General features: G+C 42.9%; 1 protein-coding gene across 3 annotated transcripts; it reads right to left on the minus strand.

The window, feature by feature from the left end:
- Nucleotides 1-41,036: 41,036 nt before the first annotated feature.
- On the minus strand, nucleotides 41,037-55,621 carry WNT5A (Wnt family member 5A). Of its 3 annotated transcripts, none has more exons than XM_086755688.1 (5): nucleotides 55,348-55,621; nucleotides 52,020-52,153; nucleotides 50,566-50,831; nucleotides 45,452-45,744; nucleotides 41,037-43,860 (listed from the first exon to the last, which is right to left on the minus strand). In XM_086755688.1, the coding sequence occupies exons 1-5, from the start codon at nucleotides 55,351-55,353 to the stop codon at nucleotides 43,402-43,404; spliced, it is 1,158 nt and encodes a 385-aa protein (XP_086611814.1). In that variant the 5' UTR covers nucleotides 55,354-55,621; the 3' UTR covers nucleotides 41,037-43,401. The 3 variants fall into 3 exon arrangements, with proteins under 3 accessions (XP_086611814.1, XP_086611816.1, XP_086611815.1); XM_086755690.1 differs by lacking the exon at nucleotides 55,348-55,621 and adding an exon at nucleotides 52,554-52,684; XM_086755689.1 differs by lacking the exons at nucleotides 52,020-52,153; nucleotides 55,348-55,621 and adding an exon at nucleotides 51,846-51,896.
- Between the last annotated feature and the right edge of the window lie 16,468 nt (nucleotides 55,622-72,089).

The following is a 72,089-nucleotide window of genomic DNA, read 5'->3' on the forward strand; positions in this document are numbered from 1 at the left end:
GCTATCTCCAGCTCCGAACAATATATTACTCAAAACCTGAAAATTTTAACTGTGCCAAGCATTCTTTATCAAGGAGGTACCTGGATAGGAACCTTTATTTCTGAGTGTTTCTGCAAAGAATAAACTACTGCTTAATGGTAGAAACATTACAAGATAGATATATTCTGGCTCTATAAAGTTGAATTCTGTGCTATTTAACCCCATATACACAAGAACATAAGAACAGCTGTACTGAGGTGCATTTAACCCGCATCCGATCTGCAGCAGTCTCTGGGCGGGCTGGCATACAGGGAAATCTAAAAAAAAAAAAAAAGGCAAAGGTACTGAATACTCCTAATACTGGGAGCATTCTCCCAGTCTCCATCTATTTGCAGCTCCACTGGTTCCCAAGCCCAGTCTGGTTTGCTCAGTAACCCTCAGAGGGTCTTTCTCATGAATTCTTCTCCGGACTTGGCTGGAGCCTATGTGAACATCCAAAATGTCCTTGTCCCAGAGGTTCTTCTGCTCATCTCTTGGAGAACTTTGAGGTTTGGACCTGGCCCCTGCAACTCTCACCTGTAAGCCTTCACTCTTCTGTTAGACACAGGCAAAAATGAATCCCAGTCTACCTGCTCAGTTTTCTAAACTTAAAAGAAAAGTAAATAGTAAGGCACTGTGCTTTTAAGAGGTGGGGGGCAAATGAAGAAAATGGCAATGAGGAGGTAATAGCTCTACTGGGAGAGCTGTTGAAACACTTTCATTTCCACATTAAACCAGCAAAACTCTGAAGTTTCCAAGTTCAGTGGGATGTGTGTCCAAATTGACCTTTTATTGCATATGGTCAAGTGCTGTGAAAAATCCTACCACTTAGCATCTCTCTGTTATCTCAGCCACAGGCAGGGAAATTCTCCCCTTCAAAGAGAACCATAAAAAGAGATGACAGAGACAGGGACTTCTGTGCCTGCCAGCATTTCAAACTCCACATCCCCTCAGGAAAAGAGGGGAGAGGGATTGTAAGGGAAAAGAGGGTTATTTGTAAGAGTAAACTGATCAATGGCAGTAGTTTCTCACCCACCAATCTTATGTAACACAGGAGAAGAAATGCCTCCGGGCTCTCCACCTGGAAACTGTAGTAGCGAATCCATGCAGATACAATTCTTGGAATACTAACCTGGCACCAGTGGCATTGGTAAATCATCTTACCAAACACACAAGCTTACAATTTTCCCCGTATGGTTGTAGTGCAAAAACAGCTTTCTACTCAACTTACACAACCTCCTTTCAGCCCCTTTTTTACCGAGGAGCAGGATTTTTCTTACTCTAAGAGATCTATAGTCAAAATTTCTGCTGTATACTGAATGCCAAAGTAGATGCTGCTGTATGTGGGTGGGAGGGGGAAGAAGCCTGCCAGTATAGCACATTTCATTCAGGGAACTGGTATAAACTACATACAGACAAAACACTAGCTTGCCAGTATAAGCTGTGGCTACACTAGGAAAGTTTGCCAGAATAGCAAACTGCCAAATCTTTTCTAGCATAGAGAATCCATGCTATGCCGCAGATAAATGTTGCTTCAGACATTAACTCTCACTGGTCTCACCATACTGCATGTAGGAGCTGACACCACTGATAGATGCTGCTTCTTTTCTCCATAATCTGTCTGAGGTCAGCAATTTCAGGAGGCCCAAACTCTTTTGGGGAAGGTGGGAAGGGAAGAAGCCTTTGGAGGCTGGGTTATACCGCTATACGTTTGCTGCAATGGGGCAGATGCACTGAGGCATGGCCACTGCCACAGAGACAGAAGACCTGGCTTTGCTGCATTAAAAAAGGAAGGGGACTACCATTTCATTTCACTTAGCTGGAGTAGTCACTAGCATCCTCAATGGAATTAATCAAGCTATCTTCTATCATCAAACATGAAGGAAATGGATTTTACTTGCAAATGATAGGACTGGACAACAGTTTGACAGTGAGTTGGAGTAAGAGCATGTTATTACATTAGGGAAAAAAAACCACGTAACAGTAATCATTTCACAGGGTTTCCCACATGTTTGTGCAGGACCTTTTCAGGTACCATCTGTAGCCATCTTTCCTATACTTTTACCCAGAGTCAAAGCAATGATGGCTACAGTACTTCAAAGACTTATGCACTTTACAAACTAAGAGTAGACACAGAAAGGCCAGAACATCTGACACATAAATACCATAGCTGCAGAAGTGGCATTATCAATCTAGCACAGGAAACAAAATAAGTGCATTCCATTTCTTTTAGATGGCACTTGAAGTTAATGTCAAGTAATGCTGGGAGAACATGTGTAATATAATACAATCACATTCAAAAATGCAACAAAAATTATTAAAAAGACTATGCTATATTCAAAGTATTTATCACAGCCTGAGAAAATTCTTGTTATTGCTCAAAGTAATGGTTGACCTCAGCATCTGAAAGTAGATAGATGAAAGTAAAGAAGCAAATCAATCATTTAGCGAAGTAGAGTGTTCCATATATGGCTTTTTCTGTGGAGGTTGGTTTTTCTAATGAAATTTTCCTCACATTCACAAAATCTTGATAATTAACATGCTAAGAACATTTAAACACTGTTTGTCTAGAACACAGTAAATGATACCATTGAAACCACCAGAAATAACTTCACTTTACAAAGTTTTGGAGGTGATACCCTGAGCCTATCCAACAGTGGCTTATGCTTTTTGACACATTGGAATAATTAATTTCTGATATAAGTTTAAATTCTAGTCCTCCTCTCTATTTTTTTTTTTTGAGAATTTTTTTTTCCTATTTGCAGGTAGGTGCTTTACTTACTTATTTCATATTTGTATTTCTTTTCATTTGCTCCCATATCATCCTGTCTTTTATTAATCTAATTTCTGAGAAAAATGAAGTCTTCAGATTTTCCCTGCATCCCCAGGCTGGCTGTCAATTGGTCCTACACCGTTAAAGGAGAGATGACAGTTTATTAAGCATTAAGCTACAGACTAATGAATTCTTGCCAAAGCCTGTCAGAATTAATTCATTTTCCAGTGAAATGAAATGAGTGGCTGAACGGATCAATACAATTGCCTGCAATCAGTGCTCCTCCACAATAAATGCAGGAAAGCACTGCCACTAATATTCTGCTGTATTTGCTATTAGTGACTGAAGTCTCAAGTTACCCAGTTCTCTTCCGGCTGCTTTCGAAAAAGAGGTTTGCCAGGGAGGGTGAGGAAATTCAGGGAAAGTAAATAACAGTGTTATTAGCTAATTTCTTACTCTTGTCCAACATTCTTCCCCTTATTGCCCACATTTGCGAGCACTCAGGTTTCATGTCTCCTTTGACTTTCAGGAAGAAATATTTCAGTTTCTCGTAAGGGCCAGACTTCAGCTATCTTACCACTGCATGGGATCTGGCTTCAGAGATAGTCCCACAAATTTCTGGGAATGGACCAAAAAAAAAGCAACAGTGGAGAAGGGCTTCAGATCAGTGGAAATACACATTGCTGGGTTAGGCAGTCCTCAGTGTGAGCCAGGGTGTTAGTGTGCTGCCACCAGGTTGTCTAGACTAATTAATTTGAAACACCACTGTTTATTGTTAAAATTTATTACACAGCTTTGTCTGTTATTTCTGAGCTTCTGAGTTAGTCCTTGTGACTTATTCCTCTGAATGCACCTACTCCATCCCCTCACAATCAAAAAAAAAAAAAAAAAAACAAAAAAAAAAAAAATCCCCCTTCCCTCTGTCCCGGCCTCCTTTCCAGGGGATAGTGTGTCCTAACTCACATCAGTTCTGGAAATGCAGAAAGCTCTGAGACCCCTTTAACATAGCCACTGACTGATTTAAGAGGCGATTCTTATTTATTATACATTATGGTAATTCATTTTTCATTGTTTGGGAGATTCAAGGGGCTTTGTGTTACCTTTAAAGAAAGTGCTGACAAGCTACCACAAGTGTAAGGAGAGAGGCCACACAAGAGGAGGAAAAGAAAACCGGTGTTAATGGCTGTTTGCTCAAATATGGCTGATATTCTTCATTCAGTCTGTACTTATTTAGGAACTCAAGGAATAGTACAATTGTGGCAACTAGTCAGGGGCCACTCCGTTTGATAAATTGGTTCACTTATTCATGTCAAGTTCTCAAAGCCAATAAATGTCCTGGTTTGCGATGTATGACACCACAGCACAGAGTCACCGAAGGAAAGCAACGAGCGCTCTCCCTCACTCCAGCACTCAGCACTTAGCAATCATTGGCTGCTACATAAATACTGCTCTGTATTACGATACGTGCTAGGCACAGCCTCGTCCTCTAGCCCAGCCTCAGCACTGCTGTGTTGGGCAGTACACAGAAACAAGTTAGTTCCTCTCTTTGGACTTGGATATAGAAAGCAGAGACCAGTTTTCCTTTCCTGTGTTTACTAATTTCTTATTTCTTGTGTCTTCTTACTTTCAGACAGACAAAATTTATTGGCTATCTAGGATCAAGAATTTAAAATGTTGATAATGATCCTGTCTCGGAGTATCTTCATAAACAAACTCCCTGAGAGAGAACAGTTGGTCTGTTAACAGCGGAGCCAGTAAAGCTTGCTGTCCTAAGAATTTGTGCCTGATATGGATGCACCATATACGAGATTAATATTCATTACAACCTGTCCTTTGGTAGGGACACAAGTTAGGTCCCTTTTCTCTGCTGGGTTATTTTTATAAAACAAATAAAAATGGAAGCTATTTTAGAACTCTCGCCTTCTGCAAAGTTTGATTTACATGTTATTAGAGGAGAAAGGAGGAAAAATGACAGTCAAAAAACAAAATCCCCTTCAAGAAAGAGCATTAAGGTAGAGCAAAGGTTGGGAACTCTAGTCAATTCTACTGCAGGTAAGAAACATCTGGAATAATTTTTTCAAGGGCCACATGATTAGTATTTAGCCACTTAATAAACTATTTAAGGCATTTATGCGATTCAGACAAGAAAGAGGAACATGCAATTAAAAAAAAAAATCTCACATTAATTGCAGAATTACATCTCATACACTTTAAGTGGATATAAATAAATTAGAAGAATAGCGATATTCTCTCCTTTCCATTATAGTATTTCTACATATCATCAGTATTTTATACTTCTAGCTAATTTTAAGATACATTTTTATTTCCTTTCAATTCTACATTCTGTGGCGACAACATTATAGAATAAATCTTCAAATCCCAGGTCCCACGTTTTCCTACGCTCAAAGTTAATGTACACATACATGTGCATTGTGCGCAAAAAAAAAAAAAGAATGGGACAAACAGTACAAGTTTAAAAGAATAAATAATCACTTTAAACACAATATCTCAATATTTTGAGGGAGATGGAGGGAGGAGAGAACAAGGAAGATGGAAAGGACAGAGTCACTGTTTTAGTTTTTACAGGTAGTATTATATGGAGCAGCCTGAAATAAATAGGCTGAGACCAAGATGCTCTTTCAGCAAGAAAGATATCCACATTCAGAGAGCTCTTATGATGTCTGTGCTTAGACCTTACTTTTTTTTAATCTTATATTTTTTCCCATTTCAAATCTGCAACTTGTCTGTCACATATAAACTATCGGACTAAGTAACAGAGCTCCCTCTAATGGTGCTTGTACAGTTATACTGACTTTCAGTATGTTGTTATGTCCTGTTCTTCCTACTTGTTGCTATAAAGTTACATCAAGCTCAGGACTGCCTTTGTTGTATATATTGGTGTTTATTCATTCCCATCTGGTGCTGCAGCTTTTCTCTCTGATAAAGGAGCAGTTCATTGCAATGAAGTCTGAATATCAAAGGCAGCATGAGCAGAAGAGGATCATTATTATGTATTAAGCAACCCAAAAAGGGAGCGAAAGCATTAGCATCTAGATAGTATTCTATAAGGCTTTTTTCTTGTTTGCAAACACTGGTTACTTGCTTCCAAAAAGCACGCGTCAAGAAAGATAGTAATACTTTCTTTGCATGTTTGGATTTTCTTGACTGTTTTCTCATCCTGGCATCGCATCATGGGAGAGGCTGCTGCTATCTTCGGGATACTGCCAGGCATGTAGTTGTTGAGGTGAGTTGAAGACAATACAGGATTCAAAGAGAAAATTTGAGGAGAGAACTGTGAGCACTTGACAAACCTGAAGTAAGATAATATGAAAACTTGCTGATGCAGAGCATTAGTTCATTCACTTGCTTTTAATCTAGAAATTGGCCAAAGACAGGCTTATTTCATGTAATTGTCCCCGCTCCATCCCTTTTGTTGCAAGTTCAAATGAAACAAGATGCAAAAGGCAAATTACTCCTAATTTTTTTCCAGAAAAAAAAAAACAACCAAAAACTACAACAAAATTCTGTTTGTTTGTTTCTTTGTTTTACCCCTAAAGCACTCCAATTTTGCCCTGAAGAGCTCTGAATATTCCAGTTTGACCACAGTTAGAAATACTCTGCAGTGGCTCATCTTTCCCTTCATTTCTGCACATCACCAAGCTCAATAAATTTGCAAAATTGCGGCTGCTCAGTAAAGGAATAAGCGTTACATGGAAGGGATATTGCCAATATGAAATAAGAGGTCTTGACATGGCTGTGTAAAGTCGTCAGCACCATTAATTCCCTCTTTAGTACGACAAGTATGAAACTCAGGCACACATCTTAACAGATAAATTGGACAGAAGCTTTACTACGTAGTGTGGAAAGAAGAATAAAGTGAGGATAATCTATCCAACAAAAATTTAAAAATAAAAAATAAGAGCAGGAGAGAAGGAAACAGAAACTGCTGGCAAGAAATCTGGCTTCACAAAACTGTAACTACACATAGGTATGTTTATACATATTTTGTTCTTTATAAAAAATTATGAGTATACACCATACTGGTTTAAGAAAAAAAAAAAAAAAAAGCAGCAGCAGTACTAAGAGAAATAAAACACACCCTTGGCTAAGTATCTTGGTTCGTGTCGCTGGGGAGAGAAGGCATTTTTAGTGGTCAGGCAAAAAGGAAAGCAGGGATTCATTATTAATACTTTTATAAAACTATATTCTACCTGCAAAATGCAAAAATATGCAGAAGGCACTTATTTTGACTTTCCCATGTACTTAATCAGTAGCACAACTCATTCTTTTTCTGCATACTACCTGCCTATAAAAGGGCTGGCTAGTGATCAGATCCTTTTTTAAGTTTTGGATTTTTTTTAACTTGGTAGTGCTGAAAATCCATCTCCTCAGAAAGTCATCTCACAAGTTCAAAAATCTGGAAATCAAGAGTTAACAGAGGCATCGTTCAGCAGCTGGGCCACCGCAGGTGTACAGGTTGCAAGTCCCTTTTAGGTCACAGTAGTGGGTGGTAGTGGGTGGCACTACCAGTGGCTTATTTGATCCTAAACTACCATCTTATTTGAGTTTGAAAAAACACCTATTTGGGGTTTTCAAATTATGGAATGAACTTAATTAAACTGTAAAACATTAAACAGCCGCAGGAAAGATTATATCCTTGTGGGGAAAAAAAAGAATAAATTAAGCGCCTTAGTGACTTGGAGAAAATAAATATAAACTGGCTCTAAAAATAAATCAACAGTTTCCAGTCCCACCCACCACCTTTTTAGTGGAGATAGCAAGGTGAGTTTGACTTTTTAGAGAAAAGTTTCTTGAAGAAAAAGCTGATATACAGATGCAGGTCCTTGAGAAAGATATATCACCTCCTTTCTTTTTTTTCCCTCTTCTCCTCCTCCCTGCCTTGGTGTCACTCTGTCATGCTAAGAGCTGCACACCCCAAAGAGTTTAAATGTTTTTCTAAAGCTGAAGAAACATGGTAAAATGTGGAGCATTACTACATTACCACTCTAATTTATCAAAACTTTGGAATGTTTCTCAATATGTGTGAGTGGGAAGGCAGAAAGAGGCATTTTTGACATGTAAAATCATGATTGGAGAGCTTTATAGAAAGTGCAGGTACAAAAAGAGAGCAAAGAAAAAAGAATAGAAACCAACAAACAAAAGGAGAAAAAATTACAGGGGTGAAACAAATTCACAAGTGTATCTGACATCAATTGTTTAAAAAATAAAAAACTGTCATGAATTGTAGAGATTTCCTGTGTGGTAACTGAAAGCAAAAAAAAATTAAAAATCAGATAGTCTTTTACATGAGAAAAAAAAATGTGTTTCTACCAGCTGTCATGAGAAAATTGCACAATGACTGGCACAGAAAACTAACCCTCAGTGGTTTGGGGGTTTTTCTTGTGGTTTTTGGTTGGTTTGGGTTTTTTTTTTTTTTGTTAATATATAATCAATGCATCAGAAAAGCTAAACTGGAAAAAAAAACAAGTTACCACTTTGTATTTAACTTTCAAACAAGAAAAAGCCTGATTTTTCTCTCATTCTGTGCATTACAAAACTGCTGAAGACAATGTCATACTGAGAGATTAATTCAACAAGGTATTTAACAGTGTGCCCAGCTGCAAACCAAAGTGACTGCTCAGTTGGGTCGATGAAATTCTCTAAGTCAGCGCTGCAGCAAAAAGCAGGGACAATCTAAATATCTTCTGTGTAAGAAACTGTCAGTAAGAAACTAAAGTCCTTAGTCTTTAGAGGACTCTTGGAACTGAGTAAATTACAGAGATTGACCAGGAATGTGAGGACAAAGACTGTCAAAGAGATAGGCTGGGACTATGTAACACCTTACAAACAAGGAGAGCAATTTCAAAACCAGTATGGTATTTGACTGGCAGCCAATACATTTTCAAAATAAATCAAATGTGCTCCTGTTGTCTCCTTTTCATAAGAAACCTGGCAGCCACATTCTGTGCTAGTTGGAGTTTATGTAAAGTCCCCGGTTCCCTTAACATAGTGAAAACTCAGCCTACGCTACAAGAATTTTCACTATTCCTCTAAACCATACTTGCATCCTCAAACATCACTCTGCTTTCCCATGATTTTTCATCATATTGCATTCATGAAGAGTCTTTAAAAGGTTAGATTGCACTAATGAAAAAAATTTAAAAACCAATTTACTTGCAGTGCATGATCTCAAGAGCATCTTAAATAGAAGATTCATTCTGTATGTGTATTTGAATGCTAAACCGGATCAGATCATTTTCAGAAAACAAAGATCCTTGCCATGATGACACGCAATAATAGCGGCAACCAAATGTGTAAGTAGGGAAAATAATTACGTTGCTTTATACAAGCTAGGAAAACCAAATTATGTTAGTACAATTCAATTTTTTAAAATACTGTTGTATACAAGAGTCCAGATTCTTAATATCAGACTCTTGAATTTCATTTGAGGAAGATTCCTTTGGAATCTACCAATACTGATACAGGAGCAGAATTTTAGAAGAGAGAAAAAATGACACGGATTTAGTGTGTTGTCATAAATGTCTTTGTAAGGGCAAGGAGGGAAACAGCAAGTGACTGCGGGATAAATGCTAGAGCCAACTTTATCTAACATCTTGATTAATAATCTGTAAGAGAGAGCACACAGCACATTATCTAAATATGCACAGCAGATTAATTAGGAAGCGCTACAAACATCAGAAAAGACCTAGAGATGTTTAAAACCCCAGAGAGGAAAAATCAAATGAAGTACCACCCTGATAAATATATGCTAATATCCTGGGGAAAGAGGCAGTTAAATTCTGCACAGAACTTGGAGGTCTAGTGGCTCTCATCATGTGTGCTGAAAGGAAATTAACTGTAATGCTACACAGGGCAAAACCATCTAGAATATTTTGTTTGCATCCTTTTAGACAGGGAAAGGTATTCAATCTTCATTGTGGCTGTGCTGGCTCTTCACAATAATGCTTCAAGGGAAGAATGCCACATTTGGCTAGGATTTTTCTAGATAACCAGATGAGTTATTATGCTTTTTCCCGTCTAATTCCTATAGCTTGCATCTTCCCCCCTTTTTAAATCTGAAAAATCCTCCCCTCTATCCCAAATATTAATTCTAATTAAGAAAGAGTGCAATGCAGCCTGATTACTATGTTTTACAAGTTATTTGTCTAAATTATGTGGCCTCTGTATGAATAATTACTTTTTATCATTCAGTTGGTTCTCTGTAAAGATAGTGAAAGCTAATTAGAAATTGTTCAGTGGTTAGCCAATGCTGTCTTTGATCACTCCTTGCTTTTAAAGTTTCTGCCTGTGCCCATACTGCATTCCCAAGATGTTTTCATTTACCATTTGGAAAACAGATAGAATTAGATCATGTCACAGGAGAGGAATACTGAGAGGATGAGTAAAATCAATGCAAAAAAAAAAAAAAAAAAAAAAGGCAGTTACAGTTTATCTCACAAGTTAAAAAAAAAAAAACCAAAACACAACAAATTGTGTATTTTAGATTTTTTTTTGTGTAGAAGGGAAATTGGTACAGTCCTTCCAACATGCTCCTGATCAAAACCACAATGTGGCAGCCAAACATCCAGTGCTCATTGCTTCAATAGCTTCTTGTTAATTCACTTAACTCAAATATTGAAGTTATGTTTGGGAAGCCCCACTCAAAATTTACATGGCCAACTGACTCAGAAACGTCCCCCTGCTTCCATTAACTCTTTTTATATCTTCCTTTCAAAGCCTCATCACTCATGGAAAATGAGCCACTAGTGGCAGGCTCTGATTTTGACGGGAACACCATGGGAAAGGCGATTCACACACAGACGGGGTGGGCAGAGGACTGTTTATGTAGCACTCCCAAAAGCTCTTATGGATACTCCTGTATTCAATATCACAGTAAACAAGGAAGTTATCAGGACAGACTCCACACCATTGGCCATTTGATACCTGATTATGCAGCAGGCTTGCCAGCAAGCTTGCTGAATAGGCTTTAAAATACCTTATATGGCTCAGTGGTCTCATAATCCCCATTATACGAGACCTGGAACATCTCTTTTGGAATTCACCTCTGCTTCTCTCAGTGTAAGTTTAACTGTCTTCAGCCTAAGCAGAACATATTGATCCCATTTGATTCTACAATACATCTGCTTCAAAGAGGTTTTGCCGTTACAGCTTTTATTGGGAGGAAGCTTCACTATAAAGGGCAGCCCACTGCCTGCCCAACTTTTATCAATACCTATCTTCAGGCAAAATGAGCTCATTAGCAGTGTGCTGTGTGGAAGGTCTGGAAACAGGGAAACCGCGTAACAAATGACAACCCATAAAACAGAAAGTGAAACATGCTATAGCATTGATGAACAAATTCGACATCACACCAATGTTCCTTCCCACGCCTGGTGAGTAAAGGAGGTCTGCACCGCAATTGAAGTTTATTCTAGAGAGTAAACTGTAAGTGCTTCTCTTGCATTTGTCTTGTAGAATTAGCAGTGTGGCTAGAAATTGCTCTTCTGGGAAAAGCTTTACATTTTATGTTCCACACCTTCTTGGGAATTGTTGGCACCTCTGTCTAAATCTTATCAGTAGGTTTTACCAGCTATCTCCTTCGTCACTCCAATTAGCATAGAGAGAAAAGAGCATTTATCTTTGTCTTCTTCAGGGGCTGAACAAGGTGATAGGAGTGGCAGATAATACTGGATGCATTACAGGAATTTTTAGAACCATAGTTGCATGCACTATGCCCTGCAGCACAGGTTTTGAGTTCCTGGTACTCTCCAGCCTCTCAGGTCTTCTACAACACATAACCAGGAGGATGGTAAACTGGGATGTGTATTTTAAATAGTGCAAGTGGCATCTCTAATTTTTTTTACAGAAACTTAAGAAGACAAGAGAGGACCCAAGCTTTTCATATAAGACTGTCAGTACTGCATTGGATCAAAGATTCACCCAGCTCTACATTCTGCCTCTGACAGCAGCCCCTAGCAGATAAGGAGAGGGCAGTAAGGATCATCTGAAGATACCCTTATAGATGAGCGTGCAGTGATATTCCATCCAGCATCTGCCCTCCTAACTTCCAGCCATAAGGTGGCATAGGGACATCCAGAGCTGGAAGCCGCACCTGGACCATAGATTCTAACAGCCCTGAAGGACTCATCCTCCACGAATGTATCATCTAGTTCATTTTTTTTCATCTACTATATTTTCAAAAACACAGTTCCAAGGTTCACTTCTTCCTCCTGATCAGCTCTCAGGGGAGGGAGAGACTTCCAGAACACGCAGAGGCTGCTCTCTGGCTGATTGGCTGTGCCTCCTTCGGAAATTTCTTATGATTGCTGAGGTGACCCTCGAGAAAGGGGTAAGCAGGACTTCTGTTTTCATCGTGTTTAAAAACAAACTTCCAACACCACCCAAGCAGTCTGGCAGCCTACAGTACAGGGAATTGTATCCACGCCTGTGAGGGCTGTGTGGGAGATCCATACATTAGATGTGAAACAAGCAGTGCTGCAGAGCAGGATTTGATACATGAAAGACTAGACTCCTCACAGACTGTCTCTGCTATTGAAAATAAAGCGGAGTCTTTTTCTAAGAGATTAGAAGGTGCTGAAAACAAGTTTGCTGGCCTGCAAATTAGCTGTGCTGGATATGTTGGCATGTTTAATATGTTGCTCAAGGAAAATAAAGTGCTACAATACAAGATAGACAAAGTAGATAATGAGGCCAGGAATGGGAATTCTAAGAATAGTTCTGCACATCTGAGAAAACCGAAACAGGGAAAGAGGATGTTTTCTCTGCACAGTGGCCTGAGGATCTGTAGTACCGGAGGAGGACTGGGTGCTGATTGCTTTGATCTCTGCCAGAGAGCATCACAGAAAAAGCAATATATTCTGCAGGAGTCTGTTACCCAGTGCAGGGGGCTCTTCCGCACCAATGGGAAGCTCCCAGAGACTGTGATATCTCAAAGGTGGCTCAAGGCTTGGAAATTAACTAACTCCCTCATCTGCTCACCACTTCTGCTCCCAGGGCAAAATACAGCTTTTTGACCTTGTCTTCTCTAACAATTGCACATAAATTGCCACAAAGCTGCCATGGTGCAGCCTCTTACCTTTGGGACGGGATGAGACTCTCCAGGGGCTGCCGTGATTCATGTATGGGTGGAAAGCACTCATAAAGTGACAAGTGATCCCCATAGCCTCATTTACTTGCTCTAGTGTCTTATTAAACTGACTCTCCTTCCTGCTAAACACAGCACCTGGTTGTTCTTTTCACACATGAATGTCTTGTTTCAGTCACATCAAATATTCACCTCAAACTATCTCAGAGATCCTTTTCTCAGAATGTTTCTCTCAAACAAACATAGTATCAACAAGATGATAATAACCAAAGTAAGCAGAAATTCTCAGAATCTGTTTTATTTTACACTCAACTCAATAGCATGTTCCTCTGACATCAGCCTGCCCATTTTTCCCAACTGCAATGTCTAATGAGTACAGTAATTTCAAATTTGAGGTAATTCTTCTGACATGAGGGGAATTCTCTTGATTTGCATGAGAGCCTAAGGATGCACAAATTTCTATCCTGAAATCCTTTTTTTTTTTTTCTCCTTTCTTCCAGTTTCCTGCTTCTTCCCCTATTTTCCCCCTGACAGTATCATTGGGACCTAGATCAGAAAGCATCTTCAGCAGCTCCTGCTCAAAACCATCAGTGAAGCAGCCATTTAAAATGTCCACATGGTTTCTGAGTAGAGGCCAGATAAAATGCATGTTTAAGTCTTTCTAAATAAGAGTGTTGCACTTAACACAGGTGACTGTGCAAAGCCTTAGTTAGTCAGCTTGTTGGAATAGAGACCATTCATCTTTTTTTCCAGTGCTGAAAACATTGGGTTTCTAATCCTGATTTATTCTAACAGAGACCTTTCGGTGCCTGGTGAACAAGAACAGTTTTGGTGCATACAGCAACTGCTCTACATTTACAGCACCAATTCAGCTTGTATAGATACGCACAACTTGCATGCGAATAGGTTTGTTCCCATTACCCTGCCACATTCGTGTCCCTTCCGTCACTGAATGCTGTTGCAGAGGATGACAAACAACTGCCCACATAAAAGGAAAGCTAAAGGTCATGCTGCCTCTTATTCCTAAAGTACAGTTCCTCCATTTCCTTTGCTACGAGAGAAAACACAGTTATCTTCATAAGAACTCTTCACTACATCTATATTATTTAGGGTAAGAAGTGGGGACCTCATCTTGCAAACACCCATACACACGGGTACCTTGTCCCTTGGAGCCCGACCACCCTGTTGCCACGCACAGTGCCTCACACGCACCAGTGCCAGGCTTGGGGATCGCCGAGATGTTTTGTAAATTTTAGAAATTCCTTCAGGAGAAGGGCACGGAGGGGGTATTCAAAATTCAGAAACATCTATTTTGATGTTGCACGCTTTTCCCCTGTCATTCAAACACATGTTTTTTTGTTTAAGGATGATTAATATATTTTTAATGTTTTTCCTAACTGAAGGGAAGCCTGTGCTATATATTAAAAGAGGCTAGAAAAACACCCCGAAAGCTGAGCTGGCATAAGTGGGTAGCCTGTATGTGATGTTTATTATGATTTTTCCTTAAGATCCTTGTCTCCTCATTTTTCACTGTTTCTTTTTGCATTTGTCACTGCCCTGTTTGAGGCATCTTGTCTTCACTCTCATATTAGTCCAAGTCCCAAGAAGAATTCAACCCAAAACACCCTTTGAGAAAGCTTTAACAAGTACAAAACTGAGCTAAGCTCCATGCAGAGCCTTGCAATACTTACAGAGAACTAACTTTACTGCCACTGCTGTTCAACTTGCAAAAAAATCTGGGTTTGATAGTGCAGGTTTCAGGGTGGTTGTCAGGTGCCTGGCTTAGGGTACAACCTGGGCCACTCAAGTCTGGAGACGCAGAGCTGCTGCTCTGGCGGGAAAAAAAGGCAGATTAGCCCTTGGCACACTAGATGCCAGCAGTCACAGGCCAGGGCTCTGTGCTTGCCTCACATTGCAGCGACGAGGCCCCAGCGAGGTGAGGCTCCAGCCACTCTATGGGAGCCACCTGCCCCAGCCCCGCGGAAAGTGCCTGCCTCTCCTCGCCTGCCGCACACGGAAAAACCATTTCAGTGTCCAACCCTGAGCCCAGGAAGAGACGGCAAGTCCTGCCGAAGGCAGAGGGCTATTCTCTCTCTCATGATGACATTTTTCAGCATTAGTGGGGGTAACTGCAGGTGATGGCTGCGCTTGATGCAAGGGAAAGAAAGGCAGAAGGAAAGTTTGTCAGCAAACACTTATATGTGAACAGTTCCTGGAACTGGATTCACAGCACTTGTTAAACACTGGAACTGGGGGAGGTACCAGGTTTAACAGCAGCAGCTAATTCTGATCTCAGACTTATGGGTCAGATGAAACAGCTGCTTAAATGTCCAGCAAAAATGACTGCTCTGCTGGCATGTGGCACAAGCTTGTAACATTTCTCAAATAAATAAAAAGTAGTCCACGAGGTCCTCAAATTCATTCATTTCTATTCCTATCATTTTCACCTTGCAGATAAGATGAAAAACTTCATTATATTTTACTTCCCTAAGTTTTATGGCTCTGACATTACTCAGAAAGATTGCCTTTGCTGCTGTTAACTACCTGCCGGCACTCTCATTAAGGTTCATTTAAGAATAATCTATTACCAAAAAGGAAAGGTCCAAGTTTCAAGGATGGATTATTTAAATCACAGCATGCCATTCTGCAGCAACAGGAAAATGGCCAATTCCCCTCACCAGCACCTTTCAGAAATGCTCAGTGGGGGAAGAGGCAACCCATGGGAAGGTATATTGCATTTCCAGATGGGGAAGTAATGGCACCACAACTCTGCACAAGTGCAAAAGAGCAATATTTCACTCTAGTATGAAAAGATATGTATAAAGAATATATATTCTGCATTGTCCATTTAAAGACTATCCAGAGCGATGATAAGAATATCAAAACCAGAACACATGTGCCATGTAATAATATTTGCATATATAGTATTCTTCTTACGCACATTTATAAAATAGAGATATAGCAATGACGAATATATTCTTGGAAAAGATACAAACATAGGCTGAATACAAAGCACAGGGGTGTTCTAAACTACAGTTAATAAAGCATACACCCATTTTTCTTCTATTTGATTTAAAAACCTCTCTAGAAACTTATATGTATACTTGAATCAAAATTTAACAAATATAATAGTTTATATTACTATCCAAGTACCTTTGATTTTTCACTTTAAAATATTTCTGATCCAGTTTACTTTTAAAAATGCATTGAATTATAAATATTTTAGGAAAAAGCAAAAAAAAAATGCTAATGGAATAAGAGGGGAAAAATCAAGTAATGTTGACTGACACATAAAAAGCAGGCTTTGTTAATGTTATATTCATTACCTTAGAAAAGGTTTTACAGGAAGTGTAGTAAATCCATCACAGATGTGATAAAGATTATAACCTCTTTTAAAGCAAATCTGTCCATTTAAAATAACCCAAAAGGCATGTGCAACATTTCTCAGCCATTCTCCAAATAAATAGCTGATGAAACAAACTCATTATTAAACTGAAGCATTTCATAAACTCTATGCAAGTACAGTCCTGTTAATCAAGACGAAAATCACAAAATCCCCATTTTTCCCTTCATCTCCAAGAGATATTAAAAAGCACTTGGAAGCTAATTTGAAATAGCAGTCCATCTGCTCTAGCACTGTGCTACCTACCACAATGACACACAAAAACACTTGCAGTGCAACAAGCACTACATTTCTCTTAGAGTACTACTTAGATTTTAAAAAAACCCACAAAAGCCAGTTTGAAATACAAGTATCTAAATTAAGAGTACATTATCTGATACTTTTAAGGGAGGAAATGTTACTATTTTATCCACCGTTCTTCATTTTGTTTTTTAATAGACCATCTTTAGATGAACCAGGATTAAATATTTGCATTAAGCAACCCTATAAATGCCATCGAACAGCTGGGTCCTATCGACCCAAACATCACAAATGGCTTGCAAGATTCTGATTACTGCATGCATATTAAATCAACATTAATTTTTTTTCCTAAAGAATACATGACAACACAGTAGAGTTAAATGAGAGTTTAAAAATGAAGAATTAAAGCAGCCACTTCATCATGATAACATGTTGTATTTCATTCTCCTCCAATGAGTGTCCCCGTCCTGCAATTTTCATTTAGGATTTCTACCATTATTCCATATATTTATCAATGTTTTAAAGCAAATGAATTAAAAGGAATATTTAGATCGACAATAGACACCCAGAAGAAAAATAATCGCTTCTTCTACATATGAAGATATTTTTCTATTGCTTTGTAAGACATAGCATAACCTGATCATTACATACTTACTCCCACACATAAGGGCTATAAGAGAATACAAAAGTTGAAATGGTGCAGCTGAAGAGGAAAAACAGCCTTGGGATCCAAACCTGCAAACATTTTTTCCCATGATTAACTACTCTGCCATGAGGAATTTCATTTGAATCATTAAGAGTACTCAAAATACCAAAGTTAAATACATACATAAGTATTTACAGGCTTGGACTTTGATATGACCTGAGGAAGCAGCAGAGAAACTCTGTCTCTATTTTTCTTTGTCCTCAGCTGAGCTCATTCCCACCACTAACAAGAAGGATTTCTTCAGGAAAAAGACCAGTCCTTGGATGACAGCTTCACCTGGTTACACAGAATTTTAATTCAGATGTTTAATTTGAAGAAAAAGTTATCTCTCTCCCAACAAAAGCAGTATAAAGAGACTATGTGTGCAGATTGCAGCCCATAAAACAACTATATATAATGTTAAATATTTGCATATCTTCTTATGTTAGCTTGGCAAGAATTAAATTTGCTACTCATGAGTATTGCTGACATTCCAAATTCATGCCAAGAAATGTATTTACTACCACACACTGCCATCTTTTATATAACGTAACATATGTGTGTGTTTATATGCATACACATATATGCATACATAGTCAAAAAGAGCTGTGCCATAAATAATAATAAATCAAGTGAAAATAATATTTAACCCCCACACACCAAACTCACTAATAAACACAAGCAATGTATAGACAAAACCTATGCTTGACTTTCATCATGATGTAATTGCTATTTCAGATCAAACTGAGAAAATTAACATGCTAGCCAAACTAACATGGAGGCTAATTTGGCCAAAACACTGAATTTCTCACTTTCTTTCTGCAATAAAAATATTACTGAAAAATTCCAATTATGTGAATAAAGTAGGAATAAATAAAGTGCAAAAAATATAATTTGGCTCAAATGGAAGAGGTATATACAAGGGTATGAACCCTGCTTCTTAATCAGGCTGATTCTCTGCTGAAAAAAGAGTGTGCAGATCGGAGTATGCCAAAAAGAGCACAAGCGATCCAAATACAGCACCGTGTGTTGCAAGGAAAATGTAACATTTTTTTTCTTGAAAGAAAGAAATGCAGCAAGTACATAGACTTCAATGCTTAAGAAATTTTCCCCATGGATGCCATACATAATTTGATATATTATATGTGCTTCCTTGTACATTTCCTCCAAATTCCTACACTCAAATTAAGTCAGTTGTAATATGCTGTTTCTCAACAGGAGCTTTAACAGACATCAGATCTTTCACTCATCTGTGACCATGCTATTTTCTCACAGAAATATCCAAGAACCAAACTTGCTTCCAATGAATTCTCTGATGTCCCACATCTACAAAAGAACAAGGCACCCGCCCAAGTGGAGCCCAGGGCACGATAGCCATGGCACAGCCTTGGACAAAGCACAGTCCCTGTGCCCATGGGGTTGTTGCCATATATTTGCATTCTCTGCTGTTTAGAAAGCAGGATGTGTTCAGTGCTGAGCAAAAGAGCCACGATTCACCTTTCACGTCTGCATCAGGGCTTAAGAGGACTGTGTGTCCAGATGCTGGGCAGTGTGCTGTGTGGATACCAGATGTCCTGGTACAACGCTGCTGAGCCCCTGCACTTGCTCTGTTCCAAGAAAAAGGGCATCTCCTTGTTCCTACCTGCTGAAACAGTTCCTGGAGTCCCTAGGGCTACTTGGCACAGTTTAGAGCAGCTAAAACAACCAATCCAGACCCCCAATATCTACACCATTTGTGCACCCATATTGACTTGGTTCCTCCAAGTGAAGCACAGCTCGCCTGTAACTGAGCCTGTACCCCTGCAAGAGCTGCAGTGACTCATATGGGTCACATCATGGCAACTGGCAGGAAAATGAGTATGCTCCTCTCTGCACAAATTTCTCTGACCAATATCAAAAGTTTATGGAGTCCAACACCACATCAACTATAAAAATTACTGTAAAGTTCACCATAAAAAAGAAAAGAAAATCAAAATATTTGAGTGAACACATGAAATTCTGCAGAGAGCACCCTCAGGATCTCTACTGGTGAGACAGAGCAAAATGCCCATAAAATATACAGAGGTGGTAATAACATCACAGCAAGGAAGCCTCTACATATTGCTTAGAAGCTCAAGTACATATCAGTTTGAAAATGCTTAAGCAAACTACATAAAGTGAGTACAAATCATATTTCAGTAATTTACCTTCTCAACAAGAAAAACAACTTAAAGGGAGACTAAAACATACAGTTTTAGAATTTGTTTGCATAAGACAAACAAATCCTAATTTTTCTAATGTATAGTGTTAATAGCATATATTTAAATGAGCCTCTATAATCTGTCATCCTGCTACTTTAAGTGTTTCTTCAATCAGCAGAAATGAGGGCCTGGATGTCAGCCACCCTCAGAAAGCGCAGCTCCCTTTACCACCTTCCGCGAGAGCTGAGTGGAGCTCAGCAGACTCCCGAAGGAGACGTCCACGGGGCAAGGCTGCCCCTCGCCCTCGCCCTGCTGAGAGGTGGTGGCTCTTGCTCTGCCGTAGCTGCCACCGCCACACACCCCTTTCTCTTCCTCATGTGAAGGCCTCGGAATTTGACCTAATTTTGATTTAAGTTGGAAAATCACAACTGCTATTTTAATAATACACTAAAACCTGCACTAGGCCAGGGAACTATTGCCAGATACAAGCCAGCTACAATTTCAGGAACAAAATGGACACTACCTACAAAAGTCTTGTGACATTGCTAAACATGAGAGCAATAGGTGGAGCAACCAGGAACTCCTATAGGAAGAATTCAAAAAATCATCATTCCAACAAAGAGCTCATAAAAACCATCCATCCATTTAAAAAGAAAAATCCACTGTGGATTTTTTTTAACTTTAAAGTAATTTATCAGCTCCTGAGAGGTATAAGGATTGTACTTTGTGATGCTCCTCTGGCATAAAGTTGCCTAGGAGGTAGTTAAAGCAGTCAGTGGAGAAGCTTTATCAAATGCTTCAGGGTCCTTGGGGTCACTCAAGCCCCACTGATCTTTGCAGCAGGATAAATAGCAAATGGAAAGGGATGTGTTCCTTCCCTGATGTCCAAGCATCCTCTGAGCACAGCCAGGGCTGGCTGCCAACACCGGCAGAGGAGCTGAGGAGAAGTGACTCTGCAGAAGGACACAGCGGAGGCAGCAGGAGGGGCTGCGCCGGTCACCTCCTCCCCTGCTCCAGGCTCACATCCTCCCTTGAGCTCTCCACCTTTCAGGAGCCACAGGAATTTAAACCAAGACGTGTATTACAGCAGTTTTCAGAACACAGGAATCCCTGCCCATCCAGAGGTTATTTCTTCCCTGCACTGAGTCTGCCAGTAACGGGTACCAGTACGGCAGGAGATGCACAAGAGCTGTATCAAGCAGCCATGGAGCAATCTTCTTGTAAGAAGAAATTCTTCCAAACTCTTAGTCTAGGATCTGAACATCTGCACTTACATCTTTTCTTTAAGTGCATTTGACTATATTTTAGTATATATAATCATTTAATTGCAATAGCTGTCTATGAGATATGCTTTTTGCATAAATGATTTTCAGACAAGGTCCAGTCATTTGGGGGATTTAATTAACAACTACCTGGAAATTCTCACGTGAAAACAAACAAAGTTAATGAGTGTGCAGGTGACTGTCACCAGCAGGGTTGCTAGAGAGTCACCAAAATCATTTATGAAACTTGGAAAAAAAAAGGAGAATAAACTGCCTCCCCTCAGTTTACTTGATGAATGACACATGTGAGTGTGCCCTAAAACAAATAGAAAAAAAACCAAAAAACAACAACAACAAAAAAAAAAGGTTTCCTGATTAAATAATGAGCTATTGCCTGGATCAGCAAAAACACATAAACAAATACAGTGACTGAGAGAGCTAAAATGAGGAGAGAAAAACAGTTTCAGCAAAGACCAAGAGCCTCTCCAGAGCACGTGCTGTGAGCAGTAAGCTGAGCCTGTGTCACTGGTATGATCGGCACCAGTTACTACTGAGGCCATTAGTCCTGAATATTTCTTAACATTGACTCCAGCTCCTTCCGTCTCCTGAAGTGCATTTTTCTTTCTTTTTTTTTTTTTTTTTTGTGGGTTTGTTTTGGTTTTTTTAAATAGCAACGCAAAGTAAAGGGGTGGAACAGGTTGATACGGTGATGGCGTTAGGTTTTGATCTCTTTCTTCGAACAAAAGATGCACACCCAGCTATCAAAATAAAGTGAACATTGTTTAACGCTACTTGCCTGACTTTCCCTCACCTCTTACCTTGTGTAGTCATACAGGTCTGAGCCAGCAGGATATAAAATGTTACCCAACCAGAACGATCCACAATGCAGATATCTGATACCCATGTTGCCTCTTCTTGTTTCTGAAGTCCTTTTAAAAATGTCCTTTTCACCTTAGTCTTCTTTGTCATTTTTAAGTCATTTTCAAAAGAACAACAAACTCCCATCTAACGCACAGTGCCAGAAAGGGAAATTCATTTTTCCAGGACAGCTTCCCTTCCTCTCTGCCAAGGAGCAGCAGGCTACGGCGGGTCCCAAAGCAGGTGACTGATTTGCAGAAATGTTATGTACAACTAGGAAAACCTTCTCTGTTAAGCAAGAATAACTGCAGCTGCTATTAAGGTATCAGCAGCAGCATTATATGCAGTATTCTTTTAAACGGCATAGTTACAATATTGATATGCAATTAGGAGTTTCCACACAGTCTATTATTTTAATATTGTCTGACCAGAAATATGGCAATGTATATATTATTCATAAGGATTCCAAACATTTAGATATCTCTAGCTGGGAAAACAAACAACACTCCCCCTGCTCCCTCCGAGTCTCCCATTTCCTATTCCTGCAATGCAATAAAAATGCTTGCAAAAGTTTTTGGACAGTCTCCTATCTTTTCTCTCGTTTGAGAAGAAAAATAAATGTTCCTCAGATTCCTTATAAGAGAGAGAGGTTTAAAATAGTTTCTAAAAGATTTTATAGCATCTTAAAATATTCTCTTTTATCTTTTATATTTTTCTTACAGTGTCTGTAGATTATGGGCTGAGTTTAAAAAACCCTTGGGTGCTACTTCTGGAGTTGAGAGTATGCATATGGTGCACACATTTCCAAATAAGTGATGACTTCCATGAGACGTAGTACTATATGTGGGTGGGATGCTGGCAAGTAACAGATTTTAATGTACAATTCAAATAAGGGCATGCAAATCCAAGTTTTGCAATAAAAGAAACATGTCGAAATTAAATGGGAGAAATTTAAAGTTATTTATTCTCTGCTTTCAAAAGAGCTGGGATTTTTGATTGTGTCCTGAGGCTGTACGAAATGGCCACATGGAAAATCTGTCTCCAACCAAATCTGCCCGGGACTGCAGGCATTAGGCTGGTTTTGTGATGTCATCAGAGTATTGTTTCACAGAAAATATGGAATTGATTGCATTTTGCTAAGTGAAGTGGAAACAAAAAGATTTCTCATGCTCAGTTGTAATCACTTCAAAATTAGGGCTAATACATCTCTCTGCCCTCAGCAGAAATCTCTCTACCTACAAGCAGCTTCAGCAGCCTGGGATGAGGTGTGCTGATACCATGATGCCTCGTAAGAAGCGGGCTCTTGATGCTAGGCAGGCAATAGCCGTGGCTGCATTAGGATGCGGATAGTGTGACCTTTCAAGCTGGAGTAGCGACACTATAAAAATTCTTTGCCCAAGGCATCAGCATAATTAGGGATGGCTCTGATCATTAGCACTAGAGAAGCAGTTGCATTGTTTTGCAATTTGTCTAGTACCAGCAAAATTCTCAGCTCTGTACAGTACATAGTTCACATTTATTCCCTTCCCCAAGGAAAGTATCGATTGACCACACCACAAAATGTACTGTGACTGGGACACTGTGTCCCAAATATGTTATAACGTGCTCTGCTCTTTGTTGTGCAGGCACTGTTACTGAATTGTGTTATAGCCCTACATTAATAAAATATTTTTAGTTCTTTAAATGTGCTGACAGCGTAGTACATAACAGATAGCCACCAGATTCTTGAAAGTCTAGCATCAAATTTGTGCAGATCCAAGTGATTTACCAACAAAAGTCTCAAAGAAAGGATTTGTTATAAAGACAGTTCCTGAAGGAAGAAAAAGTAGGTGTCTGTTTACTACAAAAATGGGAAGATGTTCTCACAAATGGAGGGAGTGGGTGGTGACAGCACAAGTCATAGGAACGTAAGTGGGAGAAGGATGAAAAGTTTGGGGGATGCGGTATCAGGAAAGAGCAAGAGGTTATGTAAAACTAATGAGACATGCAGAGCCCTAAAACCACATGCTATTATCCAGGGATCAAATCCCACAAACATCCCATGCAATTTAAGAAAATCATTTTTTCTCATCAGATCTAAGACATATAATATAGTAGGAAAATAGCGTCTCCTTTTTTTTTAAGCTTGGCACATCATCAAAGTCTCCTGTGAAGTCAAAGAAAAGCACCTCCACCCTAAACTGAGGCTTCGACATGAGGAAGGAAAACATGTTCCCTTCGCTGGCTATTTCTACCAATGAAAGCAGAAAGTGGGTGGGAGACACAGAGAGCCATAGCACTTCCCATTCCACCTTAATGAAGCCAAGGTTCAGCAAGGACACTGCTTTTATAAAAACGTCATCGAAACCTGTGGCAATCCAGTCCACCTCTTCACAAAGACGGCACCTTTGGAAGTCTACCACTACCTTTAGTGCTAATTTACCCCTGACTCAGAAAGGCTCTACCTCCCAGTAACCCACCCGGTAACTCGCCCGCTCCCCGGTGCGCCCAGGCTTTGGTGGCTTTCCAGACAACTGCAGAGGCCTCGCCCTCGCCTGCGAGCTGACGGCTCCCAGACCAATGGGGAATGGCTGCAGACTTGAAAGACACACTGCTTAAAAGGCTCTCTCATGTTTCAACTGACCATGTGTTTTCTCTTAGTACCCTGCGAGTTCAAATACCTCTGTATAACAGAAGTCAGACTGAAAAGGCGTTGTGCATAAAATAATTCTTATCCACACTGGTATGAGCCTTTGTGCATTTTAAAAGCATATCCGAATAGGCAGGGTACTATTTATGCTACTTGGTGCGTAGATTGCATCTTGTTCAAATTCAGTGATTAAAAAAAAAAAGGTTTTTAAAGGTTTTTCTTTTAAACCTGATCTGTAGCAGCACAGAAATACTTAACAACATCCACATCATTCATAGGTAACTATCTTTTGAGAAAGACCAGATTTCTCTCTCTTCACATGTAAGCCTGCTAACTCGAGCACATGTGCCAACCACAGGATCAAGCTCATGGTAATGACATAGTTTGCAACAGCATTCTACTTAATCCTAAAGCCAAATCTAAATCACACAGCTGTTTTCCAAAATACATTTTTTAAAATTATTAAAAAAAAAAAATAAATCGTAGTAGTAGTTCTGAAGTATTGAAGCAGTATTGAAGGATGCAAGTCCACCAGTGACAAGAAATCAGAAACGCACCAAAGTGTTTGGTGAACGCACTCCAGTTCAGAAAAAGTGTTTGTTATCTCTGATTTTTATAACTTATTTAAAGGTACTGGGTTTACAGTTTATTCAATGTACTCAGAATGCCACTAAATGTATAATCACTGAAGTAAAACTTTCACACAGAATGAGTAACCACTGTCGCAAAATAAGGTGGTATTGATTCAGCTCAGAAACTGGGACTTCTTGAGGACAACAGCTTAAGAAAGAATTTTGATTAAATTGAGAAGCACATATTTTACTATACTTTGCTTTCTACCAAGTTATTTATTGTCCATGAGCAAGCACTTCAACAGCACTCCTCAAAGTTTTTGCATTTATACTGCAAACTCTGGCACTTGCTTATAGACGTAATTTAAGACGATGTAATGGACTCCCCATCTACTTACCAAGCTAAGCCCATTGCTCACTAGTTGGCATGGGGTCTAGGAAGAAGCTGAGAGGTGTCCTGATTAATGATTTCAGGTACTAACACTTGCAAAAAAATAATCTCTTAGTGGTGACTTTCCAGCCTTGCAGATACGTAGTCTAAAGTGAAATGCAGACAGACAAACACACACTCTCTCCTCCTTTTCCCCTGGCACCTTCACCCCAGGCAGCACTGCAGGTTTCCTTTCAAGACCCAGAGGAGCCTTTCAGTGCAGGGCCCCGCTGTACTGCACTGTCCTCACTCCATATCCATCACATCCTCCCCGCTGCAGCCCCGGCATGCCTCTACCAGTCCCATTTACTCTCTTTTCTCTAATAAAAGCATTACATAACAAGGATTGCCCACACTGCCCACAGACTACTCCAAACTCCTGCAGACCTGCACTTCGATTAACGTCAGGTGTTGGGCATTCAGCCCATCATCTGCACAGGTCAGAAATAACTCCTCTCCTGCCTCCCTGTCCCTGCTTAATAGCCAAAGTCCAAAAACCAGAGAGGTCTGGGATGTGTTTTGAGGCAATACTAATAATCCTCTCTTAGGCTGCCAGGAATCCTTTCCCCAAACCAGGTCAGTGGGGCTGGGGAGCTTCATCTGCTTCTGCACCACGGGGCACTTTGCTGCTAGATCCGCTTGAGCACACTGTACTGCAGCAGCTCAGAGCTACCCACAAACTCTTGTGGAGGGCAGCGCTGGGGGTTTCCTATTTTCCACCAGCAGTTTAATTCCCCAGTTTCCTCCTAATCAGCTTGTGTGGAGCACCTCACCACTACAACCATATTGTTCTCAGTACTTAACTCATTCCCTGGTTTGCGCTGTGCAGACCACTCTTAACAGTCTGGGAAACGCAGACTGCGTGACCTGATGCTCTCCTATGGGTTTTAGGAAACTCCAAATGCTTGTAAAACCCACATTAACATACTGCATCCCATTGTCATTACAATTTTTATCATTTAAGAAAAGTTCTGCTGTCATGAGAGTATTTTCAGTAATCATTGTTATAGAATCATAGAATCATAGAATGGTTAGGGTTGGAAGGGACCTTCAAAGGTCATCTAGTCCAAGCCCCCTGCAAGGAGCAGGCACATCCCCAACTAGATCACGTTGCTCAGAGCCTCATCCAGCCTGGCCTTGAACGTTTCCAGAGATGGGGCCTCCACCACCTTTCTGGGCAACCTGTGCCAGTGTTCTATAACTCACATCGTAAAAAATTTTTTCCTAATTTTCAATCTAAATCTACCCCCCTCTATTTTAAAACCATTACCTCTCGTCCTATCACAACAGGCCCTACTAAACAGCCTTTCCCCATCTTTCTTGTAGGGCCCCTTGAGGTACTGGAAGACCGCTATCAGGTCTCCCCGGAGCCTCCTTTTCTCCAGGCTGAACAGCCCCAACTCTCTCAGCCTGTCCTCATAAGAGAGGTGCTCCAGCCCTTTTATCATCTTCGTGGCCCTCCTCTGGACCTTCTCCAACTGGTCCATGTCCTTCTTGTGCTGGGGGCTCCAGAACTGGACACAGTACTCCAGGTGGGGTCTCACCAGGGCAGAGTAGAGGGGGAGAATCACCTCCCTCGACCTGCTGGCCACGCTTCTCTTGATGCAGCCCAGGATGCGGTTGGCCTTCTGGGCCGCAAGGGCGCATTGCCTGCTCATGTTAAGCTTCTCATCCACCAGCACTCCCAAGTCCTTCTCCTCAGGGCTGCTCTCGATCCATTCCCCGCCCAGCCTGTATTTGTGCCTGGGATTGCCATGACCCAGGTGCAGGACCTTGCACTTGGCCTGGTTGAACTTCATGAGGTTGGCACGGGCCCACCTCTCCAGCCTGTCAAGGTCCCTCTGGATGGCATCCCTCCCTTCCAGCGTGTCAATGGCACCACACAACTTGGTGTCGTCGGCGAACTTGCTGAGGGTGCACTCTATCCCACTGTCCATGTCGCCGACAAAGATGTTGAACAGGGCCGGGCCCAGCACGGACCCCTGAGGGACGCCACTCGTGACTGGTCTCCACATGGACATTGAGCCGTTGACCACCACTCTCTGAGTGCGGCCATCCAGCCAACTCCTTATCCACCGAGTGGTCCATCCATCAAACCCATGTCTCTCTAGTTTAGAGAGAAGGATGTGGCGAGGGACAGTGTCAAAAGCTTTGCACAAGTCCAGGTAGATGATGTCAGTTGCTCGTCCCTTGTCCACCGATGCCGTCACCCCGTCATAGAAGGCCACCAAATTGGTCAGGCACGATCTGCCCTTGGTGAAGCCATGTTGGCTGTCACCAACCACCTCCTTGCTCTCCATGTACCTTAGCATGGTTTCCAGAAGAATCTGCTCCATGACCTTGCCAGGCACAGAGGTGAGGCTGACCGGCCTGTAGTTACCTGGGTCTTCCTTATTCCCCTTTTTAAAAATTGGGGTTATGTTCCCTCTCTTCCAATCATCGGGGACCTCACCAGACCGCCACGACTTCTCAAATATGATAGCCAGTGGCTTGGCAACTTCATCCGCCAGTTCCCTCAGGACCCACGGATGGATCTCATCAGGACCCACGGACTTGTGCTCCTTCAGGTTCCTCAGATGATCCCGAACCTGCTCTTCGAGTACAATGGGCAGTTCTTCATTCTGCTTGCACCTTCTACAGCTTGGGCAGTGGGACAAGAACTCTTGTCGGTGAAGACTGAGGCAAAAAAGTCATTGAGAACCTCAGCCTTCTCCATGTCCTGGGTAACCAGGACACCAGTTCCCTTCTGGAGGGGGCCTACATTTACCCTGGACTTTCTTTTGTCCCCTACGTACCTATAAAAGCTCTTCCTGTTACATTTTATATCCCTGGCCAGATTCAGTTCTGCCAGGGCTTTGGCCTTCCTTACCTTATCCCTGTCCACTCACGCAGCCTCTTTGTAGTCCTCCCAGGCTACCTGTCCCCACTTCCACCCTCTATAGGCTTCCTTTTTCACTTTCAGTTGGTCCAGGAGCTCCTTGCTCATCCATGCCGGCCTCCTGGCCTTTATGCCCGACTTGTTTTTCATCGGGATGCACCTCTGCTGAGCCTGGAGGAGGTGCTCCTTGAATATGGACCAACTTTCCTGGGCCCCTCTTCCCTCCAGGGCCGCCTCCCATGGCACTTGGCCCATCAGGTCCCTGAAGAGGCCGAAGTCCGCCTTCCTGAAGTCTAGGGCAGAGAGCTTGCCGTGTATTTTCCTTGCTGCCCCGTGGATCTTGAACTCCATCATGTCATGGTCGCTGCAGCCAAGGCTGTCCTTTAGTTTCACATCCCTGACCAGTCCCTCCCTGTTGGTGAGCACAAGGTCGAGCATGGCACCCCTCCTTGTCGGCTCCTCTATCACCTGCAGGAGGAAGTTGTCATCCACGCATTCCAGGAACCTCCTGGACTGCCTGTGCCCTGCCGTGTTGTCTCTCCAACAGATGTCAGGGTGGTTGAAGTCCCCCATGAGGACCAGGGCCTGTGACTGTGAGGCTGCTCCTATGTCAGAATAGTGTTTTACAAAGCTTTTGTAAAGTTACTTTTTTTACTACTTTGTTAAGTAAAATGTTCCCAAGTAAAGACAAGTCTAACTCAAGAAGAGCAAACAGAGCTAAAGCTTGTATTGCTTGTATTTGAGCCAGAAACAATTAGTTACAAGATGCTTATTAATGTGTGTCTTTACTATTATGTTAACTCGGCCTTCTGTACATTTCTTTTCTTTATACCCCTCTCTACACCATCCGTCCTCTCTGTTCACACAGAAACCTGAGACCAGCAGCCTTTAAGAAGTGTGTTAGCTGGAAGAGCTAGAGGTATATTCCAGATTTCACGTATTAAATTCCCTCAGCCTGCTGACCCCTTCTATTCTCAGGGAAAACATAGGCTGCATCACCGGACAGGACTTCAGAATGATTAAGGACAGGGATTAGACACTGCTGGACTTGTCAGGGTGAAGATTTTCTTTCCTTAAGAAAATCTACAAGATGACTGCTTCAGTTCTTGGTTTTTCTGGAGCACGATGTGTTCTGTGTTGCTATGGGCTATGAACACCTGTTAGGGAAATTGAATAAGTACCTAATCCAAGCGCCACTCAGTTAATTAATACTGTGCTGTTAACAGAGTTATAACTGCATGCGTTTAATGAGAATTAACAAGATTTGTTTGCATTAACATGGTCTTACATCTCCCAGGTGACAGCAGGGACCACGCAATGGGGATTTATGCTCTGCTCTGGCTGCTGCCAGCAGTGCCCAGAGCAGCTGGGCAGCGGCCTCAGCGCTGGTGCACAGGGGGCTCTGATCCCCACCCATCGCCTCCAGCGCCCACTGAGAAATGGCACAGCTTGCTCTCTGCTGTTCAAACCGACTGGCCTTTGCATGGGGGAATTACTGACGGCTTGGCGCAGAGAGAGGGGAGATGACCCTCTGGCCTACTGATTAAATGGACTAGAACTGAACTTGCAACAAAAATAAACACAGCAAGTACACAAATCAGCAACACTTGCGTGACTTTACGAAGACAAAAATCAAATTACTTCAAGATGATCTTTACAATTACGTTAGGAAGTTCAATAGAGCATCAAAGATGACAGCTGTGGCTTTCTGTGGTGAGGAGCCCTCAGAAGGCAGTGACAGAGCTTCTCTGGGCTTTGGCAGCAGCAGGGCTGAGCCCCTCTTCCCTCGCATTCCTCAGCCGCTGCTCATGCGAGTACAGTGAAGATTTTCATTAAACACTATCAGGGTAAAAAACTTAGGGTAGAAATAGTAGACCTGCTTTGCATTTGGTGCTGGTTAGGTGAGACTTCTACTATCTTCAGTTCATTGTTTCCTCCACTTGCTCCTCTTGGGTTGTCTATCTCACCAACTTTGCAAACTTCTACAACTAGAGCGGAGGTGCACCTGCACTGCTGCCAACAGCAATGCCCAGAGCCTTAGCAATGGGCTCGGGGCACTGACAGTAAAACCGTGGACATAACTCTGCAATAACAGATGGGCTTTGCTGTCCGTCTGTCTGCACAGCTATTCATTAGTAAAAGAAATGGTCTTGCTTGCTTTTATAAATTTCAGCTGAAACCACATTTTGCACTGAATCATTTACCTCCAAATGCTTGATGTGCCTCCATTACTAAGAGTTAACTTTATCCATTTTCAGAAGCAAGGAGGACAGTAAGACCCACAGCAATTTGTAGACGAACGCCACACCAAATATAAGGTTTATACCCTTGAAAGGTCACTACTATGCGTTTGATGTGGACTACACTAGATTTGGCCAAATGATACAGGCCACATTATGGGGCAAATTTCTGTAGATCTAAGATGAGGTCCACATATTCTGCTAGTTTGCTCATTTGCAAACATCTGTAGCAGAACACACTGATCTTCGACTAAAAAAAAAAAAAAAACCACACAAATGGAGTCAGTTCCATTTGTTTTCCATATATGGGAAGAACTGTCTCTAAACAAATTTAATTCTTGACTCCAAGTGGGATTGAAGATGCTTTTCAGATAAGAAGTGGTAAAACAGAATCACAAGAGATCACAGAAAACGATGTTGTTATTCCCTTCCTGCAGCATTCATCTAATTTTATTATTTCGCATTGGGGCAGTTTGGCCTTCTCATAAGACCAGAAAGACAGTACACAAACAGCAGTTGAGCAGTGGTTAGACTGCACTCATGTAACCCAGCAATCATAATTCAAGGCAGAAAATGATTTCCTGTGAGAAATATAGACTGAAACTGCCAAGAAAATCTCTCCAAAGCTACAAACTTATCACCATTCACCCATTAGACTTGTGATGAGGAGAAAAATCAAAATTGCACCACTTAGTAAACCATGGATGGAATATCACACAGAGAGGAAGAAAAGAAGATGTAGCCATGAAGTCAGCTTGAGTTCTACTAAATACTTTGTTTTGAAATCACATTTCTAAAAAAAACCAGAGAAGTAGGTATAAATACAGTTGCATTTACAGCTTACCCACTGTGACATTTTTTCCAGACAACTGGCAAGATTTTGTATTAGCTACAAAGCCATGTCTTAACAATCCTCTGGATTTGTGTGTTTCTCCACCCATGGTGGCAGAACTACCACGTGTGATGAACAGCATGTTAACTTTAGGACACCATGTATACAATGTGCAACTGAAGGGGACACCAACCTGGGAGCAAGTGCCTGGATAACGAGTCGAACCTCCCCAACCACAGTCCAGCTTTCATAAGGATTACACCAGGATTACACTTTTTCCCAGTTAAAACAACCAAGAAAGGAAAGTTTGAGAGGTAGCTTTCCTTGAGCTTTCTCAAAAGTATTTGCCCAACTATAGTGAACTTCTCTCCCCAGTATAGGGTGTTCTGCTTCTTTGGCACCAGCAGTAGGAAAAGGGAAAAAAAACCTGCACAGTGCGATTTCCTGATTAAGCTACTTGTAACCTCTAACATTCTTGCTTTCTTTTCATCCTGTTTGTTTTGTTGTTTGGGGGTTTTTTAACAGTTTCAACTGCTGAGCCCAAAGAAGATCCATGTTAGAAATGAATGCCTGGTTCATAGCAACATTCTCTCATGCAGCATCAGAGATTTTCAGATGAGAAACCCTTGTCCAGTTCTTTCACATTGGTGGCTACAGCAGATAAAGCATCATCACTAATGCATTATCCAATGTATTATTTCAGTCTCCCAGAGGAAAACAGACTGGAAATTCAATTATCTATTGCCACAAGTCACTTTGTTACATCATAAAAACAAAACCCCAGGCAGATTGATATATTTTTCATAGAGCTCTAGAACACAAAACTTATCAAGAAATGAGAAATGCAGTAAGAGCTGAATCTAACTACAAATTCTGACGTGTCTCCACTAATAATGATTAATGACTAAGAAAAAGAAAAGGCAGGCTGCATGCACAAATGCCAACCTGAACTGACACTAAGACATACAGCTATTTTAAATATTTTCCCTTCTAATTACATATTTCTTACTACTGTAAAATATTCAGCATACAAAACCAGATTGGCTCTATTGCCTGTCTGAAAAGCAGCAGGCAGTCAAATAAGCTCTGAAAAGCTAATTCAAGTGCCACAAGTTAAAACAGCAGTGCTATTTCTTCCATAGAAAATCCAAATAAAGCTCATTTACTTCTCCTGTGAGTACATGACAAAGGTATTACCACCACAGCAGAGTTACAGTAATACATGAACAGGGAGACTGAATGCCCAAACCTGCAGTCCCTACTACAGCCTCCAGTTTTTTTTAAATTCCAGTGGGAGCACAGCTCTTTTGACTCAATGGAGAGAGCTGTGGCCACACTACCTCAGCTTGTTCACCGTTAAAGAGTGCCTCCAAAAGAGAGTGTATAGCTCAAGAGTGTGCTAGTAAATAGTATTCAGGGTATGCCTCTTTGTTCACTACTTTCCAAGAACCAAAATTCATTTTCCTGGGCAGAACAGCTCTTTTTAAGACAATTTACAATTACTAGCAACAGAAAACAAACCCTATCTCTTAATGCCACTGAGCTCGCATACAGAAAGCTTAATAGCATATTGATATTTAAGGATACCAAGGTGCCCTACTTGCTGCAAATTATCATGCATGGTTGAAAGAGCAGCGTTTGTCACTGGTGCAATGCCACGTAACACATCTGGAAGCAGAGTGTTGGCGGTATTTGTGTTATGCTCTCAGCGGGAGACAATTTGCTGGTAGAGATCATGACAGCACTGCTGGAGATGAAAACACCCAAAAAAGTGTCCATGACTGGCAACTTTTATTTTACAACATATGTCAGACTCCTGTCTGTGATGTGGCACAACTAGCTATCGTATGATGTAAGTGCAACAGCACATATTTGAACATACAATACAATTGTCTGGGAGAAGTTAATGCGACTCCCCACTGCAAGATGCGTTATGTGATGACCAAGTCCCGAAAAGTGCTCTAGTCCACTTAAAAGAGTGCTGTGAGCTGAAAGGGCTTTTCACAAGGCAGGACGCACTGGGCAGAAATTTCCAGAAGTGAACTGTAAATGGAAAACCTTTAAACAAACACAAATATTAACCAAACTGGATGCAGAATTACTAGTTTGGGTTGGGCCTCCTCAGAGTAATGAAGCAATTCCCTTAGAAATGCCTCTATATGTTCACAGCCTGCATTTAAGGCAGATTAGCCATGCTGTCATCTTATGCGAATACCAGTCTTTGCTTAGGAAAATGAATTAAGACCACACCAAAATTACTCCAGTGAAGAGTTCTCAACAGCACTCGTAACCTCAGGGATGCTGTTATAACAGCAAAAGGAACCAGCAAAATACAGACTGGTTTACCAATGCTGTTTTACTGCAGAGCAAAAACACAGTTTATGAAAACGAAGCACACCAAGGAAATACTTCGCTCAGCCCCCAGTGTGATGGTGCAGTTCCTGAAGAAAAGAAAGTCCTTCTTCATCCCTTCTGACACGGAGCTTAGGGAAAAATCACATCTGACGTGAGTCATCTTCTCATTCAGACATGAATTCAGTTTATCCTTGCTGGAAGGATGATCTAACCCCTACCTTCTCCAGACTTTCTCAACAGGGGATCCAGGCACAGGGGTAGAGAGGAGCTCAGTGACAGAGGTGAAAAGAGGAAGGAAAAACATACACAAACACACAGAAAAGCGATAATTCTGGAGCTTTCCTCCAGGAAACCACGTCCAATGCACAGCAACAAAAATAACCCAGGGGTTCCCTCTCTGCTCCAGCTCCCTGTGAGGAGCCACTTTAAAGCTTCTAGAACATTTGCAGAGTTTGAGAGAAATGGTTTTTGTTTAACTTCAGCTACTTCAGAAATGCCTGAGGCCTGAAGAAACATATTTTTGGATTGCTCTTAAAGAACAGGCTGAACTTTGAAGTTTGGGGAATTTTTTTCAGATCAAATGTTAAATTAATAAACACCAACATGACAAATCGGTCTGAGTGCTGGGGAAAAAATTAACAATCTCTAAAAAATCTTCTTGGATTAATTAATTGTGGCATATTGTTACTTATTCTAATACGTTGACGGGTCTGGAACTTCAAGTCCTGTAAGCCACGCTGCGTAATGTGATTTTGTCCTAACTAAGTGCGCTTGATATTATTGCCCATTTGCCCCTACACACCATTGAATACATTTCAGTTTGGGTAATAATGACATCATGAACAACTAGTTTACTTATGGATCATTTAAGTTGAAGAAATGGGTACAGAAATTCAAAGCATCTGGAATCTAAATTACTTCTTTGTACACAGCTTCTTTATAACAGAAGTTTCATCAATGCCACTGAATTTACCCTGCACTTGCTTGCTAATTGAGGTGCTTGACTAAAGTGTCCCACGTGACTCATTTATTCTTCACTGTACTGCAAGAAATGGCTGGATAAGGAAACCTTGACTCCATGAGAAGTCATGGGTCAGTTGGCTGCAAGCCACACACAGACTATTAATTACAGCTACGTGGCTGCAGAATCATCTGCTAACACTGTACAGACAGGAACAGTATCATGCCAGTATTGCCACATCCACATTTTTCTATTCTCGCCTCAATTTTCCTCACCCTATTTTCAGAAGAAAAGCCATGATTCATTCTTAATGGGTGCCCTATTAAGTACTCAAAAAGCAATAATGTAAAACAACCTTCCTCTGTAAATACTGGTAAACAACAGTTCACTCACCGCTGTAGTTCCTTACCATCCCAGTGAAGTACAGAGGGGGAACTATTCAGTACACTTTCCTGTAGATTTCAGGGACATTTTTTCAGGAATTTGAGAACTGCAATGCTTCAGCAGCCCATAAGTGTATCTACCAAGGACCACTGGAACAAGTTTGCTTCTCACAAAGTAGTTGATTTATAAAAAAGAAAACAAAACAAAACAAAAAAACCCACCAACTCCAAAAGACATCCCCCCTCCCGATCCCAGTCTACTCTCATTAATGCAAGCAGAGTTAATTGTACCAGGACACTCCTACTGCGGGATGGAGCTGAGATAGGAGAATTCCTGTGGATTTTTTTCCCTGGGGAATCCTACAGCCGAATCACCTTCCTGAAAAACACAGTCCCTGCTGCAGAGGGCCAGATCCTCAGCAGGCACTGACAGACAGGGTGCTTTGATTAACACCACAAGCTCCTGACCGAGAACATCAGCGCCCTGAGGAGGATTCCAGCAAACATCTGTTACCATTAAAGATCGCCGGTTGAGATCTACACCCAGAGAGGGCCAGGGCCGAGGGATTGCATAGTTCCTCTCTGAGGCTTAAACAGCACACAGATTTGAATGTTCACAGAGCAACATTTAAGGAAATCGGCTTCAGAATCAGGAATGAGGAATGTGAAGCTGTTCATTTAGTGGTTTCTCTAATGCTTCTCCATTTAATATTTGCAAATTTAATATTTACACATACAAGCCTTACAAAAAGTATGTTACGAGGAACAGCTTCTGTACTTCTCATAATAAACAAACGACCAAAAATACACGGTATGTATAGCAGGGGTTTACAGCTGGGATCCTATATTACTTCTTAGAGCCACTTATCTAAGATCTAGTATCTATAAAAAGCCTCTCTGTTTGCTATTTACACAGGTGTCCTGGAGCATTATATAATCATGTAGCAGATCAACATAGCCTTAGGATCTCAAAGTATAATAAAAGTACATTAGGATCGTGGCATAGAGGGAAGGAGTTGGCTACTATTTGACACTGATCTTTTATTCCTTCCAGAAGTTCACCTACACATGAAGGATAGATGTCTTCAGTTCTTCATGAGAATAAAGCAAAGGAAACATCTTTTCCTAATCTTGCTTGCCTAAATTTTTTAAATGTAGAGTCAAGCTGGCTCCTCACATAAATGTTTGAATTTTGCCACTCTTATTTATGCTAAGTAGTTCCACTAAACTTGGCAATAGATCTCCTACAGTAAGGTCCACAAGCCAGGGATCTTACAAGATCTCTACTCTCAAGAGGCAGGCTTTAAACTAGTAAAGCCATAGTAACTTAAAGTATTCAAAATATACACCACCAAGGAGGACAGGAAGACATGAGAGATGACAGTGACTACACAAGGCATAGATGTTTCCACATATTCTCTAACCACAGAGAGGATCAGAAACTACACTACAAATTAAAGCAGATTTTATGATAAAAATGCCCTCCAGAAAAGGCATATATCATCCCTTTCAAAAAAAAAAAAAAAGAATGTGATGTATTATCCATTAAATCCTCCACAATGACTAATCTATCATTTCAGTCAGCCAGATCCTGAAGACACGGTTTGAATCTTAACAAGGTAACAACAAAATCCACCAGAATAAGAACAAAGGACATATTCAGTTCCTATTACATCTGGCTTCGTTAGAGCTTATTCTGCTTTTAATGTACTATAATAAAGACCTTACGCTTGAGTAAAGATCTTAGAATTTGACATGTTCGCATAGAAATATATATAGCATGCAAATGACATGGCAAACGCAACACTAGTACATCAGCCCTTGTACTTACTATGCATGAATTATGTCCTCCGTTCATAAAGTCCTCCTGTCATTCTTTTCCAAAGCATCTGTGATGCAGGACCTATCCATACTGCCTTGTTACAGGAGACAACATCAGGATGAAGAAACTTCCACCTCACATTCCCTAGGCTGTGTACAGCTGCTGCTTATGCCAAGGTGTTTCACTCCCTCCCATAATTATTATCAGCCATTCAGATTCTCACATACATTAGAAGGCTGTAGCAAAAAAAAAAAAAAATTATTATATAGAATGCAATGCAAATAATGATACTTTTACAAAGTTTAAAAAAATTCTTATCATTTATATTCAGGTACAAGCACGTCATCATGCATGCTGAGGATTGCCAGAGGTCGTAACCAACAAGCATTCCATATAATGCGTAGAACTACCAAGGAATTGCTCCCAGACTACTACCAGTGGCATTTGCCTGGTTGTGCACATATAAATTAAGCGGCACTGTGGCTTAAAACAGACATACTATCTTTGACAGAAGTAGCCATTTGCCTTCTTGAGAACTGTAGCAACACTGACTCTTAAAAAAAAAAAAAGTATTTGTTTGACATGTCTTGCACTGTTTCTTTTCTTTATAGCACTTTTTTTTTTGGAGCTGTTTCTTTGCTTATGGTTTTACTTTTAGTTCATTAAGTCCTCAAACTTGATTTGCTTACAGGCTCTTTACCCACAAATGTACTATGTAAGATGAAAGTATCATCAAGGGAATACTTTTGTCCAGAAAGCATAAATGCAGAAACACAGAGATCTTCAATTTTATATGAATGTCAATCAACACCAATGAAGACTGCTAACAAAGTCAACGCATTTGCCCACCATAACTTGTTCTTTTCCCTATTTTCTTCAGATATTTACTAGTTCGTGTCTTGCTGAGTAGCAAGTTTCTTTTTCATACTGTGAAGCCTACCGCCCAAAGGAAAGCACAAAAATAAAGCTGAACAATATTTTACAGAATTAATGGTCTCAATCTCCCTGCCCCAAGTATCGGCCAGTTCACGTTTGCTCAGGGATTACTCTTTACTCCTCCAAGGTTACCAATTTACAAAGCAAAGAGATACTGGAGATGTCCTAAAGCTATTTGCATACCAAGCATTAGCTCTTCTGAAATCAATAGTCATAGCAAGTAAATCCCAGCCGGTACTTGAGAAAAGCTGTGCAAAGATGCAATTCCTTTCAGGCAAAACAACCAGAAAACCTACCAGGAGGTGGGCTTGCTTCCCTGGTAGAAGGAAGAGGCAGAAAGCAGCAGCCAACTCATAATGACTGGCGAGCTGCAGCTGCTGCACCCTGCCCATTAACTGCCGGGGGAGAAGCGGGAGGGCACCCTGAGCACAGGGTGGTTTCTGAAAGTGGTCCTCACAAAGGAACCTGTCACTGGGGACCTGACCTGCACAGAGATTATCATCTGGTATAGCAGGGAGTGATTCCTTTGCTCAGAGTCCACCTTCCAGAGAAGGACTTTAAAAAAAAAAATTCTTAAAAAAAAATTGAATTTTGGCATGGGCTGCTCTATAGAAACAAAACAAACAAATAAAAATGTGAGCCACGCTATGAACTCTACACTACAGTTTGCATTTTTTAAATTCCTCACAATGTATCTGGAATAAATCAGCAATGGGTCAAACCGGTTCAGAAAGTGTTTGAATAACTGCCCATGGAGTGGCCAGGGGTTCTCCCTCAGCTAAGTATTTTGACTGCTGCTGTTCAATTACCATTTGAGAAAGCAGGACTGCTGGGAAAGACAACACAACACAAACCAACACTGGCTATAAAAGCATACAGTGTACCAGTATGCATGCTGCAGAGCCCGGGTTTCAGAGACATTACCAAAAGCAACTTCCCATCACACCACTCAATGACGCTCCGAGCCAGCAACATTCAATACAGCCAAAGGTAAGAGCTCTTCAAGCAATCGTGAGAGCTCAAAATATCTAATTCTATCTCTATAATAGAAACAGTAATTGACAAATCATTCTTTTACATTTATAAAATATATGATGAAGAACATACCACATGCATTCTAGACTTTCTGTCTGCACTGGAAATCAACTGGGAAATTAGGAGGTACGGTGTAGAAACATCACTGCAAATATACTGTATTACTGCTTTTGCAGCTGCAGTCCCAGAATTTGTTTCACAATAATTCAGTTACCCATGTTTAAATAACCAGCCAGCAGAAGAAAGGCTGATACATTTCATATGCATTCTCTTTGAGCAGGGGGGCCTTCACGTCTGGTCGAAAAATGTCAGGCTCATATGACACCACCAAAGTCAGGAGAGATGCCTAACCATAACTAAAAGCAGAATTTGGCCAACACAATTGGAAAATACCAGCAGAGTATATACAAATGCACACACGCAACCTCATATAAGAGCAGAGAATGAAACAGATTGGATTTTTTTAATCACACCTTTTAAAAAAACAAAATTTCATGTACAAACCCCTCACTGTGCTCCTACGTGGTTCATTTATCCTGCTGCAACATGAACAGACATACCAGAGCCTGTAGTAGGGGAGAAAGTTTGTTGTTTTTTTTTTTTCCCCCTCCCTGTTGAGGATTTTAAATACAGTTCAAAGAGCGAAAGAACAGATCTGGTGTAACTTCCAAACTGACTTCAGCAATAGATAAGCAATTCTAAGACTACCACAGTCAACAAGTACATATGTAAGCTGTACATGAATATAGTTATTGATATTTTAAAGAGAGCTTTATTTTCCCCTTTTTTTTTTCATAGTTTCCCCTAGTATACGGTCCAGAATTAAAAACCTAGATGTCTTTCCCAATTCAGCCAAATCACCCTGTTGCACTGAATATCCTAACAGTTCAGATATAGTTTCTCACGAATCCTTACCCAAAGGCAAGCAGGCTGTCAGCTTCAGCACCACTTTCGTATCATCTTCGGGAGATCGTTCCAGCCTTAAGAAAGGAAGGCTTTTTAGCTTGCTTTCTGCGTGCAGTGCCTGACTCGAAGCTGCCACTCACTTCTTCAGGTGCCTCCCCTGTTCCTGGTGTGCTCCTTGCTAACACCTGGGGCTTCAACACTTGGCAAAAACAGGGTGAAAATCGGTATTGGCAAAGCCATAATCGAATGCAAAGATTTGAAGAGATTACTGAAAATACAAGATTCTGAACCAGGGGATAACAGCATTTTTAACAAAATTAAATAGATAAACTTTGCTGCAAATTAAAAACAATTATCTTGTATCTGAGCCCATAATGATTATTTTGAATACAGATATTTACTGCTGCCAATAAAGAATTTTTTTTTGTAACTTTTCTGTTATTGGGAAGAGCTTGAATATAATCCAGTCCAAAAAAATGCTGACTTTCCTAAATAGGGGCTGTGTTTTTGCAATAAAGAATACTGGTCAATATACAAGTGAAGGAAAACTGAACCAGATGTCAGTAATAGGACCACAGAACGTTGCATTTGCCCAGAATCGCTATTTTAAACACACGATGTTGGTCTACTGGTTTGTGGGATAATACATTCTTGGCAGCCAGAAGGAGTTTCGATATGTTAGAAGGTTATCCTTGAGCAAAAAAAAAAAAAAAAATAAAAAAAAAAATAAAAGAAGAAAAGAAATGGAAGAGAAGTAGAGAAAGGCCACTAATTCATCAAGCTCCCTATAGCAGAAAAAAATTATGACTTACTCAGGAAATCAGTTCAAAGAAAAGCCAGTCTCAAAACAGAACGCTTGGTTTTTACATTAATTTTCATTTTCTGCTTTACTTCCTTACTACTATCACTTCATTGTACTTTGCCTTTTTTTTTTTTTTTTTTGCTTTTTAAAGGATTCTTCCCTCCCTGCAAGCTCAATTTCTAGACAAGAAGTCTAAGGAAAAACCGGTGAGCTTTCACCTTGCAGCCCAAGTGCAGCCAGACTGATGGGCGGGGGAACCACACCAGCAACCACACACCCAACTCAAACCACACAAAGCCCAGTCCCAAAAACGTTTTGCGTTGGAAACCTTTGCTCACACAAGGATCCTGCTGCCATCACTGGGATTACTGGAGGAAGCTGTTCACAGGATCAGGCCCCACCGTCCCAGAATCCCTACAAGCAGCCCTGGAAGCCGTATGCACACAAATAACATCAACCCAGGTCCCTGTCTACTGCCAATTAAGTACTTACCCATCTCTAAAATTCTTTCTAGTTCAGAGTTACACGGATTTGGGGTTGTTTTTTTTTTTTCTCCTTCTCTTTAAGAAGCAGTTACATCTGTATGCCTTCTTAATATAGAAATAAAACTTCAAGATGTACTTCACATGTTTGGCGAACAATCACTTCCCTGTTTTACCACGTAGTAAATTTTAAAATCAACTCTGTTCATTGTTTTAACAAACCCTCCTCTGAAAGATAATTAAAACCACTTCCCAATATACAACCAAAGTTTTATTTTTATAGTCTATCTTCCATTATGGCATAATCCTTTCTTTTTTTTTTTTTAAACCAGTGAAATATACAAATCACGCAAGACAGAAATATGTACATTAAATGTACAGAACAGAGGAAAGGACATAGAAGATTTACATATCTGAATGACAAGTAAAATATTTTACATTAAATAGTGTTTTAATAGCTAGGACCATAAGATTCAGTTCTGCTCAGACAAAAGTCACTAAAAAGGAACATGAGGTGATTCAGCAAATGAAAAAAAAAAAGATCATGGTTTTTGTACAACAAAAAACAAAGTGACATATTCAATGAATTAGTGCTTTATTTATTTATCTTACTTTAAAGATATTCTTTGCAAACATCTGAAGACGAGGGGTAAATATGTCCTTGTACAATAAATTAAGAGCAATAAAGCGCCATTTAAGAAGCTGATAAATGATCAAGATGAACTTAATGATACAGCTTAAAGGCTGGAAAGTTAAGGCTTTAGTACAACCAGGCTAAAGTGAAAGATTTTCCTCACTTGGTATTTGCAAAACCATTTTCTTTAACTTGTTGGATGGGACTGAGTGGGAAAGAGGCATCTGAACCAAAGATGAAATCCTGTGTAACTACACAGCATTGAGGGGAACGCATCTTGCTCAACAAATAACCATTTCCATTTCAAAAACTGAAAAGCAAGGGCCAAATGCAGCAAATTTTAGAGTTGGAAGGTGTCTCCTTTCAGCAATCATCAATAATGCCCTTAACGTGAGAGTGGAATAAAAGCGATCTCTAGACCAGTATCAATTCAAGTGCAGGGTGCTGCCTCTACCAACCACCCAAGAAAGTCCTAAAGCTGGGAAGAGGCTTACTTCTTTGTGATTATCCTTAAAATTTCTGAATAATAAAAGCTTTAAAAAAAAATTAAAAAAAAATTTAAAACCACCAAAAGGTTAGAATCCATCTAAAAACCTGAAGAGATCTGAAAAAGAAAATGGGGGATGAACTGCCCCTGTAATTTAGACTTTTTATTATTTCTTAAATCATTAAATATATATGTAGAAAAAGCTTTGAAATATCAGACACCAGCAGACCACAGTTCTCCCATATATATGTAACTGCTCAAGTATAGTCTGAACAGTTGTAGTGTATATCTGCAATATATTATCTAAAGCATGTGTATTAAAGACATAGGATGATAAATTTGGTATTGCTGCAACATTTCATTGAACTATAATAGTCAGTTAATATTATTAAAATATGAAACTATTGTCTCCTTGAGTGAAAGCGTACCCAAAATCTGCAAAAAAAATAAAAATCAGTCATTCCAAGAGTGGATATCTAATGATTTATTTTCTCACATAAAATTAGAGGAGTTATTTGTCAAGCTGTGTTTTGAAAGACAGCCAGCTATTACACCATTTTTAAGGCATTTTCAAATCTGGGGAATTCTATTTTCTATGGGCTTTCCAGGCTGAGAGACCGAAACTGTTTGCAGGCATTGCAGCTCCCCTCCGCCCGGCACCTCGGCTGCTCTCCATGCTCCGCAGTAGTGAAGCACTGCTCTGTAAGATGAGACACTTGAACGTCACAATTAGCTAATAAGGCCAAATTCTGCCTTGAAGAATATCTTTATTATTCGTCAAGGCAGATTTTTTTTTTTTTGGTCTTGTTAGGTTCTGGAACCAGACACGGTGATAGCGCAGGTGAAGCCTTTATGATCCTTTGCTCTTTACCCTCCGATGACATTGCGTACTTAAGCGGGCACATTCAGATATACAACCGACACCGCACTTTGTGATGAATATACCCCTTATTTACAGAGCCCTAAATGTACTGAACAGCTTTATATACCCTATTCTGATAACTTCTAGTGTCTGAAACTAGAAGTCATGGCCAGGTCTGTGTGTTCCTCACATCCATAAGGATTGTTCTAACATCCCAAGCACATTACATGGTTGCTCTGCCTACTGCACATGTATTACGTCCCATGGGACTAAATTAGGATACGCTGGATTTTTCCCTCAAACTACTCTATTGTTTTTAAGAACAGTCAATTTTTTTTTTCCTTTGCAAAATAAATATTCTCAGGTTCTCCCCCATTATTGCTAAAAATATAAGCCACACACAGTTCTGGGATGGACGCAGAGAGGGTTTCCAGGCACTTCTCTTTGCAACCTTTATATTTTTCTCTTCCCCCCACCCGCCCTTTTTTTTTTTTTTTTTTTTTTTTTTTTTTAAAGAAGACAACAACTCATTGGACTCTATAAATAAAGTGGAGATAGTCCTGTGGAAACGGAGAGGGGGCTGCACTCCTTGCTGGCAGGTGGCCACAGTTCCTCCCACCTCGCCCGTCCCCTATTTGCACACAAACTGGTCCACGATCTCTGTGCACAACTTGCATTTCACATAGCAGCACCAGTGGAACTTGCAGTGGCAGCGCTCTCGCTGCACCGTCTTGAACTGGTCGTAGCCCCGGCCGCAGCACATGAGTTCACAGCCATCCATGCCCTCCGAGGTCTTATTGCAAAGGCGGCCCTGGGTGCCCAGGGACCCAGTGCTCTCGTTGCGCACACAGTAGTCGGGGCTGGGATCGATGTAGACCAGGTCATGGATGGTGGGTGCGTTGAAGCGGCTGTTCACTTGCACCAGCTTGCCCCGGCTGTTGAGTTTCATGGCAGCAGCGCTATCGTATTTCTCCTTCAGGGCATCGCCTACCTTGCGGAAATCGGCAAGCTGCAGCCAACAGGTCTTCAGGCTACAGGAACCAGAGACACCGTGGCACTTACAGGCCACGTCAGCCAGGTTGTACACAGTCTGGAAGAGCCAGGGAGAGAAAACAAAAAGGATGATGAAAGATTAGCATGGCTGTGAAAGCATTTATTCCTCTCATCTCCTGCCCTCTGTTGCACTCCCGTTCACCCCTCCGCAATACTCAGCCTCAGCATCCTCTTCCCTCCCACAACACGCTGGGAAGGCAGAGCGAGCGAGCCGACACACGCGCACCCCCAGCACCCCTGTTAGCAGGGAGGTGGAGGGGAGCTCTGGCCAGCCTCTCCCCACCGCAGAGATGGCCGCAGCAGTGCACACAGCCCAGGCAGCAGCAGTCAGGCTGCAGTCAAATTTTAGGAATTTGCTCTCACGCCAGCAAAGGATTTTGCTGTTTCATTGAGAAATGTAAAACATCCCTTTATTTTCTATCTGAGTTACTCTCTCTATTGATCTCTTCTTGAGGCTGCAATTAGGGAAAGAGTTAAGATTCCTCTTGCTCCTGGCTCAGCTGCAGCTGATTGTCTGCTCTTGGCTCAGCATACCCCTCCTGTCCCAAGTTTTGCTCTGCAAGAGAGACTTCATCCAAGAAGAAACCCCCCAAACACCTATGGGTGGGAGACAGAGCTACATAACAATATCCTCTTTACAAAGCTTTGGCAGGGAAACATCAGTCATTTGCCCTGTACAAATAGAAATCAGAGTCAGCGTTGACACTGCCCCAAAAATCCCAGGGTCTGACACATTAGATGATACTGTAAGACAACTTCCACCCAGCAGTTACAGCGAGTCTTGGCACCGCAAAGATGAGGCTGAGGAAGGAAAAAACTGCTCGAGCCTCCGTAAGCAACTGTGAAAGTGTCATTTTTCTTCTTGCTAATAGTAAATTGGCCTGCCCATTGCTTTCAGACACCCTCCTCTCACATTTAAATACTATTAATTTTCAATTAACTTTCATCCTTCTTCACCTTAGAACACAAGTGTAAAGTCTCCAGCCGACTATTTCTGGCACTTCAAGCTCTAGGAAAATAATGATTTTGGCTCTTTATATTCAGACTATTAAAAAAAGAAAAGTTTACACCCATTCATTTAAGGCATTTTTGAGATTAAAGAAACCATAAAGACATGTTTAACCACAGAAGACAGTGTTTTCTAATAACATGGAGGGCATATTATAACATCCTCTTAAAGCAGGGAAAGGAAAAAAAAAAAAAAAAGTCAGAACAATCCTGCGGCACGATTCCAGTCTGGGAAGCCCAGTGTGTCCCTCTTCCCTCCAATGCACACTGCCCTGGTTGGAGAGACAAACTAATAAAATTCTCTTCTACAGAAAATCCACATAATTTGGGCACTTTTAATAAAACAATATGGAGGGGAACACAACACACTTCGCTCCCAATCCTCCCTCCTGGGGAGGGCAATGAGGCTGTCAGACAACCAGGAGCAACACAAATTCAAACATTCCCCACCCACCTACACCCTGTATTTGCTATTTTCTTGTTTCATGCATCAGAACAGAGGCAAGCCTCAGTGGCTGGTCACCACCCAGCGCTGCCCTGTGCCCTGCCAAGGTGCGGATTTCCCCAAAAGCTGGGACGCAGATGAAGGCAGGGAGACGTGCTGCTTCACAGCCACTTACTCTTCTCCCGGCCTCGTTGTTGTGCAGGTTCATCATGATGCGGGCACTCTCGTAGGAGCCTCTCTGGTAAACCCTCTCGCGCTCCCGGGCATCAACAAACTCCTTGGCGAAGCGGTATCCGTATTCGATGTTATCCCCGCAGCCACCCCAAAGCCAGTCCCGGGGTAAGTCCTTGGGCCGCGCTGCTCGGCTGCAGCCGCAGGAGGAGAGCTCGCCCTCCCGGCAGGCACGGCTCATGGCATTGACCACCCCGGCCGCGCTCACCGCGTAGGTGAACGCCGTCTCCCGGCTGCCTGCATGGAAAGATAAGCAGTGTTAGGGGAGAGCCCACACGCACCGCTCCCTGCTGCCAATGAGCTGGGAGGGCAAAGGCTCTCCAGGAGCCACCAAAATTCAGTCGCTTACTAAAAGGTAGAGTAACCCTGAACCGTGCTCAAAATGTCTTCACTCAAAAAAAACCAAACAAAACCAATCCAATGAGAGCACACAAGCTGTCTGTGAAGGGCAGGAGTCACTTCTCATTCACACTGGTGAGAGCTTGGACAAGGGAGCAGGGAGGAGGTGAAGCGGGGCTGAAGCACGACGCCAGTGGGGCTGAGGCAACCATGCTTGCGTGTGAGGGGTGGAAAGGGAAACAGACTCCCTGTCTTTCAGAAAAAAAAGAGATGTTAAATACAACTTTTTAAAGTCTGGTTCTTAAATTACTACTTCTCAAACATGATTTATGCACTTCACGCACGTGTTCCAATTTATTTAAAGTTAGAGCGTTTTACAAAGCCTCCTGGTATCAAAAGAAATGCCCAGCCAAAGAACACGCAACTTTTCAGCCTACATACAAGCCAAGCGCTTCTGTAGGAGGCTATTTAAAACTAACGGCAACCTGTGCTGTTTAGTATCCACCTCTCCAGCTCATGTGAATATGGCAAGTGAGTCCATGGACAATCGTCTTTACAAATTACAGGGAAGAAAATAACCTTGGCACAAGGCGGTGTTGAAGGTTCTCTCTTGCATCTGGTGCCCTTAAATGGAAATTGCAAACCTCCAGTTTCAAACTTTTGGAAGAAAATGTTACAACACCCACAATGCAAGATATGGTCAAGTACCATCCTCCTGACGGTACCTAACCCCACCTTTATTTAGAGCCTGACTTCCCCTATTGCTTTTCCAAGGTTGCCACAAGTTCTAAGAACAACTAGAAAAGCTTTCCAAAAACAAAAAACCACAAAACCAAAACTTGCACCAGAGAGCCCACTTGAAGTTTGCTTTTTATCTTAAGAGACAGCATCCCACTGGGTCTTCTCCACAGAAGATTCCCAGAATGACTAAGAACAGACTAAACATAATTTTTAAAATTTTCAATTTATACGAGTTAAGTTTTATTCTGAATCTAGATCATGCTAGGTCTTACTCTTTATTTCATAAGGTTTTTCTCAGGGAGCAGCATGGTCCTCTGTAAAATGAGGGCTTTAAGAGGTTGCGTTTTGGACCTGTCATATGTATTTAGGCAGCAACATTTTAAGGCAGAAAATCTTTGTACAAGACCTACTGTAACAGGTCAAATCTAATAGGAGCTTTCAAGCACTTCTGGAACACAAATACTTTGCGGTCTGGTCCACATTTAACATTCAGATGACACCATGCTCAGAACAGCTTTCTTAATATAACAGCTGTCATCCAGTGGATTAATTTCAGTAATAGATGCTGGATTGAAATGGTAAAAATCAGAAGTCTTACTTTGGGAAAGATCAGATTTAAGGAAGATGAGAAGCACTTTGCTCCCCTACTTAAAATGGTCTATTCTCACAGACATCTGCTCATGGAAGTACTTCCACAAATTTAGGGGTATAAAGGGTTACAGGAGTAGCCTTTTCAGTTTAAAAAGATTTGGCTTTATGTGGTGGTTTATGCCTTGCATTTACTGTGAACTATAGCAGGGGGAACCTCATAGAGATTTTAATGTTCCCGTTTGTTCTGTAACACACATTTTTGGATTAATTCCTTAAGCAAAAATTCCACTAGATTTAGAGGAAAGACACGTGGTCTGCTCCGGACCACAGGACTCGCCTCTTCCGTTCCATTTTATTCTTTTGCGTGTTTAGTTAGCTCATGCTTTCACATGGTTAACTACGCCGTTTATTGCAGGATTTAAGCTCATAAAGCTGACTTCTTTTGACTAGTTTTCATTATTATCCTGGAGCATATTTCAAAGAGCTCACTCTTACTAGGAAGGAGAAGGAAAGGCTGGGGTACAGAAAGGAGAGCTGCCCCCCAAGTTCCCTCCTTGAACATTTAGGCAAATTATAAAACAACACCAGCTGCTGAAGTAGGTTTCAAGCCCCCGCAGGTTGCAAGCCAACGCTGTCTCAAGTCATCGATCGCAGGAACACATTAAGAGTGATGGTTCCACACGGATGAGTTAGTCTGAATTTTTTTTTTCTCTCTTAAGTCTTTAGGCACAACTGTGCTTTCCTTCACTGTCAAACATATCTGTCTTTTCCCACAGTCCAGCATTTCTCTCTATTGTAGCCATGGCAAGGAAACACACATTCCAAACACATTCAAGTCCCCTCTCTCCCATATATATAAAACATAGAAATGGAACTGTTCAATATACACACACTGTAGGAAGCCACCCACAGAGCAAGGAGCTGAGCTTTACACTTGTTAGGTCTGCAAGAAAAGAACATTTTTTTTTTTTTAATACCTGAACATAAGATACAAAATGTTCTTTGTCTTGTATTTTTAAAAGTATTCAACATCAGGCAGCAGGCAGGAATAAACTGGATCCCAACTGCACCAAGCTGCTGGGGGAGGATCCAGTTATTGTATTTTATGTTAGCACTTCTTAGCTGTTTGCAAAGCCCCAGCGCAGCCAGCGGCCGCAAAGCCAGGAGATGGCGCGAGGCAGTGACGGCAGCGAGGACCATGGCCTGACCCAGCAACCAGCACCAAACGAGAGCAGCAGAGAACAAAAGCCCTAAAAATTTGCAGTTCAGTAAGCCACAGAGCAAGTTTCCAAACCCAATGCTAGGTTTATTTGTACAGCTTTAGCTAAATTTGCAGGATAAATCCTGGAAGAAAGACTGTCCATTTATACACTGGGGTAATTACCGTGCTGTCAGTCAGCGCTTTGCCCAGCGCTCCTGCGCACAGCCTGCCACAGCGCGTCGTTAGCCGAGACGACAAAATCTTCCCAAGCCATGTGCACTCAGATCCTGACTACCATCTTCCTACGTCAGTGAGACTAAGGAGTGTCTGACAGTCCCCAACGAGCCAGGGAATGGCGGGCCAAAGTAATATTCCATCAGGCTCTAAAAGTGCCCATTTTCCCTTCCACTCAGAGGAACAGCAACTGGTCGTTACCGAAGCTCAGCACGAAATAATACAACTGTGACCCACAACACCTTTCTTGTTCTCAGTGAATACACTCTTTAGACTCTTTAACTCTTGAATATGGCTATTAACCTTGCTTCCATCTGCAATTAGAATAAGTGGCTTAATTACATGATGAATTGCTGTGTAGACATCAGCTAATACAGTCATATTCAGCAGAAGGGTGCGGCAAAGTTACTTAACTTGAAAGAAACCACCTTTAAATAGACCTGTCATACTTGGGGAGGGCAGAAATGCCTGCTCCAGAGACAGACACCACAAATCATGGGCCCAATCCTGTACATGTCTTCGCACCAATGGTCCCCTTGAGCTGGTTTTCACTTGCTTGGATAATAAATAAAAGCTGAGGGATGAAGGCCTAAATTTTAAACAGATTATTTTTTCTGATATTTGTTAGATTACTAGAACAGAAAGGTGTACAGGAAAAGTTTTCTTTCATGTTTCATGTGCTTTAAGACTTTTGCTCGGGTAGGGTAAAAAAAACAAACTTCATGGGGGGGTTCATACCCTGCTTGCAAAAGGCCCTGGGAAGGTTGTTTATCTAAACTCAGCTGTTCCAATTAGGTACTTCTATGCAATAGATTTTTTTTCTATTTGTCTGACAATCTCCAAATAAAAACTTCTTTTAACAAAAATTGAGAACAAATGTGAATCGATGTATGCCTTCAACCTTAACTGGAGTTAGCCCATTTACAGATAAACCTAGCTTGAGTCTGATTTTAAAATCTGGGTTTTTTTAAAGCAGGACAGAAAAACACTGACATAAAAGCTTTACTTTACATTTCCAACTAAAAAGCTCTGCTAAGTTTGTCAGTGTACTGATCACTACACAAAAGATGACAACTGTCACCCAGAAAAATAGGTGGTTTTCAGTTGCTTACACAGAATCAGCAATCTGACTTGAGAAAGTCAGAGGGAGGTTTCACCATGGACCCAGTTCAACAGCCCTGGTTAAAATTTTGCCAAGGACTTTAAAATACGATGAGGTCCTTAAACGACAGGAAAAGCAGGCAGCACCTGAGCATTGGAAAAGCACATTTCAAAGAGGATCTGATAGGGAAAGGGTTGGGTGCCCACCAAATTGTGATAAGATGTTAAACAAGAACCTGTCTCTCTTACCAGCAATGTGATTACATTAAATGCAAGTTACAAGGACACTCACACGTTTTGTCCTGATAGAGAGGAGTTCATAAAAATTACCCTGCTATGTTATTTTTAACATAAATCTACCTTTCTCAAAAAGAGAAAAAAAACGTTACCATATCTAGAAATAAGCAAGAAGGAATTGCCTATAAACACTAATAGACAGAGCAGCAATTTCCAGTTAACCTTCAGACCAAGAGCAATTTATTATGCAGCCGCTAACTCTGGAACTAGACATGGACATCTTTAATTTTACAAGACACTGCTGGTTTTAATTTTCTTAGGTTGCCTTCATTTTGTCTCAGGTTTTCTAAAAGCAAATTTCAGGGCTGCATTCTCCTTTCTCCTCTATTCCCATATGCAAATATATATTCCTGCTTTGTTTTCCAAGACACATGGCTGGACAGTGGTGGGAAATCACCTCCGGCTAAAAATAATTCAACTCCTTTGCCAACTTTTAAAAACACTTGATTGTATACAGTACTCAGTAAGAACCTGGCAAGAGCTTCAAGTGCAGAACAGTCTGTGCCATACATATCCTTAGACAAGAGTTTAATCATAAAGATGTTGCTTCCTACCTATCTGCATGACTCTGCCAAAAACAGAGTTGTTGTCCACAGTGCTGCAATTCCATCTTCTATGTCTGAACTGATACTGGCACTCCTTAATGCCCGTCTTTGCACCCTCTCCAATGAACTGCATATGGTCCTGATACAACTGGCAGAGTTTCTTCTGTCCTTGGGAAAGCCCTGCTAGCTGGCTACATAGTGGCTGGGCTCCTATTATATACACCTCTGACATCTGAACAGGGTTCATGGGGTTCATAGGGTTCATCCCTAAAGACCTGCATAAAGAAAGATTTGGATTAATAAAAGACTCAGGAAAAAAAAAAAAGAAAAAAAAGAAAAAAAGAAAACAAGAAAAGAAATTCTATAAATCCCAAACAGAACTGTATCTTATACATAAGCATTCACTCTACAACTCCTGGTTTTGCTATCAGGTGAGGAAAAAAAAAAAAAAGCACTTAAATATAAAACTTTTGGTTTAAAGTCAGCACGGAACAGAATTTCTTAGTTCCCATCTCTGTGGTTATCACCATACATTAGGGACTGAAGAAAGACACAAACTTGGAAGACTTGCATCTAGGCAAACTTTTACCAACTGAAATGGACATAGTAAAAATAACAGAAGCTCCAAACAACTACAAGGCCAGAAAAACAAATAAAGCAAAAATTTAAAAAAGCCCCTCAAACCCCAATTTATTTTAACACACATTTTCAATTTAAGTCTGGATTTTCAGTCTGTTCTACCATAAACAAATATGGAAGCCTTTAAATATGCCAGAAGTTAGAAACTTGCTACAGACTACTTCTAGCTTCTTCCGAACGACACACAAAAACACAGAGGCAAGAATATTCACTGTAAACAAAATCAACTTTGTTTTCTTAATTCTTAAAGTGCTCTTCACATGATACATTTCAATTAATAAGTGGCTATTAATCAAAAAAGGATCACTTGAGACAGCAGAGAAACACCGCTCTCCAGAACTCCCAACATCGTATGTTATACAAAACCAGATAGTTTGCCAAAGCAGAAATTTAAATGTACTTCTTTGTAACAAAATGTATTTATAAACATTTAAGTTACAGAAAAGTTCAAACCAAAACTTCAACAGAAGCTTTTACTTTTAAATCAGCATTCTCTCTTATATATGCAAACTTTCTGACCTACGGGAGTTTAAATAACTCTTTTAAAAGAGAGACAATTCTAGTAATTTAAGGACGATCAAATCCATAGAGAATCTGCTTTACAGCATTCTAAAAACTGAATTTTACAACACAAGACGTTGCACATTTACACTTATTCAAGAGACCCGTTCATTTTACTACCCAACGTATTACAACTAAAACATGACTGCTGTCTCCTTCACGCCGTACTCCTTCGGAAACAAAGTACACAAGAAGTAAATAGACATTCAACCGCGCAAATCTCGGCACCCGCTTTCAAAATCAAGTCGATACAAGATGCTTACCACCACGAGCTGGCTTCTATTACAACCTGTGTAAAGGAGGAGAAAACGGCCAGAGCCACTATGAGGTACTGAGAAGCCATTGTGCTGCCAACTGTCCCCAAAGCACCTCCTTGGATTAATACTGCAGAGGATTTCTAGAGGGGGGAGAAAAAGGATCAGATTGTTTATTGCTTCTCAGACCATTTTCGAGCATTCAAGTTTAAACAACGGAAGCATCCGGGCCCCTTTTAACTTGACTCTGACTCGCCTGCCCTTCTCCCCGCCGAGGCTCTGCTGCCAGACCCAGGCAAGTCGCGGCTCCCGCTCCACCGGGCAAAACCCACCCACGCACCCCCCCTCTATCCCCCACCCCACCCCGCGGACACCGCCTTTCTCGGGCGGCCGCAGCACCCACCCGCGGCCGCCCGTCCCTCTGCCCCGTCTCCGCCACTCCCCGCACCGGGACGAGACGGGGCCGCCGCTCCGGACACGGGGTGGCCCATCCCCGCACCCCCGGGGCTAGAGGCGACCCGCGGGCCCCGGGCCGGGCATTACCGCATCGCTCCCCTCTCCGGAGCCAGCATCGCGGACACGAAACGCTGCCAGCTGGCTAAAGGCGGCTTCAGGTTTGCACAGCGAGCCCGAGTGGGAGCGGGAGGGGGGGAGGCCGGTGCCACGAGGGGGTCGGTGCCGCGGAGGGTGTGAGGCCCGACGGCTCCCACGCCGGGATGATGCGGCCGGTCCTCTGCTGGCGGGGGAAACCGCTCCCCGGTGCCCCCTAAACCATCCCGCAGCAGCCCGCTCTCCGCGACGGCCGAGGCAGCCCCAAGCTCCGCGATGACAGCCCCGACGGCAGCCCCCGGGCCCGCCGGGGTCGGTACCGGCCCGGGGAGGTGCCAGGAGCGGCTCCGAGTCCCGACCCGGCCCCTGCAACAACCAGGCTGCCGTCCTGGAAGTCAAACGCTTCCCCCGACAGGTCCCGCGATCGCTGTCTGCCTCCTCACACGGGACTCTTTAACTTGCTAACCAGTGCCATTCACGGTTTTTTATTTCCCCTCCCCTCGGAAGGGGAAAAAAAAAAAAAGAAGACATTTCGACACTTGGGGGCTCCCTATTCATTCTCAAAAAAAAAAAAAAAAAACCTTAATGCCGAATTGAAGGCGCTCTTAGTTTTAATTTATTTCTGTTTGCGAAGGGTCGGGAGGAGAGGACCGATCGCAGCCCCGCGGCGGGAAGCCGGGCTGACACGAAACCCCCCCGGACACAGGCGGAGAAACCGCACTCAGCGTGGGCGCCCGCACGCCTGTGTGTGCCGAGCGCCGCGCCCGCCACCACGCCCGGGGCGAAGCCTCCCCTCACCCCCGCGCGGAGGGAGCCCCCCAGTTCCTCCGGGATCCCCTCAGGGTGAATGGGGGCCGGCGTCCCCCCTCAGCAACAGGAACCCGTCCGGTTTCGACGGGATCAGTCCCGGGAAAGAGGCGAAGCCAGGTGTACGGGGAGCTCGCTGCGACACCCGAAAACCACGGTGTTGGGTTTTTTTTTTCTTTCGTCTGTTAGTTCATCATCATCATTAGTATTTTAAAAAGTCTCACGGAACTGCCCGAGCCCTGAGGACGCCGGTGCCCAAGCGGGACCCCATAGACGCGCAGCCGCCTGGACGGGGGCCGCCGGGCGCGAAGGGAACCGGTGCCAGGGACACGGCGGGGAAGGGGGGCGGTACCCCCATTGCGAGACCCAGACGGCGGGGCCAAAGCCCTTCTGCCCCCTCCAAAGGGCCCGAGTGCTCCCCGTCCCTAGGCCCGGTCGTCGCCGCAGCCAGCGCAGAGTCGGGCCGGAGCCCCTCCCGGAGGTGCGCCGCCCCGCTCCCGACAGGGGGCGCCCTCGGCCGCCGCGGGAGGCGGCGGGGACGGGCGGGTGCAGCCCCTCCGACGGCACCGCCGGCACCTTCCGCTCCTCATCGTCGCGGTGCTCGCCCCCCTCGGCCTCCCGACACGGCGCGGCGGGAGGAGGCACCTGCACCCGGGGGCCCAGCCCCTCCAGCCCGGCCCTGCTGCACGCAGCAGCTGACAAGCTGCCATCCAAAACAAAACAAAACGCCAAAAAAAAAAAAAAAAAAAGAGAAAAAAAAAAAGAGAGACAGGCTCTCCGGCAGCATTGGCTATCAGAAGTATGAGGCACCATTTTCAACTTTGTAGGGCCACGGAGATTGGGTTTTGGTATTTAGTGCACCCCATGCGGAGCCCGCGCTCTGTGCCGAGATAAAAAGGGAGAGGGAGGCTTTTACAGACCCCGCAGCCGCGGGCTCGCCTCTGATCCCGTTTTACACGGGGTGTCTGGAAAGCCTGCGAAGGCATCTGGTTTTCTGGGAGCACTACCTGCGGGAAGGCAGCATCCAGAGCCCAGGCTCCGGGGGGCTGTAAACCGCGGGGAACCCCCCCGGCCGCCCCGCCGCTGCGGCTTCCCATCTGTTTTGGAGGGGCGAGAGCAAATTTCACGTTTGCAGAGAAAAGCACTCACGGGGTCCCCAGCCCAGCTCTCTCCCATCGTAGAGCAGTCGCGGGGGGGGGGTCTCCTGGGAGGGGAGGTTAGGGCGCACCTTCGGCTGGGGAAAAGCCGCGCTTCTCGGCCCAACTGAACTCTCCGTGACCCTCCGAGCGCAACCGATTTAGCATACAATTGACAATTAAAAACAAACAAACAACAAAAAGCCAACAGCTTTTCCAACATGGAGTCCTCGCAGCGCCAAGGGGACCCCGAGGAACCGCGCTCCTCCGCTCTGACCCGGGCGGGACCCTCTGCAGATGCAGAGTGATAATCTCCAGAAACTTAGAATAAAATTAAAAAGGAGGGGGGGGGGGGCTGACTCCGGGTCCTCCGCTGGCCCCCAGCCAGCTCCTCCTTAAAGGTACAGGCCACCATTAGCGCCGACGTTGAGCTCCTCCATAGCGATCCTCCTCGCGAAAGTTTGGGAAGTTTGGAAAGATGTCTTTAAACTCGCGTTAGCAGCCGCTGCCAGAAAGATGCACCGGGACACGGCGGGCAGAGCGAGCCCAGCAAGTGCCCGGGCAGCGGACAGCCTCTCTTCGGGGGGGGGGGGGAGGTGGTGGGAATTTAAAAAGAGAATGAAAAAATAAAATAAAGGAGCCTTTCCTTTTTTTTTTTCCCCCCCAAGCGCGGAGCAGCGCTCTCCGCGGTGTGTGAGAGCGAAAGGGTGGGAGCGCCCGGCGGCAGCGCGGAGACGAGAGGCCCGGCCCGGCCTCCCCCACCCCCCCGCGTCCAGGACCCGCGCCCGCGCAGGGTTGCGCCCCGCCAAGGCGCTGCCCACCCTGCGCGCCCCGTGCGGACTCACCTCCATTGCCGCGGGATCACCGGGCGGGAGCAGCCGAGTAATCCAAGCAGAGCAGGAGGGAAAAGGGCGAGGCGAAAGTAAAATCCTGGATGGCAGGAGCCGGGCGGTATCCTCCGAGGCAGCGGGCGGCGGCAGCGCGTGGGCCCGCGGAGCTGGCGGGGGGCGGCGGGCGAGCGGTCGGTCTGTCCGGCGTGGGCAGAGCGTGTCCGACTGCGGAGCGGGGCACCGGCGCAGCCTTCTTTCCAAGGTCCATCAGCAATCGCAGTAATTAGGGCTTTCCACCACCAGAAGAAGGAGGCAAAAAAAAAAAAAAAGCCAAAAAGAAAAAGCCAACCCAACACACGCACACAGCGCCCGTGGGCGTGATTGTGCGGAAGCAAATAAAAATCTTCACAAGCGGCAGCGAAAGCGCCGCGGGCGACGATCGGTCCCGGCAGCCCAGGTGGTGCCGCCGCTGGGCTCCCTGCGCTTCCACTCGGCCCCGGCACCGCTCGGGCCGCCGGCGCGGCCCCTCCGCGGCTGAACGCGCACCGGGCAAGGGGGCACGAGTGGAGCCGAGCGGTCGCAAGGCTCCCCCCCGCCCCCCGTCTCCGGCCCTTCACTTGCTTAAAGGCTGGGCGTCCGCGGCTGCAGAGCCATCCTGGGGCTGGCTCCCTCCATTTTACACAGAGAAGAAAAAGCCAAAAAAAAAAAAAAAAAAGCCCAACAGAAAAAGAAGTTTCTGCACAACCGGGGAAGTGGGGGGGCTCGTGCACGCGTGTGTCTGTCTTAGGGACGACTGGTCCTGCAAGGCGAGTAGGAGCAGGGGGAGGGGAGAGGTCCGGGGCTTCAGCAGCGGCGGTTCCCCCAATCCATCGCTGGCAAAGGCGCCCAGCGCCAGGGAGCAAGTTACGCGCGGGAGAGCGAGCCGGGGCAGGCGGCTTCGCGCTGCACCCGAGCCTCCCTCCGCGGGGCTCTGCCCCCCGCCCGCTGCAGCCGGCCCCGCTCCCCCCGCGTCTCTCCCTCACTCCTCTTCGCCCCACTGCTTAAAACTGTTTAAAAAAAAAAAAAAGGAAAAGGAAAAAAAAAGTTAGAGAACCAACGGCAGCCGAAAAACTTTCTCGGCAGCGCATGCGCCCGGAGCCGACCTATTGCAGGCTGGGCTGGATTTTAAAGCTGTACGGCAGCGAGGGGACCCCGCTGCAGCCCCGGGGCAGGCGGGGGTCGCCTGGGCTCCGCAGCGCGCCCCCGTCCTGAACGCACGCGCGCCCCAGCCGAGCCCCCGCATCGCCGGGCGCTTCGCGGTTGGCCGAGCCCGGCGTGAGACTCTATGAACGCAAACCCTTCCCGCAAAAGCGGTGTCCACCCCGCCCCGGGGGTGCGCGGCCCGCCCTGCGCCCCCAGCAGCGGCAGCTGGTTATGCTCATGGGGGGGGACACGCACACGCACTCATCGGCCGGGCCGGCCCCGCGGGGGCTCCCCCTCGCGTAACATGTGCGTGCAATGTGCGGCGCACATGGCCGAGGCGGGGGGGCTGCCCCAGCATTCCCGGCGACCGGCTGGCTCGCTTGGCGGAGTCTCGTTTGTCGCTGGCTCCGAGGCGCGGGGGACAGAGGGGGCCCGACGGCGTTGGGCCCCTCCTTCTTCAGCGTCTTTTTTTTTTTTTTTTTTTAGCTGTAAATTTGGCAGGTTGTTGACAAAACTGTTTTGGTTAAATTATGTAAGACCCAATGAGAGCTGCGGGAGAGGGGGGCTTCACCGACCCTTTGTACTTCGGAGTGCTCTCCCCGTGCCGCAGTCAGCCAAAGGGTTTTTTATTGCACCCCTCACTTGCACCCAAGTACAGGAAATGGGAGCGTCCCCCAGCCAAGCCGTAACTCCGCGTTATTGCCTGCGACTGCGGGTCCGTGGGGGGATGCGGGGAAAGGGGGGCACGTTATCAAAGCAGCCCTGGGAAATCCAAACAGGCTGCTAGAGCATGTCCGGTATCAATACGCGCATTCACTGTTTCCAAGCCACTGCAGTCCGAATAAAATCCCTTCAGGAGCCAAACGAGGGGCTAGCCGCATTCTGGCCGGCCTCACCCCGACGTGCAGTCGCCCCCGGGGCCAACAGCTCGCCCGCCCCGACGGGGCGCTCGCTGCCCGATAAGCGCAGCCCTGCTCCGGTACCGAGCAAGCTCCCTCCTGGCAGCCCCGACCACTTCGCTCCCCGGGCCGCCCCCTCGGTCACTCTGCCCGGGGGCCGCTCTTCACCGAGCCCGGCAGCCCCCGCCGCCTCCTGGGAGGGGAACGCGACGGAGGGACCACCGAGAAGCGGGTACCCAGCCCAGAGAGCCTCGCAGCGGGCGGGGAGCGGGGCGCCTGGGAAAGGGGAGGGCAATGAAGGAGAAACGGAGCCCCCGGGGGCGGGTGTACGGCCCGGGACAGGGACCGGGACTGGGACCGGGACCTGCCTGCCTGGACGGGGCCCGAGGCAGCAGCATCGCTCCCTGATATCTGAGGAGCCTTTCCATGGGCTGCGGTTTGCTCCTCGGGACGGCTGGTGAGGAATTTATACATTAGGTGTAGCACCAGGTCCGGGGAGCGGAGGGGCAGAGGAGGAATAAAGGGGTTGTTCGTTCCTTTTAGGAAGACCAACCTTAGTTTTATGCCTAGTAAATAATATTTTATTGCCTTTGGTTTACTGTGGCATTTCAATTATCCCTTTTAGGGGTCTGCAAACTGCATGGGTTAAAGGTCATTTCTCAAATCACTAGAATTAGTAAAGAATAGCAGAAAACTGTAAAAAGGGGAGGAGCCGTGCAGTAAAACAAGAAAGATCGCCTGAAATAAACTAATAAAGAGCCCCGAGCTGTTTACCTCTCGCATTTGTATTCCCGACTGATGTTTATCATCGCGTAATTGCATCATGTCATCGGGCCGGGGCGGGACCGGCCCCGCGGGCAGGGCTGCAGGCAGCGGCCGGGCGCGGGCATGGGCACAGCCAAAGCCGGGGCGTTCGCGTTGTCGGAGTTCCCGATCGTTGCTTTTAGAAAGAAAACTGAGCGGAGAATTTATAAATCACGGGCAAATTTTCAAGCCATGGCGCATAGAAGTGGAAATAAAGGGCAGAAATCCAAACATCCTGCAAGGCTTTAAGAATTTTAATTTCTCCTTGCTATTTAAAACAGCTGGGTGAAGCCAGAGGGGGCGGGAGGGAAGAAGTATTGACAATGTTACAGGCACTTGCGCTGCCCCAGCTTTGGTTTTCCAGGTTTGCTGGCGATGGAGCTCTGAAGTTAACCGGGCAGCTGATTCCGTGTGCTTTACATCGAGGTGTTTTCACGAGAAGAAAAAAAAAAAAATTAAAAATTGCTCAGATTAATATAATAGGAAGTGCAAAGATGTTGTTGAATGTCCAAACGACAGAACCCCGAACAGCAACATTGCAGAATTTTAGAGATGAAGGTCTGCTATAACTCTGCAATTCTCTATAAGACAGAAATAGATTTTTTTTTTCTGCTCTTATAGATGCGTTTCTGCCATTTTTCTGCAGAGTAATGCATTTTAGCAAAGGAGTAGTTAAATTGCAATATTGCATATATATGTTCATTTTAATGTGTAGTGCTGTGTGATCTATATCTTTACACCTTGGCCAATGGCAAATATACAGTCAGAGACTGATAGGCATGGGTTTCCATCATGAAGAACCCATTTGGGAAGCAGAACTTTGAAGTAGGTATTTTTCTGTATGTCTTTTTAGCTCCTCATGGCATTTGAATGTATAATATAGGAGTTATTACACATACCGCTTCGAACCTTTGGGAAGGCATAGCCCATCTGCAGCTGCTTTGGTATTACTATGCATAATGTATTTGCATATATGCTTTTTTTTTTAGGTGAGAGCCCTACAGACTACCCTAATGACCATTTGACAGAGCAAATATGTCATGTTATTTTGAACATGTAACCTGTGCTCTGCCCACCAGCACATCTACTCCAGGGATGACTTTTTATTTTAAGCTCCAAGGGACTAAGATGTGACTGCCTTGAAATCACATATCCACTTTCCTAGGGCTGTTTTCTTTCCTAGAACATGCTGTTGCTTTCTTCTACAGACCACCCTGTTACCCAAAAGATGGCTAAACTACAAAAGATGATGGTTTTATGCCAACTGTTGCAATAATTGTTATTTTCCTATATCCTTAGCCACTAGAGGCAAGAAGTAGCATGGGAAACTCTCTGTCTTTTAAAATAATTGGTTTATATTTCTAGCTTGCCTAACTGCTGAAGAAGCTTTGACAAGTTAAGAGGTTAGAAGACAGAGGAGACAGTCGACTCCCTGCCCCCCCTGCCTCCCGCCACCTGCAATTCCAAATTAAGGATGTTGAAAGAAGCCAGGATATTTGGGAGCACCAATAACCACTAGAGAGGAAGACACACAGAATATAGATGAGCATTCATCTGTACCAGGTGAAGACATATTGTAGATGCAGTGAGATACAAATAAGAGGCAGCAGGCAACAAAGGAAAGTTCACAGAATAATGAAGTGTAAATACACCAATCTACAAATCTGCAAAGTCTGTAGAAAAAAAAAATCATTTTATACTTGAATTGATGATAACTATACCAAGTTGTTATTACTAGTAATGAGCTGCGTAATGAATAGCCCCCTCAAAATGCTCAAGATTTGTCTGCTTTATCACCCAGAGAAAGTAAGTGGTGGGCTCATTGTTCATTTAAATGCGCAAAATACAGGTGGGTTCTTTTCATTCCCTCCTGCTGAGGGCTATAAACCTCACTGCCACTGCAGAAATCACAGCCCAGGTACGACACGTGTGTGCTGGGTCATGGGGGAAGATAAAGACGTGAGACAATTCTTTACAAAAATGAGAAGTAACTCTAAAAGCTGTTGAACTGGGGTGCCAAGCTGGTGCCACGTCTGTTGGAGTGTGGGACTTGACTGCTGTGAGCTTAGCCAGGTGGAACATGGTCAAAAAATGCCCTCTTATCAGAGCAGGGAAGGCTGCATTCTGGTGCACTGCAGTGGTGATTATTTTACTGAACAGGAGACTGGTGCCAGAGGCAGTTGCTTGCGCCCAGCCCGGCTCTGGCACACAGAGCTCAGTGAGCTGAAGGTGCAGGTCTGAAGGAGATGTTCAAGAAGGATGTGGCTCCTCCACACCCAACAGGGCACGGGGAGCTGCCTGAACCTCTGATTTCTGTAGTAAAAGAGACCATGAAAAGAGAGCTTCTGACATTTTTAGTTTTAGCTCTGGAATAGCAAGGTTGTTCAAGGTAATAATCAAAGGGATAACTTTACTTCTCCAGGAGCATTTGCTCTTTTCTCCCCCGTCCTGCCTCTCTGTGGGGCAGGCATCCTTCTGCTCGCAGTTTGTGACTTTGCCTACAAGCTGTGGGTCTTTATCTCGGTGATACCTCTCCTGTCCACATCTCGGCCATCCCCCTGCTGCCACCATATGTCATTGGAATGTTTCAAGTAGTGAGTCTGGTTTACTTAAAGAATAGTGCTTTTAGAGGAATAATACTTTGCTTTGTTTCCATTAGGACCTTAAAAAAAAACGTTTATGGGAGGAAAAATAAACAATCCCACCACCACTCCTTAACAACAGAGTACTTTCCCTCTCCTAATGCTACCAGTTCCTGCTTTCACTGAGGCCAAAGGCACCTCCCATAAACTCTGGAGGGCTCTTATATGTTTCTTCTGAGTGGCCTGAACATAACTCTCCCCGATACGCACACACAGAGTTCATTTCCTGGTGATGACCAGGCAGGAGCTTTGTCACACCGACTACAGACCAGCACAGTCTCCTGGTTCTTCCTCAGAGAGCAGCAGAATAGCTGAGGCATGGAAGGCCACGGCTGCAGAGAGGGTCCACACAGGAGACAACGGGGAAAGGACAGTTCGAGGCTCTTTTCTGCAGCCTGCCTGTGTCACTCGGATGTAACGGCCCCTTAGCAGCCCCATTCTCACAGGCCGGTCTGTGCCTCGTGGCTGAGCGTCAGGTTCCCAACCGGTGCAGCAAAGAGAAGGCAGAAAGAGCCTAGCGCCAGCCAGAGAGGTGAGGGATCACGCTGTGGTGATCTCTGTGCTTTAAACAGACACCACCACCACCCCCCCTGCCAGTAAGCAGACTGCTGTTGCCCTCTGTTTACACTGCTAACACACCCCAGGCAGCCTGAGGTGTGGTGTGGGGCTGCACGTGTGGTGCTGGCTGATACATCACCACACTTGCTTCACCATCCTCCTTTGACGTTTAAGATGGTACCCCTACCTTAGAAAACTTTGTAATCCCATTTTCTGCCTGGTGTATCTTCATGGTGGTAGTGTGATTGCTGTGCCATACTCATGACTCACAGGTACCAAGGACTCTTGGGAGATTTAACTTTTGGCAAACCAGCAGACCATGAATAGTCAGGAAGGGGAAGAGAGGAAAGGGCACCAGACTTCCCATGAGCATGGACCAGTCCAATGCCTGCTCCTGACATGGTCACAACCATGTATGGTTGCCTGGGGCTGCGTCTGCTCCTGAATAACACTACTTAGCTGTGAAAGGATTAGAAGATTAGGCTCGAGTTTATAGTTGTAGCAATGTTAGATCCTCAAAATCTGCATAGCTCAAGGAGGAATGTAGGTGGATGCTGTCTGAAGCTCTCACTTGGAATATCACTAAGCATTTCTTTAAGTATGTACACACACACGTCATCAGTGTGGTGTGTTTAAGAGTGAGAGGAGGGAGCTTGGTTAGCCCTTATATGACACTTATCTTAAAGACTACTTAGCTAATTCATCATTTCCTTAGGACTAAAGATATGTCATAACAGCTAAGCCAATGTATATTTGTCCATGACTGCTTAAAGCCAATATAATTCTGAACATAGCTATCGATCTATGTACTGTGAGCAACACATCTGATAAATTTAACCCTATCTTTCAAGCTCCATAACAATCTGTGAATTGACCTTGATTCTTACCAGTTTATTCAGAACACGGCATTGTCTGACAACTCATTTTACAAAGATATTTAAGGTTTAGATTCATTTTGAACTCTTAAGTATTTGATGAGGCAAACTTTGTGACTTGTTGCCCTGGTGATACCATTGTCTTTATTTTTTCATGGAATTATTTGGGTACCATTTTATCTTTACATTATTTTCCTAAATTTAAGTGAAAACGGTGAAAACTTTTGAAAATGGCACTGACAGTGTGGATATTTGCCCACAGCAAATACACAAGGATACACGGATAGCACAGCCATGGGACCAGGTAGGGCCAAGATTGTACATAATAGGTGTGGTGGCCACATGTGTACACCTGGCACTCATGGCAAGTGCTTCCCCTGCTAAAATCACTAACCCAGCCTTGAAAAGCTGGGAATTCATTTATCATGGACCACCTCTCATTCTCTTCTGTTGTTTAGAGCCTGGAGACTGTTGCTTTTTTTGAGGAGTGACTTGACAAAAAAATGCCCCTAGTATAATCTCAGAAGAAACGAGGACAACGTTGTTGAAAGTGTATTGTGCTTCCAGGCAGGACCTGACGATGTAGTGGACAAGGGCTCCTGCACTGGGACCTCTGCTGCGCTCCAGCCTACCTGAGTTCTGATATCAAAGTCTGTTGCCTGTGTGTGTGAGAGTCCTCTTCTGCTGCTGCTTCTTTCAAAGGCAGAGAAAAACCACCTGAGCAGCTTACTGTGCTATTGGAGGTGACAATCCCACCGAGATGGGAGATGGTCTCCTGTTCTTTATAATGTTACAGAACACTGTGAGCTTTTTTTTTGTCAAGTAGCTGTATTTCTGCTTCTGGGAGAGCGTGACAGGTACTCATTACTGCTCAGTGTGCTGCTTTGAACAGCTGTGCTAATTGCCCAGCCCTGCCTCTTTGGCATCTGTCCTGGTCACAGCATTTCTTCCATCCAAACAGTCAGCAATAACCTGTGATTCAAAGTGCAGTGGTGACTCCGTGGTACCATTTCTAACAGAGCAAAGGAACAGCTACAGAAGCAGCCACTTAATTGCTTGTTTATAGTCATTGCACTTCGGTTTATCTAATTGTCTTAATCACAGGTTGCCAATTTAGCAACTTTTCTTTATTTAATCACTGTTTTCCTAATATTTTCATAAAACACTTCCTTCCAGAACGTGTGGGGCTGCCAGGGCAACTTACCCAGCATAGGGGCGGAGGTACTGATCTGCCACGGGTTGTACTGAACTCCACAGGAAAAGAAAATCTCATTCATTTCTGTAAGGTTTTATGCAGAACATTTATTGTGTTTTCCTAATCAGCTACATGTATTTCTGTGAAATGCCAGAGGTATTACCCTACCTGCTTGTCAAGCAGAAGTGCATTTCCATCACTTTTTTTTTTTTTTGGCAATATGGTATGAAGTTATTGTGAGGGCTACATTATCATGAGTAGGATATCATTCGGATATTCTCCATTTATTTCCATAGAAGCTGATATTATTTCTACCCTATCCCACAACACCAGGTTGTGTTTCTTGGGAAAATATTCCCAAGTTTTTCAGTATTTTCTTTGTATCTCTTCTGTTTATCAAAAGGTGCCTTAGTTATAAGTCCCAGCTTGACTCTGTAGGTAAGAAAAAAAGGCGTATAGTCTATACATTGTAAAAGTCACTTAAATAGGTAAATGTGTGACACAGCAGGACTTTTTGCCACTAAGTAGGCAGGGTGCTCCCCTTCAAAATCCTGGACTTTATACTTGCCATTTGTCCTGCAATGAATGTTGACAGTCCTGTCCCTGAGACTAGAATAGTTTGGGGAAAGCATTCCTTGTCTGAAATACAATTTGAGCAGTATTTTATTATACTGTGACCCTGTGAGTATACAATCAGGAGGGACTCCTGGGGTTTATTTCAGCTGATTATGGAACACAGCAGAATAGAGCCAGTGACCTCTGTAAATGATCACATATTTGACTTTTGGATAAGAAGTCATCTAGTCATAAATGATTTATCTAAAAGATTCTATCTGATCTGAGACTAAGCTTCACTCAGCTGCATTAGCAAAGCATGTAACAATTTATAAATTTCACATACTGTAGTACTTTAGAAAATATATTTACATTTTATATTCTTTATGAATATCTGGACTGGATTTTGAAAGCTAATTCAAAGTGAAATCAGATTTTTAAAATATTTGTTAAAAAGCCCTTCCTAAAAATCTGGTATTCATTTTAAGATGATATCCTGTATTTAATAAGAATTGTTAATATTGTCTGTGTAGCATAATTACAAAACTGTACTAACATGTGGCACTCGAAAGAAGTGTCCTTTTCATCTTCATTCCTGTGGTGCAAGTAGGATGTGCATAACATCAAAACTCTCTCTTCAATTGCCATTTTGTTTGTAGCATGGTTTAAGGCAGCAACTTTGAAATGTTTTGAATATGCAAATAGGGAAAAATTTAGCAAAATAAAAACATCTGATTTTTTTAAATTTGTCCCATTCCCCTGGTGTTTGACCTTCATGAAAGTACTAGGCTATCACACATCAAGGCACTATTCTTTTCATATGAATTACTCAATTCAAATATCTCCTTTATTTTCAGACTGCAGTTTGATGTCTGTGTTGCTAAGTAATCTAAATTCTTCTCAGAACTGGCTATGGTGTGAAGGGTCAACAGATCAGCTGCAGAAAATGCCTCTTCAGTGCAATTTCTCACTAATCACTCAGGGTTTAACAAACACATATGGTCAAATGTGTCACAATTTGTATTTGGAATTTCAGAAGTGAAAGGGAAAAATAATCATTGAGCCAAACTGATGAGGCAAGTGAACTCTGAAAAAATAGCATTTCTAAACAACCTATTTTAAAATTTACTGATTTGCCTGATTGTTTGGGGCACTAGTGATGGCAGCGTAATGTATATTCGGTTTTCTGTATTTCAGTCTCTATCCTGCAAGATGCTGGATCAAATCACACAGCAAGCAAAGGAAGGAGAGCATCTTCAAATTGCACAGAATAGGACCCATGGGTAATCCAAGCCTAAAGCCTGTGTTTAATTTCAGACAGTCGTACCTTTGGTGCCTCCTGCCACCTTGTGCAAAGTCCTCTGTGCACCCCTGGAGAAGATGGTAAAGCAGCTGAAGAATCATAGAATCATTTAGGTTGGAAAATACCTTTAAGATCATAAAATCCAACCATTAACCCAGCACTGCGGAGTTCACCACTAAACCATGTCCCTAAGTGCCACATCTACACGTCTTTTAAATACCTCCAGGGATGGTGACTCCACCACCTCCCTGGGCAGCCTGTTCCAATGCTTGATAACCCTTTTGGTGAAGAGTTATCTGATCTAAACCTGCCCTCAAGGCTGTTTCCTCTTATCCTATCACAATTTACTTGGGAGGAGAGACCAAGACCTGCCTCCCTACAGCCTCCTTTCAGGCAGTTGTAGAGAGCAATGAGGTCTCCCGTCTGCCTCCTTTTCTCCAGGCTAAACAATCCCAGTTCCCTCTGCTGCTCCTCATAAGACTTGTGCTCCAGACCCTTCACCAGCTTCGTTGCCCTTCTCTGGACGTGCTCCAGCACCTCAATGTCTGTCTTGTAGTGAGGGGCCCAAAACTGCACACAGCATTCGAGGTGTGACCTCACCAGTGCTGAGTACAGGGGCACAATCACTTCCCTACTCCTGCCGACCACACTATTCCCGATAAAATACTGACCAATGCCCCTGTGTCTTTTTCCACCAGGCAGCTTTCCAGCCACTCTTCCCCAAGCCTGTACCATTGCATGGGTTCCTTCAAAAATCACAGCATTCCTTCAAAATGAAGTTTCAAAGACTGCATATGGCCCTTCTGAGTGTGCCATAGAGCTAAAAAAATATGCAAAGCACTGCAGAAAATGCACTCCTGTACACCTCTATGGCTGCAATGGAGAAAAGCAAAGAGAGTAGCAACAAAACCTAAACATTTTTACCGAAATCATTCTCTGCGATGTATATAGAGAACAGATGGAGATGAGGATTGCTATGGAAAGGTATCAGTATGACTGTGAGCATTCACATTACCCCAGAAGCATTTATAATTTTTTTTCAGGACCTGTAAAAATTTGCTCATGTGAGTAAGTTGTATTCTTCCATAAGCTATCTGGCCAATTATAGCCAAAAATGCCAAGCACTGATATCCTTTACTCACTTGAGAAGGACTGGGAGTAATTCCTTCTGACCTCAGTAGCATTACTTGTGGAAACAGGGTGCTGTTCCTGCTCTCTAATTTTACTTTTTTTTTTTTTAAATTTTAAATTCTTAACTTGTTTTGAAGACACAAATTAATATAACAGCATTTATAACCAGATTAGTAAACAGTTCTCTGTATTTTAGAAGAATTACTATATCCAGTGCACTATGCTTCGCATAGACAGAAGACTGTGAAATATTTCAGTCACTTTCCCTATAAATTGCAATAACTAATGGTAATCTCCAAGATAAAATTAGAATATCTGTACAATACTCAGGTCTGAAGAGGCTCCCACTGAAATATTCATGTTCTTGTAACCAAGAAAAAAAAACCTTATCATGTAAGACGGACAGGTCTTTTCCTGTAGTTTTCAGACCTTGATGTTTTATTGACCAAACTCCTTGCTTTAGAGTTGAGCTCATGTTCTCCGAGGAAGTACAAGTGGTAATTATGCAAGTCTTTCCTTCCCTGTCATAGGCAACATTCACAAGGGAGATTTACAACCTTCACCTTTCAGATACGGAGACTGGTTGTTTAACTTCAGTGAAAATAACTCTGACATGGTGAATGGCATCAGAATTGGAACAAATCCTCTAGAAATTGGCTTCCTGGACAGCCCTGGGAGCTAATTATTATGGGTTTTTTTCCTCTTCTTCTTTTTCCTGTAGTAACCCCAACTGAAAGATTGGTCAGAATTTATTTTGCTTTAGAAAACAGACTCCTTAGAATGCATTTTACTCCCTGAGGCAATATCAAATCTACCTATAGCAACAGCAAACTAACATATAGACTGAATGATACTTATTAAATCGTAACAAAAAACATGAGATAAGGGACCATAATGTAGATACACTGTAATGACAGACTCTCTTCAGAGTTGGTAGGAATAGAGTGCTGACCTAGAAACACAGTCAGGACAGCTATAAACAAAATACATTGTTAATGAACTTCAGTAATGAAACCTAAGATGTATTTTCTTATGACAAAGCATTCAAAAAGTAAGGCAGTTTTTTCATCTGAATTACATTTACCTTACATTCTGATATGTAGAAGAAATAGTTGGCCCCATGCTCCTGTAAATGTACACATTTGTTCCAGAGAGAAGCAAGTGAGATGTAATCAGAAACTTACTTCTAATCAATAGTCTTTCAGCTCAGTTAAGTTTGGATTAGTCCCTTAAAGCACAGTCTTATCATGACTGGCAACAATCCCGCCCTCACACGTTTGATTGATCTAAGACTGGAGAAGGTACAGAGGGCAGGAGGGCTCTGCACGAGGAATACGGCTGGTCTGTAATGACCACATTTCTGTGACTCTTAGTGGATTGTAATAAGGATCTTTTTATTAAAACAAAACAAAACAAAACTCTAAGAGCTGCAGGGCAGATCTGTGTTCGCTTTTGGCCTGTGTTAACCTCTAACCAAAATCTGGCCATTTAAAAAAAATGTACTTCAGCTGTTTTTCTTTATTTTTAGAAGTTTAAAATGAAATATAAAGCCCATAATAAAATGCATATGAGGACACAAATCAATAGACTTGAGAACTATGTTAAGAACTACTCAACCATATAGGGCTTCATTAACAAGGGTGTTCTGCTCATGAAATTCAGAAAATGCTCTTACTCGCTTGTACGCATGTTGTTGTTCATGATATTATTTATTTCTATGGTAACAAAAGCAGTAAATACAGCAATATTAGACAACAATAATAAAAAAAAATCTTGTTGCAAAAGAAGACAACTAAAAGCCAAAACAGAGGTGTTTAGATGATGGTGTAATTTGCTATAATAACTGTTTAGCCACATATTTGGCAAGCCCTGGATAACTCACTTATGAGTAATGCATTTGTCCAAATTACATTCAAATAAAAAATAGTTACCATGCTACATTATCATGCATTCTGCACAGATATTTCCATTCTATCGATTTTCCCACGACAAGACGACTTCTTACTGAACTCAGGTTAACTCTGGATTGGTGCTTATTTCTCTTGTGCAGCCTCTTGAAAGTTGGTTAGGTGATGTGGAGCCACACATCATCAGTCCTTCGCTATCTGGAGCTATCTAACTTCCTTGTGCAGCCTCCCACTTGCCTCCCCGCTGTCTGCTCCATCTGGAGGGAGCTGGCTGCTCTCCTCCAGCCCTGGCTCCCCAAGCGCAAGGCAGCCTGCAGCTGCCAGAACATCTGGTGTCTCCTGGCCTCACTGGGGTGAGGACCAAAAGCACAGCCTTTTGAAAGCTGGATAGTCGCCTCCATCAGAAACTGGATGAGTTCAAAGTTCTTGGATTTGTCCTGAGATTTGTAGCTGCATGGAAATATATGGTATAACTGTCTGTAATGCAAATTCAAATGCACATTTCAAAGGGATACACGCATTGTCTTTAGGATGCGCTGGCATTTTGCCTGCTCTTCCCCTGCGTCTCTGGTGATCTGGTTTTAGAATAGTCTCATTCTGGGGGCAGACTCATTGTGAAGAGCAAGAAGTGGAAGGAATGTAAAAATCATTACAAACAAAATCAGTCCTTCGTTTGGCAATTGCATCCATCAAGGGTGGGCTTCTCAACAGGGCTACTGCTGCATCAGTGCCTCCAGGCCATACAAAATCTGTAGTGGTGAGTTGTAGGTTTCTCCTGGTGAAGGCAGGGGTTGCCTCTTGTTTGAAAAGGTGCACTTGAAAATGAAGTGTCTCGTTTGAAGAGGCAGGAGCATGAAATAACGTCACTCTCATCTCACAGGAGGAAAATCTGAACACCAGCTCCACATCAGCTGTCCTTTTCATGTATGGGTCAAATCATGCCCTGGCGACGTGCAGGGCTCCCACTGGCTTCGTAATGGGATACATATTACTTATTTAAAGCTGACTTGGCTTTATTTAGAATGATTTAATACATTAGTTATTAAAAATTTTGTGGTTTGGAGAAGCAACATCAACAGGTGAAATACAGCCATGTGGTTCTTTGACCTCTGTTTTGTACTTTCTGACAGGTTTCTGCACAGGGCAGGACACAGTGTGCGTAATTACTGTGGCTCTTCTAGGATCAAATCCTGGACCTGGAGCACCGCGTGAACAACCAGGAGATGCAATAGGTGTTCTGCAGTCAGCTCTATCCAACTCGTGCTGGCGCAGAGCTGTTTGGGGCTCTCAGAGTGCGTCTGAACCAACACGTTGGCTTGAAATGCAAGCCAACACACAGCTTTGTCCCCTGAATGTCCCCACTGCTTATACGTTTGCTTGCTCAAACCTTGAGCTACTTCGTCTTACATCTGGAGTGAACAAACAGGCTCTCTTAGGAAGAAACCTTAAGCTCGGGAGAGGGTGATCCTTGCTCAGGCTCTCTCCTGTAGGGCTGGAGGAGCTCCTGAATGTTTGAACTCCAACTTCAACTTGAGCTGAGACGCTCCTGCAGCCAGAGCTGCCCTCTGAGGAGCTCCCCTCCCCTGAGGTACCAGCACACAGAAAAACATTGGTCCTGCCCCTCCCTCACAGCCCCTTTCTAGGGAGGAAACAGAGGACTCCTTACCGAAAACAATCTTACAGCAAATAGGACTCAAGAGCCTTTTACGGTTTCCCCAAATCCACTGCCATCCTCCTCTATGTCCTTAGTAGGACGTGTTGGCATGTATGGTTCCCCTCACTGCCCAGGGAGGCAGGAGCTGCCTTTAAAGCAGGAAATGATTAATGCTGCAAACAGAATAAAAAAAATGTGTGTTTCCAATGGCAGGGGACGGAGAGTCCTCTAATACAGGCACTGCTTGAATACAGAACAAAACAATTCTGAAAAATGGTGCAGGTCTAGAAAGAAGATAGAAGCAACTGCTACTCAATGTATAGCATTGCAGCTCAAAGCTAAGTAGGCGTTAAGTAGAATCCACAATAAAAGTAGTTAAAAGTGAAACTTAATATCCTATGTTAGTACATAGTACTCTTTTACCAAGAAAACTAATTTATAGGTAAAGAAACAGAGCTTAAAACTAAGAGACTGTGTTTTTAAATAACCTAAGTAAAATGCACACTTACTTACCTTTTATTCTCCTGCTGTGTGTGCCCTGAGCTGGTCCAGGGAGTTCTATGAGGTAAGAAATTCCTGTTCAACAAAAGTTCCTTTTCTAAAAAAAATGAACATAATGGAAACGGGGAACCACTTACCAGGCAGCTGAAAAAGGAGCTGACTGTGCAGAGAATTTCACACCTTATGGCTTTTGGTCAGTAAAGTACATAAACAAAATGTAATTTTCTATGCAATTACACAGGGTCACACAAGAATATTATGTTTTAGAAACCCACTCAAAAGCATATTGCTCTCTAAGAGCCCAATTCGGAAAATGGTTCCTCACTTTACTAAAGTTGCTGGTAAGCATTTCTGGGAGTGGGGCCTAGGAGACATTTTCCTTTTTATGCTTTCTTAAACAGTTTATGTGATAGTAACAACAGTAAGATAAATTACTTTGAATGGTAGCAATTAGAGAAATAAGGAGTGTGATAGATTTACCATGTGGAAAACATCTCTCACACATTTTCTTACAGTCATTAAACCTACTTTTAATGACACAACACTGATTTCAGAAAGAAACAAAGTTTATTTGATGAATATAAACAAGCTGATCAACACTAAATACTTCCCATACACATGATAACAATGTTATGAACTCTAAATACCTTGGTACTTTACACTTCTACTAGACACTAAATTACAATGACTGTCTAATACATGCCCACTGGTAATTTCTAGGAATTCCTTAGTTTCATATCAATGTCCTTAACCATATATCAATATCACAATCCAGAACATGCCACTCACTTGAAAAAAAATTATTACAAGAAGCACTATCAAATGAGGATCTAAGGTAAATAGGGAATACTGACCCATTGCTGCAGAACATCACATTCAAATGTCACCCTACACACACAAAAAAAAACCATTGCAGATATAGTTTGTGTCAACACATCTGAGGTCTTTTCATAAACACTGTTTAAAAGTAAACCGAAACCCACTTTCAAATGAAAGTCAATGTGCAGGTACGTGCATACTGGATACACAAAATTCATTAAATACAAAATTCATACTGTACATTTAAATGAAAGAAAGAATGTGCAGTACAAGACTGATCTCACATCAAAATAATAACCTTATCGTAAATGTTAACCAAAAGTTGGTTTGCTTCTTTACACTTAGAGGGGGAAAAAAACCTACCGAACATTACTCAAATAAAATATTTCCCAACATCACAGTGTTTATTGTAAACCCCGAGATTCTACTTTAGTATATGAAAAGATTTTCTCCAAACATCATAAAGTATCACATGAAATGAAAAGAAAAAGAAAGAAAGAAAGAAAGAAAGAAAGAAAGAAAACAATGTTAGACAAAATTTTCATCTTTAGGGGCTAACTTGTAAGCCCTGATAAAAGTTTAGCTCAATACTCATACCAACATGAGTGGAGCAAAAATGCCCCTAAAATAATAGCTGTGACAAAATTGGCACATACATATAAATATCTAACTACACAGCTTTGTATCTGTGACCCTATTTCCCCCTTAGTTTATTTCCTACTTCAAGTATTA

Source organism: Chlamydotis macqueenii, chromosome 10, assembly GCF_036417535.1.
Source record: "Chlamydotis macqueenii isolate bChlMac1 chromosome 10, bChlMac1.mat, whole genome shotgun sequence".
Lineage (NCBI taxonomy): Eukaryota > Metazoa > Chordata > Aves > Otidiformes > Otididae > Chlamydotis > Chlamydotis macqueenii.

What these genes read in the sequence shown, in the direction of transcription:
- WNT5A (XM_086755688.1), bottom strand. An exon ending in ATAGAAGCCAGCTCGTGGTG is followed by an intron (nt 50,832 to 52,019) that starts GTAAGCATCTTG and finishes TTCTTTATGCAG; the next exon opens with GTCTTTAGGGATGAACCCTA. An exon ending in ACAACGAGGCCGGGAGAAGA is followed by an intron (nt 43,861 to 45,451) that starts GTAAGTGGCTGT and finishes TGGCTCTTCCAG; the next exon opens with ACTGTGTACAACCTGGCTGA.